This window comes from Periplaneta americana, chromosome 3, assembly GCF_040183065.1.
Source record: "Periplaneta americana isolate PAMFEO1 chromosome 3, P.americana_PAMFEO1_priV1, whole genome shotgun sequence".
Lineage (NCBI taxonomy): Eukaryota > Metazoa > Arthropoda > Insecta > Blattodea > Blattidae > Periplaneta > Periplaneta americana.
In genome coordinates, this window is record NC_091119.1 from 157,780,349 (window position 1) to 157,852,437 (window position 72,089).

The 72,089-nt window shown below is 35.6% G+C and overlaps 1 protein-coding gene and 1 non-coding gene across 2 annotated transcripts; one reads left to right on the plus strand and one right to left on the minus strand.

The window, feature by feature from the left end:
- Nucleotides 1-21,911: 21,911 nt before the first annotated feature.
- LOC138696766 (lipid droplet-regulating VLDL assembly factor AUP1-like) lies at nt 21,912-49,530 on the plus strand. Its single transcript, XM_069822155.1, has 8 exons — nt 21,912-22,126; nt 25,428-25,565; nt 30,525-30,675; nt 32,267-32,445; nt 38,171-38,332; nt 40,689-40,954; nt 44,477-44,649; nt 48,991-49,530. Exons 1-8 carry the CDS (start codon nt 22,086-22,088, stop codon nt 49,141-49,143), a joined length of 1,263 nt encoding a protein of 420 aa, XP_069678256.1. The 5' UTR covers nt 21,912-22,085; the 3' UTR covers nt 49,144-49,530.
- On the minus strand, nt 25,954-26,025 carry TRNAY-GUA (transfer RNA tyrosine (anticodon GUA)). Its single transcript has one exon. It is a non-coding gene; the product is annotated as a tRNA-Tyr (tRNA).
- Nucleotides 49,531-72,089: the final 22,559 nt, after the last annotated feature.

Consider the following 72,089-nt stretch of genomic DNA (forward strand, 5'->3'; position numbering starts at 1 on the left):
ACATGTACTTAACACTAATGTACTTAACCTGTTCCTGTGAAGAGAAAACACAAACATATGCAACACTATACACATATGTAATTAACACTAATGTACTTAACCTGTTCCTGTGAAGAGAAAACACAAACATATGCAACACTATACACACATGTAATTAACACTAATGTACTTAACCTGTTCCTGTGAAGAGAAAACACAAACACATGCAACATTATACACACATGTAATTAACACTAATGTACTTAACCTGTTCCTGTGAAGAGAAAACACAAACATATGCAACACTATACACACATGTACTTAACACTAATGTACTTAACCTGTTCCTGTGAAGAGAAAATACAAACATATGCAACACTATACACACATGTAATTAACACTAATGTACTTAACCTGTTCCTGTGAAGAGAAAACACAAACATATGCAACACTATACACACATGTACTTAACAGTAATGTACTTAACCTGTTCCTGTGAAGAGAAAACACAAACATATGCAACACTATACACACATGTAATTAACACTAATGTACTTAACCTGTTCCTGTGGAGAAAAATACATGGGTACAAAAGAAAAACATTACCACATAACCTGTACCTATAAAAGAAAAGAAAATACACAAAAAAAACTCTACTAAACGTAGTAACATGGAACAAAAACTTTGTCACTGGCCTTTATCCAGTCCGATGGTTTCATGTCTTCACTGCGTACTCCAATAATCCTTAGGTGATCCATTAATCCAAATGTTAGGCAAAATAACACACGCGACGCGGACGATTATCATACACCTGCCTGTCACATCTATATAGCGCACTTTCTTCTTTCACTTATCTAACACCCTTGTTTTACTTACCTAACTACCTTTTTCATGGACCGTAAACCTCTGATTGTATTTCTTAGTGACATACTTACTTCTTTCACTTGTCAAATTCACTTTTCGTTTCATCTATTCGCTTCTTTTAACATTCATAACACACACATTCTATTCACTTTACCAAATTACTTGTGTGTTTCATCCGCTAAACACTTACTATTTTCACTCACCTAAGACACTTCTTTGTTTCATTTATTAACACACTTTTCTTTTTCTCATTCATCTATCCAATATCTTGTTTCATCTATTACACATTCACTTTCTTTCGCAGGCTAGACTATCTAACACGATCGCCTATCTCGCCTACCTAACACACCTGCCTATTTCAATTAACACGCGTACCTGTTTCGATCTATACATGCCTATTTTATTAACATTCCTGCATATTTCGACTAATACGCCTGCCTATTTCGACTAAGTCGCCTGTCTATTCGACTAACACTTCAGAATATTTCGACTAATAGGCCTACTCCTGCATATTTTGACTAATACGCATTCCTATTTCGACTAACACTCCTGCCCATTTCGACTAACACGCCTGTCTATTTTGACTAATACGCCTATCTGTCTTTCCTGCCTGCGTGTATGTACATGTTAACTAATAGGACTTTTTTAACTAATACGTGCCTGTCTGAGTTACCGAACAATGCTAAAATTAATTTATTATCATTTATTCCTCTAGTCGATCTGGTTGGCGAGTTGGTATAGCGCTGGCCTTCTGTGCTCAAGGTTGCGGGTTCGATCCCGGGCCAGGTCGATGGCATATAAGTGTGCTTAAATGCGATAGGCTCATGTCAGTAGATTTACTGGCATGTAAAAGAACTCCTGCGGGACAAAATTCCGGCACATCCGGCGACGCTGATATAACCTCTGCAGTTGCGAGCGTCGTTAAATAAAACATAGCATTTTTAAACATTTTATTCCTCTAATATCAACCAACAAAAATATGTATACACCAGAAGCCTCAATAAAGTACTTTACTGTACAAGCTTTATCATCATCAACTCTACTATTCATGATTATTAGAAAATCAATAATTGAAGAATTATATACAGTATTTAATAATTATTTAACATCAATAATTCTATTAATACACTCTTGTTGTTAAAAAGTGGTGCTGCTACCTTATTGCAACACGTTAGGCTATCTGAGTTTTAAGTAACATGCCTCGCTTACTGAACTCTGTAAATTGCCTGTCTCTCCTGGCTATCTGACGGCTTATTTCAATTCCAAGATTCACAGCCAATAAATTGTTTAATTTATAGTTACTGCAAAAGGATATTAAAGGCGAAAGAAGTAAAATGATTAAAATCACGATTATCTCGTAAGAAGCAGCATTTCAAACTATGTGTCAAAGACCCATTTCATACACAATTTCTAACAACAGACCTCTCCTTCCTGACAGGGTACTTATTAACAGAGTGAGTAAACTGTCTTCCAAACGATAGCTGATATTCTTAATACACTAATAATAATAATAATAATAATAATAATAATAATAATAATAATAATAATAATAATAATAATAATAAAGTTGTACTATAAGTAGTAACATGAGCTGCTGCAATAAAGTCAAACGGAGGATAGCAATGGCAAAGGAATGTTTTAATAGAAAAAGGAGCATCTTTTGCGGGCTACTGAAAAAAAATATCTCAGGAAGAAACTAGTGAAGTACTTCGTGTGACATTGTAATAGGCAGAAACATGAACATTACGACAAAGTGAACAGAAACGACTAGAAGCATTTGAATGGAGCGTGTAAAACGGAGAGACAGAATAAGAAATGAAGCTGTGCTGGAAAGAGTGAGTGAAGAAATACTAATGCTGAAACTGATCAGAAAGAGAAAAAGAAATTGTCTGGATCACTGGTTGAGAAGAAACTGCCTAATTAAGGATGCACTGTAAGGAATGGTGAACGGGAGAAGAGTTCGGGGCAGAAGAAGATATCAGATAATAGACGACATTAAGATATATGATCATTTGCAGAGACAAAGACTTGTCCTTGAGCAGAAAACTGTGAATGAATGAATGTTCAATCTGCATCAAAATTACAATCACATATATATTAAGATATTAAGACTAACCTCTTCTTCTGAAGTGAATAACTTGTCTTGTAAACAATAATAATAATAATAATAATAATAATAATAATAATAATAATAATAATAATATTTTGGAAGTTACTGAGTCCTGAATTAATGTATATACTAAAGACGCAGGCTAGATTAATAAAATTTAATACAGATAAAACAGCTAAATACAAAAATAGAAATAAAATAATGCAATAATACATAGCCTATAAGAAAAAAACTTAGGATATAATAATGTTTAATAAATTTGAGTACCGAATTAGCAGTGCTCGGTTACCTTAAATAGCACAATAGCGTACAAAATATATGACTACGTACGTGTTTACTGGGTGGCGAGTTGGTATAGCGCTGGCCTTCTATGCCCAAGGTTGCGGGTTCGATCCCAGGCCAGGTCGATGGAATTTAAGTGTGCTTAAATGCGACAGGTTCATGTCAGTAGATTTACTGTCATGTAAAAGAACTCCTGCGGGACAAAATTCCGGCACATCCGGCGACGCTGATATAACCTCTGCAGTTGCGAGCATCGTTAAATAAAACATGATATTAAAATATTATGTACGTGTTTATTTTGTAAAACTCAAGACTGAATGACGAATATTGTTCTTAGTTGCTACTTGATATATTTAACTTCTCAACTAATTAATTCCATTAGAAAAAATAATTGAAATTTAATATTTTCTTACAATGCTGTGAAGAAAATGAAATGGGAATCAAGTGAAATAAATTTGAAAGAGTTCCTAACAGATGGACAAAAATGTTACTTTTAATTTAAAGAATCGTAGAACTACAAAATTATCCATAATTGTTCAGCAAGTTGTTCTATTTATGAGTAGTTATGTAGACTACAAGATTATGAAGAAATAAACGAAGAAAAAGTTACGAAGAAGAAGCTCATAACAATAACGAAATGAAGATGGAGAAAAGAACAACGAAAAAGAAGCGGAGAAGAAGAGTTTGATGCATTAATGATTCTGCTGGTGATTCTTGAATAGTTCGTAGCATTTATATTTAAATGAGAAATAATGTATGATAGTTTTGAAACAAATCGTAAGTAATGGTTAGATATGTTACCTCTAATTAAAACATGGTGGAAATAAAAAGTTACATAATTTTCCTTAATGTTGTTTGTGTTTTTGAGTTTTCGTGCCTTTGAAGAAACTGTGTAACATAACCACCAAGGAAGTCGCAAACGAAGATCACAAAATAAACAATCTGAAACGTTATAAAGATAAAAACGAAAAGTTACGAAGAAAATAATAATATAATTACGAAATAGACAACAAAGATTACTAAAAAAGAGTATCAAAATAGGTTGATGGGGAGGATAACGAAAATAAAGGGAAAAAGATACTGATACAGTGATGGTTTTGCTGATGGTGTTTGAAACAACGATATCAATAGCAGAATGGAATAGTTTGTGCCCCTTGTAACTTGGAAGCATTATAAAATTTGTACAGTGCAATCCCTCTGGACACGTTATCTTAAACTTCTAATCAAAACATCATGCCCAATGCATTTATAAGCAAAATATTAATGCATTCATTATATCACGCTTGCAATAGTTTTACGGAGTGAATGTTGTTACTAAATAGGATAATAATTGAGATATAAAATGCTATGAGAAATATTAATCTGAAAGTTTGGTAACAGAGGAACGTGAATGAAACAGATCATAATATTATGCTAGTTGATATGTGCCGGGCATGCAAAGAAAACTACGAAAGACGAAAGAAACTACAATAAACCCACATCAGGAAGGAAGAAGAAATGTTAGTTGTTAGTAGGCTAACTAATAGGAGGATGATCTGTTCCATGCACGTTTGTATTACCAAGAAAATTGCCAGATATTCTAAAAGAATAAAGTTAATGAATGGATAATTTAATTTATAAACGAGCGAAATGTAGTAATCTCGAAATAAAAGCAGACGAATTAATTCATTGGGACACAGTTCCAATAAGTGGCCTTTAAGAGAATAATACTGGGGACGACTTACATAAAATAGTATTTATTACACGTCTAAGTAAAATGAACTTTTTTTTAGAAAAATATCTCTCCTAACCCATCAACATAAATTTAATTGACAATTTTTTTACGTTAAATGAGGCCTTGTCTCTTAGTTTGCATAAATTTATAGCCTATGGTTATTAATTTTACATAACTATATTCTTTTCTTTCATTACTTTTAATAAAATTAGATTTCATGTTTCTATATACAGTATATGACTGGAAAATCTGGGCAACTTCATATGAGGTACTGATCAAAATATGACATTGAAGATTGACTGTTTGAAGGCCCCCTCCATGTAATCGGATTGTGCGAAGAATAAAAATTAAACATTCCTTGAAAGTTAAGGAAAGAAAAGATATGCTTGCTTACTCAGAGCAACAAACCAGAAATTGTCAATGAGTTATAATGACTGTATTCTGATATAAAATATAGATAGGTTTTTAACACCAGAATATGAAAAATCAGGCTCAGGCTCAGGCTCAGGATATTAAATGTGACAGTTTGAAAAAAAATAACACGTCTTAAATATTCAAATTATTATGATCATTTGGATGGGAAGATCTCTGGAGAATGGAAAAAAACTATGAATATTACAGGAACAAGCACTTGATGATGATGATGATGATGATGATGATGATGATGATGATGATGATGACGATGACGATGACGATGACGATGACGATGATGGTAACACCTTTTAATGTTTTATGAAGTCTTACAGATAGGCTAAATAATTGTGTTCTTACGTGCGTAGCCTATACTTTACGAGTCATCAGGTCGCCAGAAAAATTTTAGTACTCATTTTATAATTTACGAGTATTTTAAATTAGGTTATGACGCTGATAACACTGCCTAGGTACTTTATCTCTTGACTAGGAACCATCTGGAAGATCATATCATCTCACAGAATTAAAATCGTTAGAGTTGGCAGCAATAATGAAACAAGGGATGATGAAATCAATTCCAAAGATCTATAGCATTACATACGATGGTAAGGAAAAGAGACAGAATACCTATGTAAATTTCTTTGGAAGTTAAATATATCAAGTAAAAATTCAGATTCTTCTGAAGCCAGATGTTTATGGAATCTGCTCACAAACACAACCTTAGAATTTACAGTTATGTCATTTCAATGTCATTATAAATGTATGTACTAAACACACAATATATGAAACATGTCTCTTATACCTTAATAATTAATTCATTAATGATAATAACTACAGATTTTAATCAAATAGAGGCATAGCCTACATATTGACAATACGGCCACTGAAGTACTTCCTTATTTAGTTACCATGGCGACAAAAGTTAATCTTTAAGTTATCTTTATTACAGGCCATGGACAGTAACAGGAGGTTAAGGCCCCCCTTTGTAAACAATCTGCTTTAGTAGCAGTATGGATATCAATCTTACGTGCTTACTGCAAACTTTAAAAAATAGCTCTTAAAATTTAATTACAGTGCGTTATTGAGACAATCTAGGTCCACAAAGTAATGTACGCTACATTTACCGTAAAAAACTAATTTTTATCATAAGATAAATAATAGATGTACAATGACCATATTTCTAGTGATATTCCTATAGTTTAGCAGTCGGAATAAATTTCCTAATTGGTTTGGCGTACACGTTTAATTCTGTTTATAAGTCTAAGTATTACACTTAATAAGTAGGCTTCTGATAATCAAAACTTGTTAAGTAGGGTACTGATAATCCAAACCTATTTATTTGCTAAAAAGGATTACTATGTAACTGGTGCTATTAACTGCGGTTAAAGATTAAAGAAAGAGATAGCTAATAATCTCTCTGAGGCAGTTTGTAACTAAATTAATTACAGAAACAGCTAATTTTTACGATTAGTAGGGAAAAATAGTTACGTTGAAGTTAACATTTGCGATAAATTAACTTCTATGTGTTCCTCAGACGCGTTTATCTTATGTTCATTAATTATGCAAAGTTATGCAACAAAGCTAGTTCAAATCATAACATGAAAATATACAACATGCATTTCGGAAAATTATTGACGTTTACCCTCAACGTGAGACTTTCAAGGTATCCTATAGGTTAAAGTGTTCAATCCGAGACGCTCCTTATGCCTTTCTTGCGTTAAGGACGAGTATTTCCTCTGGACCAAAATAAATCTGTGAATAAAAAAAAAACTAATATTTTCTAATAGACGAATGTTTTCTCTGGATCAAAAATAAATACCTACAAATGGAGTAAGAATTAGTATTGTAGACTAAAATAAAAAAAAATGGAGTAATTTCCTTCGATATAATTAGCGGCATATACACATCGAAGTCAATGGTTCCGGTTAGTTTAGAGCAAAAATGCTATTAATTCGTCTCAGTAACGGTGAAATCACCAAAGTGTGACCACTAAAGACTTTTAATAAAGATTCATAACAAATTAAATAAATGCAAAATATTCATAATCTTACCAAAATTTCTTCACAGGAAGAAAGGAAGGCGCGTTTTAAATTTAAGGAATGGCTGACGAAATAGGCCTAGCCGTTTATTGTTGGCGCCATAATTACGCTGCAAGAGTTACGGACTATTTCATAAAACTTGTAAAATTATTAACATTTTACAAACAATATTAAGGTATATAAACACAATGTATGATACAAAATTGCTTGCAGATACTGGGAAATTATAAAAAAAAAAGGGATTAGTAAATGACCATACGTAATGGGTTACTATAAATCTATTGGCGTTATTTAAAAAAAATCGAATATGGAAGATGACGTATCGCATACTAAGTCACTTTTATATACGATTTTACTAAATGTTCTTAGAATAGGCTGTGGGAGTTACTGAAAATAAACTTAATTGTTATTTAAACAAAAATAATTTTGCAAAAATGGCTGCAGATAATATGTAAATTGCCAACGAAAATCAAAATAACTTGAATTAACTGGCAGCGCACAAAGAACACGAAAGGACTCGGAAACAAATTTTTCAATAGTTGATATCGAACGAATGGTATTTCCATTTTAAAAATACAGTTTTCCAAAATAAAATTACAAAATAATTATAATTAGCGTCACGTAAAAGATTAGAACTATAATAGGAATTTAGACCCCCGTAACTACTTGGTAGGCTACTATGCAGTTTGGTGCGAATTCAGCTTACCTACATATGGTAGGCCTACATTCAAAAAATTCTTACAATGTGATTTTATGTTTAATTATATCACAAAGAATTGTAGCTAATTAATAACAACAACCTACAACAATTCCTAAATGTTTACCTCATCTAAATAACAGAAGACAGCCAGGCCTCAGATGCTATAAAACACAACTCCACTGTAGCAAACGGCGAAATGGCCGCCAACGAAATTCAGAACAATAGAAATAGAAGCGCAACGGGGTTTACTAAGTAACGCGAAAGGAAACTAGGATTGCCAACGTTTTTTGAAAAAAAAAATGTGGGAGACTGAAGAATCAGCAGAATTTCACATAGAAAATTGACAAATTATTCAGTTCAATAAAAAAAAAAAGCAACAACGTTATTCTACACTTTCACAGTTAAGCTTACATTATAAGTATTTCGAGGTAGATTTTGCCCCGCGTAATGGTGTTTATTTCCCCCCCCCCCCGGAAATAAAAAAAAATTCTGCATGAGTAATTGAAGTTGAGTGTGATTTGCAGTCTCAGTTGATTAGATGTGTCGCGTTCCTGTTTCAAACATCTGCCCACTTATTGTCCATGAGAGAAAACACCATCTCTCTCTCTCTCTCTCTCTCTCTCTCTCTCACAGCATTACTACCTGGGAAACTTAGAACAAAACTTGCCAGTTTTTCCAAATTTCCAATATTAACATTATTTATTTTAACCTGGTCAGCATTGAAACCTATTTCTGCCAAGCATTTACCTTGTATAGAGACTGCACATTTTAATGCATTTCTGAAACAACGAAATTCATCATGTAAATTATCTTCATTCACGGCAAAATTACATGTTTGAAAAAAGCTTCTACATTATGGAGAAATAAGGGACGAATGCTCGAAGAGAAGAAAAATACGGGAGTCGGGAGACTATAGAAAATTACTGTCAAAAACGGGAGACCCGGTAAATACGGGAGGGTTGGCAACCCTAAAGGACACTGAAGTTATTTTTTAAATAATCATTTCCGAACTTATGATAGTTTCATGTTAAAAAATAAACCTACTGTTCTACAAAACAGAATTTTACAAAACAATTGTAATTATAGGCGTTATGTACAGTTTTAGAAATTTATGCATGCCTAACTACTTGATATTATGGTAATGGTTGAAATACGCATTTCCGCGCGATCGAATTCAACGTACGTAAGCCTATACTGTATTCAGAAAATAATTATTCCCACGATGTGATTATCACAAATAATTTATAACTAATAAATAACAACAATTTACAACAATTTCTAAACTTTTACCTTATCTAAATTAGCGAAGACAGACAGGCCTCGGGTGCTATGTATAAATCACAACCCTAATGAAACGAACTCAAGGACGAAATGGCCGAAGAAAATAGGGACCTTAAAAATAGTAATATTTCTTGCCAGTTTAGTTAATACAACTATTGTGTTATTATCATATCATATATGATTTTGCAAAAATCAAACAACATAAAAATGACTATAAGTACTTGTAATTATTACATAAAAAGGCAGATTACTTTGTAACTAATTATTGTTATTGCGGATTGATACAGTGCCGCGCACAGTTAACAATCTATTTTTAATCTTAGCTGACGCCATTTTGGAAAGATAAGAACCGATATCCCTATGAAATTGTACAAATTATTGTTAAATATAACAAGTTAAGCCCTATAAAATTATATTAAATTATTTTAAACATAAAAGTGTCTGTAAATATTGTGTATTAATTGTTAATTTGATTTACTGCGTACCATCATAATCGAATGTCTGTGATGTGATTCTAAACGTTACATCAGCAAATAAAAGGTGAGCTTATTTATTATTTGAAGAAAACTGGCCCCACTACACCGCGTGACATTGGCAAACAAAAGGTGAGCTTATTTATTATTGGAAAGAAACTGGTAACTCTACTCCATTAACTGTTGACTTAGTTGCCTCATGAGTGATCCCTTTTGGTATCCTTTTTGAGGTTCTAAACAGTCTTCGGATTGGTGACAAGAATACACATAGACTACATTATTACTATTATTATTATTATTATTATTATTATTATTATTATTATTATTATTATTATTATTATTATTGTAATCTTAAAAGGGATTTTTCTAAAATACTTTACTGTAACAATAGATAATAACTAATTAACTACTAAGTACTAATTAAGTAGGTCTGTATAACAAATGAACTAACTACTAAATGATTTGACTACAGTTAACTAATTACTAAGTACGCCTCTATATTGCATTTTATAGCATGTCGATATACTGTCTGTTTTTCTGGATATACGGATTTAACCAATGGCGCAACAACGTAATTTGTTTGGGAGTAAAAATTTTCTTGTGTGTAATTTTCGTGACAAGTCTTACCATTAAATTTGTGATGGGGGAATTAACTATGCTACACTATCATCTAGATTAAAGCTATTAATTTTGTTACTTAATGTAAAGCAGCAAGGAATAATACAATATTATCGTCATTATCAAATTGTATTTACCTTTTATTACTTTCATTTGTTATTTTTTAACTATATTTATTGACCTGCATGTACCAACTGAAAATGTGATAATATTTAGGAGGATAAAAACTGTACTATTTACACCTCTAATTTTCACTCTGTAATTTGTGACAGATAAAAAGAAGAATTCGACATGAAATTCCCTCACATCCGTCTTAGGCCTACAGTTCTGGAAAATTTCGGATAAAATCAAATAGAAGCAAGTGAGATTCAAACTCACTCCCGAGCGCAGCCTTTGATCATGAGACCAATTCGTTGCCCCTGAACTAACTACAACGATGGCAGTGCCCCAGGTTAGTGGCATCTTGTCTATTGCTAACAGGGTTCAAAAAGTTTTAACGAACATTGAGTTTAGCTCAACCATGGGGAAAAATGGCTCCGAAGGGCCACTGCAGTCGAAGCCTCCTTACCCCACTCCACCGACTCTCTCCTCCGCCTGGTGCTTCTCTAGACACGCTTCATTCAGTGGTGGGTATGGCTTCGATCTCGGGACGTCAGTTTCAGGAAGAGCAGCAGAAAGAATGTTTGTTACTTACAAAAAGAAGAAAGTCTGTTGCTTAATATGTGAGTTTAAAATTGCACATATAAAACGCTTCAATATTAAACGCCACTTTAGTCGGAAGCATAGGCTAAAGCTGATTTCGGTGATCTTACAAGTATTTATTTAGAATTTTAAAAGCTATTTTCGTAATATTTATGAAAAGATACAAAACAAGATATGTTTATGGTATTTTCAGGATTTAGATACTTGTTATTTTATTAAGTAGTATCTGGAACTGAAGTTATTTAAAACTTTGAGTGCATATTAGGCCTACTTGATGCGTTCTCTTTCCAAGAAAGATTTTCATAAGAACTGCAATGGACATGGAGATGTGTCTGTTCAATAATCCATTTGTATTTGATGTTACCCAAGCATCAGAGCCACTATAGAGATGCAAAAGAGCAGGCCACTAAAGAGTTTAGGAAAAAATGGATTACCTACCAGAGGAGCAATTCCCTAATCTGCGCACATTTGCAATGCGTATGGTATCTATGTTTGGCTCAAATTACTGTTGTGAGCTGTTTTTCTTTTCAAAATGAATATGACCAAAAGTATCTCCAGGACTAGGATCACAGACATGCATTTAGTTTCAGTATTACGGTTGAGTTGTTCTATTTTAGAGCCAAATATATCCTTTTTAGTTAATAACAAGAAATTTCGAGGGCAATCGACAACAAAAAAATGAAAACCAGCAGTATAGGCCTACAGTAGTATTTCGTTTCATTCATATCTCATGTATTTTGTTTAATATGTTTTAAAGTTAAATGACAGTGGGGCTTAGTTTTACTTTCTTTAGTATTTATAAAAAGAAACAATTGATTTTGTGATCATTATATTGTGTTTAATATGTTTTCCAGTTAAATGACAATGGAGCTTAGTTACTTTATTAGTTTTAAAAAGAAACAATTTATAATGTTGAGCGTTATATCTTTTAATATATTGTGCAGTTAAATGACAATGGAGCTTTGCTTTTTTCTTTATTGTTTTTTTTAAAGAAATACTTTATTATGTCGATCACAAGGCAGTTCAAGAATTTTTTGTGCACATGATAAAGGAGTAGTTATACAATTGAAAAATATATAATTTGCCTAATGACAGTAGGTGGCCGTCATAATTTATTATTGTATGATACGTGTACTTCCTATAAACAAAATACTGTAAAGATTTTGAAACAAGAAATAAGAGCGGAGAAATTACTGATGCGCAAGGTGTGTCGAATCCACCACTGCACTTGACTTAGCAAAACAGCTGCTTTACCCCTCGCCTGTCAATCAAACGAATGTGGGGTGGGTAGGAACGTTCCCTCCCTACTTTGCTTATAGTCCCCATAGCTGTATTAGCAGGACTGGGCTTTTTCAATATATCATGATATCCAAGTTTGTGGCCACATCTACTAGAAAAATTGTAGGTCGTCGAACTCAGGTACCTCGTATTTTGACTATGAGTGTTACATTAATTGAATCTTTTTGTCAGTTACTCACCAAATTTTATTTTTTCACGGTCCAGAAAATGCATAGATTAGCAAGTAATTTTAAATGATTGTGGCCCCACTTGCTGGACATAGCCATGCCCTTCTCACCGATGCAGACAATTATAAAAGTGAACAAAACTAAACTTTTCAGGTTGATATGAGCGAAAACTGAAAAATTAATCTCGGTTTCAGACGAAAGCAAACTGTCAAATTGTCAATATCATACTCCAACCGCCTGGAGGCCCGGCGTTCGAACACTGACGACGGATGTCCTGCTTGAGGTTTACATAGTATTCATATCCACCATTTAAGTTCTTGGATAGCAATTTACATTACGCCACGATCGCCTCAAAATTCTTACCAATTTTCGAACTAGCAATCTCACACTATTCTGTTAAAATGGGGAGTGGATTAGTTCTCCTCTTGTGAAAGTTACAGAAGCCGATAGTCCTAAAAACAATACTTTTAACTTACAGAAGTTTTCCACATTTGTTGACATAGCACGGAAGTGATAGATGAAGACAACAGAGAACGGTGAACTGGGATAAATCCTATCCAGCTGCTTAACTGTTACAATTATCACATAAGACGAAAATCGAATCTGGTTTATATGCTGAGAAATCTTCAAGTTATAGATTAGTTACGGCTGGCTTCTATAGCCTATTGATGATGATGATGATGATGATGATGATGATGATGATGATGATGACGATGATGATGATGATGATATCTTCGATCATATTCTCATTTCTACACCAGGAAAACCAACAAACGTATACGAGAGATGTAAGCTTACGAGATAAACCTATTAATAATTTGACTACAATTTCTATAAATTCAAATCCAAACTTCGTCTGTTTTGACACACTTGAAAAATCCACTTACTTTCTATCACCCGTAATAATGTAATAATGCGTACGTTGTTCAATAACAACTGGAAAGTTATAAACTCAATAGAAAGGTAACAGTTTACAGACAAAATATTTTTGAACAAGCTACTCCACCAAATGCAGTGACAGCAGACAGAGACGGAATATGCTCTCCTATTGGTCAGTGCACGCACGCACACACGCATGCACGTGTATATTGGTGCAGAGAGCCCGGCGATCGTGAGAAAATTTTCAAAAGAATTGGAATGATGAATGTACATAGGCATTGACAAGAATTCTGTGTGTGACACAATTCTGTCCTTGTGTTACCAGATCTACCTAACTTTAATTTCTTCTGCGAATTTAATTTTTCCTACTTCCTTATCAGTCTACTTTCTTAGAAGGGAACTGGGCAGGTAGTAGGTGTAGATGATTAAAAACCACATTTTCGGGTTCTGGTCATAAATTCAGAACCTTTTTTAGATTAAAGATATGTCGGTTTGTATTATCGCAAATATTTTAGACCCTAAAAATGTCTTCGAAACAAGTCACACTTTCAATTTAAATGCCAAATAAGAAATTTTTAACTTTTTAACTTAATATTTTTATGAATGTTTTTCCCCTTTTCTCAGAAATAATTAAAACCACAATTTTTCAAAATATTCACACATTTCCCAAGTAGATCTACAATATTAGGCCTACATATGTGGATAAGCTTTCATTAATATAACGGAAATAGTTGTTTAGATATAGCCTATTATAATGTAGGCCTACGAGTAAACATTTTAGTTTTCTTGATTCTTCACTTGGCAGATATTACTTTGACGAGGAACGTATTTGATGTCGCTAGTGGTGAATGAATGAAATGCCAGTAAATCTACTGACATGAGCACACTTAAATGCCGGGATCGAACCCGCAACTTCGGGCACAGAAGGCCAGCACTCTACCGACTGCACCACCCAGACCGACAATTGGGAAGGGTGGCTGTTATTGTAATTGTAAAGTTTTCAACGAACAAGGTGATTTCAGCAATGGATGCAGTATTCCACTGGTTTTATTAGGAAATGAGTGACCATCTATCTAAACCTGGAGATGACCTCGGCCTCCTTATCCTCCTGTCTCAGCTAGTGGATCCGACTGATTCCTCCTCTGTTCCCTAGGCTCGTATCAGCCGAGACCAGATATGAGCTGGTTGGGGTTGGCACAAGCTCCTGTGTACGGGTTCCTAGTAACTAGAACAATGAATTCGTCGATTGTTCGTAAATTTAGCTCATTATGGAACTTCTCTCTTGAGGCGATTCGAAGGAGATGGGTAATGATTCGAATCACCTGGTTCTGGATAACTTGGAGCTTACGGACATGGTTTCACCGCCGCGCGGTAGGGTATAGATTGACAGAGCGAATGAGGGCTTTATACAGGGACATCATTTTATTTTTACTAACATTTTTAATATTAACCTGTCTATACCTTTAGAGAACCGGAAACACCGCTTGCTCCCCCCTCCAAGACTGGAGTTCGATGATACTGGCGTAAAACACAAATCACTCTACTAGGTATAGGAAGAAAGAAAAGTAGTTCATCCATTTACGTAAACTAGGAAATATCGCGATTTTGAGTTTGATAATTTTCATTAGGTTTTTCTTTAATCAGAGTACAGCACTGTATTAAGAATAAGTGTTTTTACTCACGAAGTGAGTTATCCATGCGAACGTATTCATTATGCGGTGTATATTATACTGTCTACAGCACATTAGCGTACAATATAGAGAAAGAAGTTAAATTGAAAAATAATTATAATATGAATATTTAAACACAATTTTGAAAATGGTGGCCGTTCATTTCGATACAGGCTTCAGTTCTTTTGTGCATATTATCGCACTATAGACTATTGCATCTAATTCCAATTGCCAGTTTCGTCCTTCGTACTAGTAACTCATGTTGAAATAATTCTGTACCTACTCTACGTACTGTAAATTCAATCTTCACTTCTGCCCGACCCGAAAATATAAAATTACTCAGACATGCTATCTACTGTCCGTCCAAGTGGTTATGCAGCAGGATTGTAGAAAGGGAGGAAATCACGTGACAGTTAATTACTTAACGAGGCCCTTTTATTTAAGTTAAATTAAACAGCTGTATAATATTACGTAAACGCCCAATTCCTAACAGAAATTAATGTTTTCAGAAAAGAGCTAAGACAGCCCAGCTTTTACAGAGGGGCGAGCAGAAGCAGGTGGGGGAAATCGGGATGCGACGTAGGCAAACGGACAGTACCTGTGCGAAAATATGATTCAATATTGAAAGCTCTTTCGTCACTGGAAAACGCGAACATATTTCTGGAACGTACTATACTCAGTAACTCAGTACTGCTTACTATCTGCGGCCTTGGCTCTGTGTGGAGTTGGAACTTCCTTAGTAGAAGGGGTGGGAGTGAAGTACATTCAAAAACTCAGGTACAATAAAAAATTGAAGTAAAAATAAAATGATGTCCCTGTACATGGTAAGTCCTACCTCCTGTTTGTCTGGAGTCCTTTAACTATACGAATTGGATATGATCTCAAAAGGTGAGACGAGGGTCCATAATGACCCTAAATATTTAATTTGTTGATCCACTGCATTTGTTGACCTGAAAGTGTGGGAAGTGATGGTATGTCTTCGAGCCTCGTTCTTAGCGAAAGAGTTTAGCTTGACATTTATCTACGTTGATCTTGACCCTCCAATCATGGAACCACGACTTGAAGTGACATTAACCTGTGAGGGTACTGTCGTCTGCATAGATGTAGGAATACAGATGACTTCTATCGTGGATTTAGCGAAAGGGGAGGTCATTGATGAAAACAATAAAGATTAGGAGTCCGATGACAGACCCCTGAGACTCGTGGTACCATGTAAAAAAAGAATTAAGTTGTATTTCGTGTCTCGTTTTCTACGCGGTCCTCTCGCCCCATTCCCTATTTACCGTTAATGTTTCCCCCCCCCCCCCAGTTGTGAGACAAGTGATCTTTTTATCTCTGACATCTCCATGTTCTCTGAATTTCCCTTTTATTCTACGCTCAGTTGACGGAAATACGTGGCCGATTTGGATGAGTATCGTTAAAAAATGTGTGTACCTCTTGATTGTAGGGCCTACATCTTCTATCACCAAATCCTATCTTCATCAGATTTTAAATACTCTCATTTTCTGTTAAGAACATGTTGTTTAAGTGATTTCATCAATAAAACTGCTTCCATAATACATACAATAGTACATAGGGACACCGTAAAACTATTAATAAAATAAATCAGAGTCGATAAATAAAACCGCTGTGATTCGTGAAAAAAGTCGTTATTTATATATGTAGCCTAAATTATGAAAAAAAGTCTGTAAAAGTTTGAATTTAAACGTAGAAATTACTTTTAAAAATTTGATAATAAAACACTCACTCCCGTACAGGCTTACCCGGTATTAATAAGGCCGGTTAAGGTGGAGAAAAGCGTTATGTGCATATCAACCGCTAAGACAAACCGTTTGGCTACCGAATTATCAAGATACATTTATCCTTAGTCTTAGTTCGTACTCTTGCTGAAAAAGTGGCAAATATCTTTTACACTTTTCTTCTTATTGTGTTAATATGTAACGAACTCAATCATTGCACATGCCCGATACACAGATTTTCATTTTTCACAACTGAGCACATATGCTTTCCACATGATAAAACATGAAGTACAGACCCTTTTTTGTAATAGGTACTTATTTTGAATGTTTCATTGTCGAAAATAAAACAGTGGAAATTCGTAATCGATGAATGTATGATTGAGCGATATTTGTGAAAAAAATTGCGTTTAAAGTAAAAAATAGCAAATTCGCAAAAAAAAAAAACGGAACAAAATCGAGCAAAACTCGCTACAAAACGCGATGGTAAAACGTATTTACAGAATGAATCTCATTCATACCTATAAACATTTTAACTCTCGGACTCGGTTTCTAGAAATTCGTGGAATAAATTGTTGCATGTGAATAACAATTTCTCAATAACGTGTGAAATATACATAGGAGTTCCACAAACAACTGTTTTCTTGTCTGTTTCAAAAGTATTGGTTACTGTAACAAGGAAAGCTAGATTGTATATTAGGTATTCTTCTTCTTTTCACGAGTTAGAAATTGAGAAAACCCTTCATCTACTTTTATCTTTTGTTGTCTTTCTGCTAGGAGTTTGTTGTATGCTTTCGTGGCTGGTAGTAGTAGTCGTGTCATAGATCTTCAATTAAGAAAGGTTCTCTGATCAGTAGGTAGGTTATGCATATCTGAATGGTGTATATGATATTCCAAATATTTTCTTTAGATATGAGGCTTTGACGTTATCCATGTTTTCAGATCCCTCATTTTCAGATGGCCCCTATTATGTGGATTCCGTAGGTCATGATGGGTACTATTTTGGCTCAGAAGATCCTAATTGCTGTGTCTAGGGATGTTGTTGTTGTTGTTGTTTAGTCAACTGTCCAAAGACAGGTCTGAAACTCACAAGTGATACCAAGAAGACACCAGTTATGAGACGACTATGGAGATAATGGGGTAGGGTGGCCAGTTCCATTCCCTCTCCGTTGCATAGATCGCCGACTAGCTACATTTTACACTAGTCAGACTTCAGATGCATACAAACAATTGTCCTTCCTCTGACACAGATCGTCAAGTGAGATGTACTGCCTGATAATAGACGTGCATATCAGCCAGAACCTCAATCAGAGGATTGTCTTGGGATATAGATTGAATTTGTCTTATGTCCCTCATTGTGACGATGGCGGTTATCGCTTTTTGCCTTATGTGCTTATTGAAGAAGTTTCCTGAGGTTTGCAGGGTGATTCCTAGGTATTTGTACCGTTGACTATTTCTAATTTCTCTTTTCCTTTTCTGCGATTCTCCCTCCTTTTCTGCATTTAAATAAAATCAATAACTTTTCTCCTATGTAACATGTTTTTATCAAACTTTGTGCAGAAGTTACACGTAGCATACATTTTCGTGTACAAACTCTTGATTACGTTTGTATGAGAGGTACTACCCTCTTGTAGCAGTGAATTTAGACAAAATAACTTCTACTATATAACAGATTTTAGGAAACTTTGTACAGAAGTTACTGGTAGCATATATTTTTCGTGTACAAACTCTTGATTATGTTTGTTTAAGAGGAATTAGCCCGCACAATCACGGATGAAGCTATTTGAAGGCTCTGTATTTTCTTCAAGAACTTTGACTCTATCATACAAGCGTTTTTTTTTTCTCTCTACAGCTAGCATATATATATTTTTTCAATACCAACTTTCTTGCGAAACAATAATTACGTATTCTTTTTTCGAAGTTTCTCTGACAAGGGATTCTATCAGTTTATGTGCTTAGTTTTGCCAATACCTTAATGAAAAGATTTATGCAGTCTTCCTAGTTTTGAAGAATAGATAGCAGGCTCAGTGGCATAAAGTGGTTTAGATAATTTTATGCTCGACCATGCCGAAATGTAGTAATTATACACCTGGTAGCAGTCTTTTAATGCATGTCATTAAAGTACACCTACTCATTAAAGTACAGGTGTTCAGCCAATAACAACTCAGCTTACAGGTTTTCAGCCAATGACAAGTCAGCTTTGTACCGTTATAAAACCGCAAGTATCGATTATTCTCGGATATGCAATCGAAAGAGAATTAGCGAAAAGTCACGGAGGCTGGAAATCCAATACTGTCGCAGAAGTTTATGTTCTGTTACTATAATAATTAGCGTTAATTGTAAATAATATTCAAATAAATTTAATTTGTCATCTCGTTTTTCAATGTCGAATTCAACAATCAAGGCTATATCAAGTTTAACGGGCTTACATCAAGGTCAATAACATTATTATCCCTCAGAAAAAAATCAATATTTTCGCGTCTGCGCACATCTCACAATTCACGACCTAGAACAAGGTCACTTCCGATCTTGTTAGATACAAATAAAATGTATACATCTGAATAATTTCAAGTTAGAAATATGGTCGAGCATAAAAAGTCGTATGAAACTTGCCTATAATGGTAATTAAGACGCTCGTATGAATATTATGAAACTTGCTTGCGCTCGTTTCATACGAGGGGGATCCAGGAAATAACGACCGTTTTGTTGTAATAATTAAAAAAAATATTTATTTGAAAAATCAAAGTCTGTTACATAACTGAAGCTTCCTTTACTTCTCTACATAATCACCACCTACATTTAAACATTTGTCGTATCTGTTCACTAGCTTTAGAATTCCCGTGTTATACTCCTCTGCCGCCAGTTCATTAAGCCAGGTGTTCACTGTCTTCTTCAACTCTTCATCACTTCCAAAACGCGTACCACCCAGAAAGTCTTTCAGCTTAGTGAAAAGGTGAAAATCGCTAGTAGCAAGGTCTGTACTATAGGGCGGATGAACAAAGATTTCCCAACCGAATTGATCCAGCAATTCCCGAGTTGAAGCAGCAGTGTGCGGGCGGGCGTTGTCGTGAAGAAGCACAAATCCTCTCGAAAGCATTCCTCGCCTCTTGTTTTGGATGGCTCGCCGTAGTTTTCGTAAAGTCTCACAATAACGATTTGCATTGATCGTAGTGCCTTTTGGCATGAAATCCAGCAAAAGAACACCTTTGCGATCCCAAAAGACAGTAGCCATGACTTTTTGTGTTGAGAGAGTCTGTTTGAATTTTCTTGGTTTCTTGGGTGATGAGGGATGATGCCACTGACGTGATTGACGCTTAGTCTCTGGGGTGTTGTGAGACACCCAGGTCTCATCACCAGTCACAATTTTATCAAGAAAGGCGTCTCCATCTGTGTGATATCGCATCAAGAATGTCAATGTTGAGGCCATTCTCTGAGTTTTGTGTTGGTCACTCAGTTGCCGTGGAACCCATCGTGCACAGATTTTGTGGTAGCCAAGATGTTGCGACACAATTTCGCCAAGCAAAGAACGAGAAATGTCAGGAAAGGCAATATGCAATTCGTCGAGTGATGTGCGCCTGTCTTGCAAGATTCTGTCGTTCACTTTAGTCTTCAGGTCTTCTGTGATGAGTGATGGACGTCCGGGTCGAGTTTCATCGTGGACATTTGTTCGCCCATTGTTGAACATTTCTCACCATTTTCTCACATTTCATTCATTCATTCATTACAGTATCACCATACACTTCTTTCAATTGCCGGTGAATTTCTGCAGGTTTCAAATGTCGGGCATTCAAAAATCGAATCACACTCCTCACCTCACAGTCGGCGGGATTATCAATCACGTCGTTCATTTTGAAGTAACACAGAATGCACAATGGCGACTTGTTGCAACCAGTACTCACAACATTATGAGAACACATGTTAAGGAAGCCAGTTGACCTTCAAACAAGGAAGGGGAGTCAGCTGCGCGGCGGGTATGCGCAAACGGTCGTTATTTCCTGGATCCCCCTCGTAAATATCCATACTTGCGTCTTAATTACTATCATTATAGGCTCGTTGCATAATGTACTATTGTGATACTTGTCGGAAATTACACTTCACAATTTAATGAAACCTGGTTTTCAATAAAAACGTATGGTAGTTCTTACTCAACTTCAGAAAATCAGATTTAAAATAGCTGATTGTTTTTTTTAATATAGGCCTATAATTTAAAAGTAGCAACACTGCAGTCCTATAATCTAATTTTGTATGTACATAATGACACAGTTTATTTAATGCCCCTTATCTTCCCGCAGCACTTCAATTAGTTCCATGCGTGTTATAACAGATAACTCACCCATTCCTCTCCTCGACATAGGCCTAATCTCGCCCGAAAGAAATTGATTTTCGATATTGTATGAATAAATTACATGCAGGAATAATTAAATTATGAGAACGAATAGACATTTTAAGTTCGTTCTCATCATTCCCTTTCACATATTACCGGTACATCACATTAAGGAAATATGGTGATCTTCTTCATTCACGCACAACAAATTTCGTATATAAATAAGGTATGTATTTGGGCCGTATGTGCATATAGCTCTTCTAGTGATGGCATCCAATTTCCACTACTTCATAATAAATTCTAGCGATTTTCTAGGTATTTGAGGAATGTGTTTTAGTGGCGCTACTGCACATTTCCCTCTTATCATCCAATGTTTTTAGTTTTTACTTGAAAACGAAATCAGAAGCCATCTTCAAAACATCATGAATTCTTTATTCATTAACAGGAATTGAAAAAGAAAACATCCAGTCTGTACTTCTATTTATTTCATTTTTCGACGTATTGTGACACGTGTTATACAGTATACTGTATTTTCTTTCTTAAACCAGTCGGTATTGTTGAAGCTAGGTTGAAGTAATCGGTAATCACGGTTTTCCAGAGATAATCGGATAAGAATGAAGTTCTGCAATGAATTTCCAGATGGCAGCAGTGACAAAATATAGTTTTTCTTGTCGTGTTAGTTACTACCTGTGACCATCATGGCGTCATGGAAGGTCCGTAAAGTGGAGATTAAAATGTGATTATTGATGTTAGTTAAATGATTCCCGTAAATGTGTATATAAAAATTTCCTTGTAACACGTGAAGAAAAGTTACAGCATAAAGTAACTTGTGATATCATGTCTAATGTGGAAGTAAAGGAACTTTTCGACGAAAACAGGTAACAATATTTGCATATCGGGTTGAGAAAATTAGCAGAAAAGATAGATAGATGTATTCTACTGTGTGGAACCCAATTATATGAGACTTATTTTGAAGAACTTACGCGTACATGAAAGCTAAACATTTTTTGCCACGATGTGTTTTTTTTTTCGGCGATTGACTGAATGGTTCTAATACATTATTTATAGTTTTATGAGATAGGAAGCATGACACAGAGTATCTGGATAAATAAAAACAACTTGCATTTTTTCATGATGGAGATTATATTCATACTAAGTTGTAAAACATACGAACAAACTTTTTCCCCTGCATATATTGATAAATGATGAAAATTATTCCAGGATGAACACGACAAATCTCTTCTCCGATCACTTTTTTTTTAATTTGTGGATTTATGACAACTGTAACCATTAGGCTACATAGGACCCATATTGAGACTTTTGGCATAAGCATTACAACTTAACACTTCTTAGCTTTTTTCTCAGATAGGTATCATTATTCTCTTTACATAAAAATAACAGACCTTAATAATATTTGGTAATGAGAATACATGTATAGAAACTAAATTTTGCTACGAATTTCTTTGTGTAATAGGCCTATTTGTTGAATTACCGCAGAGGAAGGTTAGGATCTACCAAGTAAAAAAGAAGTAAATGAAAGAAAGCATAAGCCTAATAAACCTACAATAAAATTGTCCTAGAAATATTTTCTGCAACATCAGCTGAGAGATATCACCAACAACATAATATTGACAATAATTATTTCTTTAATAACTGTCATTATTAATACTTTTGAGTGGACATGGAAAAAGTTAGCCTATGAATCTACATATTTGAAACCTAAGAAATTATAATAATATACGGTATACGAGTAAAACTGCGTTACTTGTTTGTATTATTAGAATTCCATTTGATTACTAAAGAATGTATTTCGTATTGACATGAAGCACATTTTCAGTCAATGATAATGGTGGTGCACGTGCATACTATTACCAGGCTTCAGTTAGTAGTAGACCTATTGAATTTGAATCATAAACTACGAGTTGTAAAACTACGGGCGAAAGGAATAAGAAAGACTTAAAGTTGGCAGGTAACATTTATTTTTCCCTTGAATTGGACCACTTGACCACAAATTCATGAAGGATTGGATGATGGCACGGAGGATGTCATCTATCATCTGATATCTTCTGCCCCAAACGCTTTCCCTTTCATCATTCCTTTCACTCATCCTTCAGTAGGCAGTTTCTTCTTATCCAGTGACCCAACCAATTCCATTTTCTCTTCCTGGTCAGTTTCAGCATCACTCTTTCTTCATTCACTCTTTCCAACACAGCTTCATTTCTTATTCTGTCTGTCCATATCACTAGTTGGGACCCACTAGTCTTTTCCTTAGTTCTTTCTCCAAAGGTTCGCAGAGGATGCTGCTTTTTCTATAAAAAGCTTCTTTTGCCATTGCTTCCTGGTTGCAGCTCACATTACTGCTTATAGTACATCCCAAGTATTTGAATTTTCCAAGCAGTATTTAATATTATCCAATGTTTCTTTTGTCAAAATCCTTTTTTACCTCCTGCATTTATCTGTAATACTTCAGATTCTGAAAATTTGCGTACTAATTTACGGATTGTTTCATGAGTTGGAACTGTTACACTAGGAAATCTTATGGTGTTTGAACTTAACAGCACAGACTCTGTGCATATGTATCATATATGAACACCCATTGTTCTGGAAAAAAAAAACAAAGAAACAAATCAGCCATATTTTACACTTTTTAAACAAATGCTGCTTTCTGAACACACACACACACACACACACACACACACACACACACACACACACACACACACACACACACCCACCCCTTGTTACAATGGCTGACTGAAAACATTTTTGTGTGTGCGTGTGCGTGCGCGTGTGTGTGTGTTCTCTCTCTCTCTCTCTCTCTCTCTCTCTCTCTCTCTCTCTCTCTTTGCTCATATTAGGATACAAATTGTTTTAACAGTTCTCAAAGTATTATTCTCATCGCAAGGGATTTTGTTTGCGTTTGGTTATTTATTGTGGATATTCCTTTCCTTAGAAATATTTAGTGGTTAAATATAGTTTGAAGGTAACAGAATTTTCCGGCTGTGAGTTGTGAAAACACGAAGGGCTTGTATTGTACTAATATATTGTAAACGTCTTCTGTATTTACTTTTCAACTGAGCTGTGACCCATATTCTACTGCAAAGCGATGTACAAATACAATGGAATGTAAATAAATACAGTACAATTAAGAGACTTAATGTTCACTAAAACAATTTTGTTGAATGGTAAATTAAAATATTTTCTAAGTAATTTTGGACAATGTTTAATTTCTTACATTATATTTCCAAGTTTTTATGCCATACTTTGTATTTTTAGACGTAAGTGCTTGCATATTTTCAGAGTGGGACTGAAGACAGCCGTGGGACTGAAGCCGGATGGTCTATGGCGAGTCCTTGGCATCAACCCCTTTGATTTAATTACCTGGTTGGGTTTTTCCGAGGTTTTCCCCAACCAAAAGGCAAATGCCGGGTAATATTTTGGCGAATCCTCGGACCTCACCTCATCTCACTACATCTCGCCAAAATATTGTAAAAAATTGCACAAAATTGTAAAAATTGTAGAAAATTACTAAATTGTAAAACTATAAAAATTTGTAAAAATTGTAATTGTAATATTGTAAAATTTTTTACTTGTTCCACATCTTAAAGCTTCATTGCTCATGTAAGATCTAGGGAATAAAATGAATGAATGAGTTTTTAGGTCATAGAAATCAGAGCCCTGGTCATCAGTCATGAAGTGATCTTGAATGACTATAATAAAACCTTGCATTAAAAATGACAACAAAAATGTTGAACAAGAAGGAAATAATACTGAAAAAGGCAGAATGGAAAGCTGAGTTGTGTTATATAATAAAATAAATAATTTTAAATTTGTAAAAATGCGACAATGGTTGCATTACTCAATTCATCGTTAAATTTCATAACATTAATAAGGGGTATCAGGTGAAATAGTAATACGATATGAATCATTATCCAGGAATCTGTTCCCTAAGTAACATTGCCGTGTATCTTATAGACTGTGCTTCAAACTGCTCATCAATAGACTGTCCTTTGACGAATCGGAAGTGTTTGATACATGTTACATGTCATCATGAAGTACCTAGTCCACCACTACAGTAGAGTTAAAACACAAACACGAATATCGCACCATGTTGAAGATCGTGAGCATTTTGGATCATACTGAATTAGTTAATTGGTTTTTATTGTTGCTGTTTTTCAGATATCCATCTGGATGGAAAGCACTCCTTTTAGTGCTGTACACACCAGTGGGGCTGGTGCTTGCTGGTGTCAGGTTGCTCATTGCTGTGCAAGCATTGTTGGTGGCTTTATTGCTTCCTCAGATCCCTGCTGTGAAAAGGTAACACTGAATTTGAGCATTCCTTGAAGTGAAGTTGTTTCACAATACATTGTGGAATGAAAACATAAAGACACATTGATGCTGTGGCATCTTTAATTCATAAGGATAATACAGTAGAACCTCGTTACAACAACTTTCTGGAGACTGGAAAAATCGTATTGTTTTATCAGGGTTATTTCTGTACTGAGGGATTATGAAATGTTGCCCAAATTCGTGTTCTGAAAGAGAATATAGTAGAAATAAGTATGAAACAACATTTACTCACCAGTTATTTTATTTTTCTTCTCCAGCTAACATCTTAATGAAAGTAATCCAGGTCTGTCTTTAAAACATTGCAGCCAACCATTGCTTTGAATGATGAAAGAGTAATGGAATGGAGAAAAATTCTCTCCGGCGCCGGGATTTGAACCCGGGTTTTCAGCTCTACATGCTGATGCTTTATCCACTAAGCCACACCGGATACTCACCCCGGCGTCAGACAGAATCGTCTCAGTTTAAGTTCCAACTCTTGGGTTCCCTCTAGTGGCCGCCTTCTGCACTACGTCATAGATGTCTATGAACCTATGACTCAAGTCCACACATGTGCTGAGGTGCACTTGTTATGAGTGACTAGTTGGCTGGGATCCGACGGAATAAGCGCCGTCTTAAATCACGAAGTGATTTACGCATATCATATATATTATTTTAATGTACCGAAGTACATATGATATTTCCATGCAGATATTCTGCGTCATCATACGATGAAAGAGTAATGGAACGGAGAAAAATTCTCTCTGGCACCGGGATTTGAACCCGGGTTTTCAGCTCTACGTGCTGATGCTTTATCCACTAAGCCACACCGGATACTCACCCTGGCGTCGGACAGAATCGTCTCAGTTTAAGTTCCAACTCTTGGGTTCCCTCTAGTGGCTGCCCTCTGCACTACGTCATAGATGTCTATGAACCTAGGACTGAAGTCCACACATGTGCTGAGGTGCACTCGTTATGAGGGAACCCAAGAGTTGGAACTTAAACTGAGACGATTCTGTCCGACGCTGGGGTGAGTACCCGGTGTGGCTTAGTGGATAAAGCATCAGCACGTAGAGCTGAAAACCCGGGTTCAAATCCCGGCGCCGGAGAGAATTTTTCTCCATTCCATTACTCTTTCATCATATGATGACGCAGAATATCTGCATGGAAATATCATATGTACTTCGGTACATTAAAATAATATATACATTGCTTTGAAGTTTGAATCACCAAGTACACTAGCATAATTAAGCACTTTTTGACACACATTAGAATTTGTTACAGGAATGTTAAGTGTCTTCATTTTATTAAACATTAAACCGCTTCAAGATAACAATGTCAACGTCTTCTGTTGTCGTAGTTTTTAAATGTTTACCTTCTGGATTAATTTTACTACTTGCGACACTGCTTTATTTCTTTATGAGTGTTGCGAGTGTTGACTGCGCAAATCCATGCTTTTAGCCACTTCAGTCTGCTTCAGTCCTGTATCTAAATCATTGAATGCAGCCAATTTAGTCTCCAGACTGATTTGATTTGTGTTACACCTGCCATCATTAACAACTAACACCCGAATATGAAAGGTGCCAGTGGCAGGAACCATAAAGGCAAATCCTGTTAAGGGTCACGTTCCCTTGAAGCAGGAAGAAATCTTCATTATGTTTTTATTGTTCCATTGTGGTTTCTGCAAAATTTGACCATTTAAAATAAGGAAATATACTGGAACTGATAAAAATTTATCATTGCAATAGTCTTTATTGTTATATTGGTTTTCATTATACTGTATGAAGGCCGACTGTGTCAGTTTTCCTACATGTAAATAGCGTGTTGCAAGAAATTATTGTGAAATAAACACTTTTAATCGTAACATTTGTTTGTACTTTTATTTTATTTTTTTTTAACTAAGGAATGTAGCTTTAAAATAACGAAGAAAATTCTGTACATCTCATAGCAGTGTAGGAGATTAAATTAGTTCGATAATTCAATTGTAAATATATGTTTCCATCCCATTTCATAAGTTTTGAAAAACAGTATCAACTCGAAGAGTAAGTCACGTATTTCTAATTGAGTATGCATGTCTATTATTCATGTATACTACCTTGGAGGTGGAGTGGAATATTACTGCATACATTTAGTAATTTATGGATTCACATGATAATGACCTTTATTGTAAGTAAATATCAGATGTCATATTGTAGTACAAAATGGAAACTTTCGTCACTGGTAGGTTGATACCCCCTTTGAAAATTCATACACTGTTAAGTGCTATAAAGATAAAGTGACCTACAAATGTTTATCTGCAAATATAAACTGAAATGTTTTGTTTTACTAGCACCTGAGTAACTTTCCAAAGTCAAGCCAAATTCATTGCACCTTCTGCGACAGTTTGATGCAACTTGCAATAAATCAGAATCTAACTAGGCTAGGTCACTGTCTACTATTTTTTCTTTTTAATTAATGGTGGGTACTTGACTTTTTCGTCATTCACCCATATGAAGCCAGTTGTTGTGTCGACCAATTTACCGACAGAGTTGTTGCACCATAGGAAGCTGGTCTACGCTACATCCACAATGAGATGATGATGGAGATATGTTGAAATGCCACAAGGAAATTGCAGCGGAGAAAACTCCTGTGTTACCTGGACCATGAGTTTGCCCAACACAAATTACGAATTGGGGCATGCTGGGCATTGAACCTGGATCCACAGAATTATAAGTCCAGTGCAGCAGCTGTTCTATCAATAGTCTCTAAACACACACCTTCATCTCAAACAGCAAAAATAACTAAAATGCTCTCTCAATATCACTCAATAAAAGAATTGTATTCCAATGGATACCATCCCATTGTGGAATCCTGGGAAACGAGAATGCGGATGCTTTAGCAAAGAAGGGCAGCATTGCTACTTACAGACCTGTTACTAAATCTATGTATTACTCTGTGAAAAGATTTATTAAATCTATATACTTAGACTTCAACAAACAAAATTTGATAACACAATCTCAAGGGAAAAAATGGAACTCTCTGCATCATAATCCACAGTTAATTCCCGATTTACCACGAAAATTCTGTAGCTGCATTTAGATTGGCAACAGGCCATGATTGTTTGGCCAAACACCTGCATAGGATTGGAATATATCAGTCCCCTAACTGCCCATTGTGCAACTCAAACCAAGAAATGGATTCAGAACACCTCAAAATCTGTGCTTCAGTGGCTGGTCATGATAATATCTTTGAAAAATATTGGAGTGCAAGAGGTCAAATGACTTTATTGGCAAACGCCTGGCATTAGAAAACAACAACATAAGTCCAGTGCTCAAGCCACTAACTAGAGCACCATAGTAACCCACTGTCTACTGTGAATTGTGTGTTGTACTTTCATTGAACACTTGTGAAGAATTTTCTAGTCTCTGTGTAAATAGATGCTCAGTAAGATAGAGAATATTGAAGATGGAATGTTTATATTCGGAGTTTGGGCCTGCATATTAAAAGAATTGAAAGCTCACAAAATACTGATCTTAAACTGTATTTGAAAGTTTGATTGATTGATTTTCTTTTTTTTCTTTTTTTTTTTTGTGCTCTATAGTTCGTATTGACAGCTAAAGTTTTATAGTTAACCTCTGCTTCATTATACTTACCTCTGTACTACAATCTAAATGGGGATTTGAACTTGATGATTATGGAAGGTTCTTTGTATGACTAACTTAATACAAAGAACTGGTTTAACTTGCTGATGAGACTTCTGTTGTATCTGAAACTTTTGAATTATGCAATTTTTTTTTATGTAAATACATCTATAAGTTTGGTCCGGTACTAGAGTACTATCCCAGAAAGTCAACCAACACATTTTCATGCGAGTTTTGTTATGCCTGTAATTTCTAAACTATACGACATATTCTAACGAAGTAAATGGTGATCAACAGATGAAGGATTAATGTATGCAATGTGAGTTGGAGTGGAGACGTCATCTAGCAATGCGCGGGAGGAGAAAGTTGCACCAAATGGCAGGTCACAAGATAGCTGAGGCAGTGTAACAGGAGAATGTGAAGTGATAGAACGTTCGCACTGGTGGTGTTTTTTTATTGTTTTTTTTTTTTAAACCTGAGCGGATTTTATTGGTTTGGGTTAAATTGCAACAACTAAGTAAACTAAAAGAACTCCAAAAGGAAATTACATTTCAATGGATATCTAGTCATTGTGGTATACCTGGAAACGAGAAAGTTGATAACATTGCAAAACAGGCAACATATTTGCAACCAAGACCTCTTCAAGTGATATCTCTATCCAGTGCTTTTGCTTCAGTAAAGTCTCATTTTACATACCTATGGATCAACAATTGGCTCTCTTCTGACAAAGGAAAAATTTTACAGTCTATACAAAAGAAATGTGCAAAAATTTTTCCAGACATGTTCAAACATTTTTAACAAGAGCCAGAACAGGTCACATTGTCACACAATTGTACCTACACCGATTTCACATTTCTGATAATCCTACTTGTCTGTGGTGTAATAATCATGATGAAGAACTGGAACACATTCTTCTATACTGTCCATCCATATACCACAAAAGAAGTAAATTAAAATCATCAGTACCAGTTGCAGAAGACACAGCCCTGCAGTATATATTGACTACACTCCAACTCTGGCTACTAGCAACAGGCATCTATAATGAACACCGATCAAAGTACCCCTCATTTCTCGTGAAAAACAAAAACTGAATAGACTACAGTGGACTATAGTGGACTTTATATGTTGTTAGCAAACAGCTGGATACATTAAGACGATTGATTGATTGATTGATTGATTGATTGATTGATTGATTGATTAAATTGCAACAACCTTTCATACAGCTGAATATATTCTCTTAAACAGATTATTAATTACAAAAATTTCACCTTTTCTATTTTTCCACAAACTAGTAACAGCACTCTTGAAGGTAAACATTTCATTGTTGCAGGTTTGTCCTACGTTCTTTGTGCGTAGCACTGGGCATTGTTGTCAAGCAAGAGAACTCTACAGTCAGGGACGAGAATGTAAAGGTGTTGGTGGCAAACCATATATCACCTTGTGACCACATAGCAGTGCATCTTGTTTCTGGAAGCGTTACTGTGAGTGTTCTGAGCTTGTTCCATTTGTGTTAACTTAGAAGGTGAGATATAAGTTGTGATGTTGAATCTTTCTCAATAGTGTAGTAATTACTGGCCCTGCCTTGGACTCAGTTAACATAGGTTCAAACTTGAGCGAGTACATTGGATTTTTTTGGACGAAAAATGTCAAATTATAGTACAGTTAAATGTCATTGATACCGTCTGGTATGGTATTTAAAAGTAGAAGCCATTTGAGAAAATTTCCTAGTGATACGTATCACAGATACTGTGAGATCACTGTTTCAGTAAATATTGTGAATCTGCAAATAGTATTTGGACATGTGTTCGCGTTGGCTTCCGCGGCTGGTGTACATGGTGTGTGGATAAGCTTCAGGGCTTCTACCGCGTTGTCTTGGTGTTGGTGGCTGACGTTTCGACTGCTGTGTTGTGGTCATCTTCAGAGCAGTTGTTGGATAAGGAAATAGTCTGCGAGCTCGTATATATATATATATATATATATATATATATATATATATATATATATATATATATATATAGTAGTCTCGATGGGGGGAGTACTTGCAGTGATGGGTCGTACCATGCCCAATGTCTGGATGAAGGGGGGGGGGACGCCGCGTACATGTGGAGACCTGGTTTCTCGTTCCTAAGTATGATCTTGGAATAGACTTCCCCATGAGTTGTTGAGTTGTAACCCCTCGTCCTTGTTGATGTTCTTGGGATGTTGTTTGATGTGGAAGGTTTCTTTAACCAGTCTTCTGTATAAGTTGTCTTCTTTATCTATTATCTTGATATTGTCGAATTCGATGGCGTGGCCTGAATCTGCTGAGTGTAAGGTTATTGCTGATTTTTCGTATGGGCCATATTTGCAGAGTCGGATGTGTTCCTTCCTTCTATCATCCACCATACGTCCCTTGCTCCTGCGGTTTAAAATACATAGGCCAAACTGGACATACGGTGGAAGATAGAAGGAAGGAACACATCCGACTCTGCAAATACGGACCATACGAAAAATCAGCAATAGCCTTACACTCAGCAGATTCAGGCCACGCCATCGAATTCGACAATACCAAGATAATAGATAAAGAAGACAACTTGTACAGAAGACTGGTTAAAGAAACCTTCCACATCAAACAACATCCCAACAACATCAACAAGGACGAGGGGTTACAACTCAGCAACTCATGGGGAAGTCTATTCCAAGATCATACTTAGGAACGAGAAACCAGGTCTCCACATGTATGCGGCACCCCCCCTTCATCCGGACATCGGGCACGGTATGACCTATCACCGCAAGTACTCCCCCCATCGAGACTACTATACATATTCGAGCTCGCAGACTATTTCTTTATCCAACAACTGCTCTGAAGATGACCACAACACAGCGGTCAAAACATCAGCCACTAACACCAAGACAATGCGGTAGAAGCCCTGAAGCTTATCCACACACCAGTATTTGGACATACTTACTAGGAAGTTAGTTGTGATCTTGAGATGCATACAGAATTATTTACATACTGCATGTCACACCTTCCAAGTTATGAATGCTGTGAAGTTGTGATCACACTTACTGTTGCTACATACTTGCCTGCAGCCCAGTGTGTGGGAGTTGCCAGGACCTTTGTGCTGGGCTCTGGGGCTAAAGGAGTTCGGGCTGAGACAGGGGAGGGAAGTGCTATTGACCAATATCCGTAGCCACTTTGAAAAGTCAACTGTTCCTGTCCTGTGTCACCCGGAAGGCTCCACGACAAGTGGGAAGGTGGGGTTGCTTAAGTAAGTGCTGTTTTTGTGGTATTGCACATGCTTTTGATTTCTTTTTATATAATAAAGACAGTGACACCTCCAGAACAGTTGTCAGAGTTGATAAATATATTTTATTGCAACTTAATTTTTTGTGGGTTAAGTTGGAAATTTTATCTTTCCACTCTTTTCCTTCTGCCCTTACTCCTAAAGCTTTACTCATTAAGTTCACACTGTCATCAAACCTTGCACATGTCCATTTGGCATTTGTTATAATATTGTTCAGAAAATATTGTGTGCTTTTCAGTATTTCTTATTAATGTGTTGTGTTTATTTTTAGACAAATAGAGAAGTTACTCAGAGAAATGAGATAGAATGGAGACTAAGGAGATGATCTTTTATTACTATTTATATGTGCCTAAGAAAGTGAATTGTGTGAGTGGGCGAGGAAGAGAAAATTAATGAGTATCAGTGAAATATACGAAAAGGGAGGGATGGGGAGGAAGAAGAGTGAGGAAGTGAATGAAAGTGAGATGGGAGATGAGTGAAAGAGGAAAATGGAGGGAGTAAATGAATTAAGGGAAGATAAAGGAAATCAGGCCATCGGTAAAAGAATGTGAATGAGAGTGAATGAGATAGAAAGAGATGAAGTGATGGGAAGACAAAGGGAATTAGATTAGTTATTTTTTAAAATAAACTTGCTGTTATTCATGTTCATTAATTTGGTTTATAGCTGATCCATGCGTCCATTTAAGACGTTTTTCTTTTATTTTATTCAGTTCACTGAATTTTGTAGAATTCTTGGTCTTTTGATCTGCAATAGAACACTGTAACACAATGTGCAGGACATGAAGGCATGTTCTGTATATACGCTGCCCTCTAGAAGAACTGTGATACCTAGGTTTTTTTAACAGAAACTACATCTAAATTTGGAAAACTTAAATTTGCTTCTACAGTGCAATCAGTTATGCTTTCCCCTGCGGCGCGGGATTTTTCTTATGAGCGAGCCCACACTCGTTTCCTTCACACTGAAGGGAGTAGCAAGCCTGCTTGCTTACTTGTTGACCTTCCTGAATGCCACGGTCATAGCGCAACTGTTTCTGGGTGTGTTGTGTTGTTCGTTTCTTAATTCAGCAGTATACATAAAGTGTATTATGCCTTGTGAGTTTACACAGATAGCACAGTGTGTCTTTATTTATGATTCATATGTGTTAAATCAGCTCGTGAAGTTCAGTTCGAAGTCGGTTTCAAGAAAGATTCCCGGATGTAGACCTCCAGATCATAAAATAGTCCATAATCTTTATCATAAATTTCAGAAAACTCGAAGTGTCCGGCCTGAGAAACCAGAAAAGCAGTGTAGGGTTCTCACTGAAGAAAGATTACATGACATTCGTAATCGTTTAGAAAATTCTCCTAGAAAATTTCTTTGTCATCTTGCACAACAAGTGGGACTTTCATATGGGTCTGTGCAAAAGGCTACTAAATTATTGCACTTCAAGCTGGATAAATAACTTTGGCACATGCTTTTCAGCCAAGTGACCCCATATGTAGGCACACGTTTTGTGAGTGGATTCTGAAAAATGTGATGAATAATTTCCTAAAGAAACGCGAAAAATGTGTGGAGAATGAAGACAGGCAGTTTCAACACCCCATTTGATAATTTGGTAAGTAAGGAGCCTCTTAAATTTGTTTGTATATTGTTGTATGGTTGGTTTTATTGTTTTACTCTCTCGCTAATCACTGAGACCCGGCTAACTGGCAGAACACTCGCCTATAGGCAAAACACTCAGGCGGAAAGCAAAACTGATCATACTGTACTATATCATTACAAAATTATTTTTCACACAGATTTAGAGCTTTGAATGCTTACATAAATTTAACATTACCACAATCCTGTTAAAAATAAAACAACGAAAACAATACAGGTTTGTTTTGGTATAAACGAAAACAGAGGATTTATAGATCATACATTTGAAACATACATTCAGACTGTTGATTTTATGATCAATAGCAAGTATTGCCACATCTTGTCTTTATTACCACTAAGCCTTCTTGGCAGGTTCTTGATCAAAGCCTTGATGTCCTCCTGCGGTATTTCCTCTCATTCTTTCTGTAGTGCCTTCCATAGTTTGGATGGGATGGCGAAAACTCAGGTCCAAATACGATGTTCAAGCATATCCAACACATGCTCAATAGAATTCAAGTCGGGGCTCCTTGCTGGCCACTTCAAAGTTGAAATGCCAATCTCCTGTAGGTTGTCCATCACACTCTAAGCAGCATGGGAACGTGCATTGTCGTGCATAAGAGCAAAGAGTTCGTCCATGAAAGGTGCAAAAAAGGACTACATGATCAGTGAGTATCTCTTCAATGTACCGGTGTGCCGTTAGTAAGCCTTTCTCTATAAATACGTGCTCGGCACAGATCTTTCAAGGTATGTCGTCCCACACACCATCACAGAGCCTCCTCCAAAAGGCATCCCCTCTTGAAGAAGGTACAAGGCTTCTCCACACCCTTTCCCTTCCGTCTGATGACCTTAGAATCCAGACTCATTACTGAAAAACACTTAACTCCACTGTTCCCAGTCCAGTACTCATCTCTCTTCGCAAAACATAGACTGGTCTTTCTGTGTTCTGGATTAAGCTCTGGGTCTCTTGACAGGTCTTCTTGAGGCTAGCTAGACCTGTCTCATATAGCCTTTTCCTCACTGTATCCTCACTTAGTTGCATTGTGGACTTCTATCAGGCAATTTCATGCTTAAACAGTAGTGGGATGTCGATTTTGCAGGACTTGTAGCTCCAAGAAACAGCCTTCACTTTGACCTGATTCAGGCATCCTCTGAAAATTATTGAGTTCCTGGAAATGTTTGAATACTCGAAGGATATTACAGCAAGACTTACCCAGGATCTCACCAACATAGTTGTAGCTGCGGCTTTCATTTACAAGTGCAACTGCTATTGCTGAATCCTCAGAGCATAGAAACATCTTTATGCGTACTTCTCTCTTTAATCTTTTCTGAATCTCCACAGAGAATGTTAACATTAAAGGCCCAGTCAAACAGAATGCGGACGGGAGGATCGCAGTTCGCCACAGACTGAGGAAGTCAAACAGAACGCGGACAGTGCAGGATGAACCAGTGTGGAAACAATTGTTGTCAAGTGCAGTACTCATCGTATTTGCTCGATTTGTTTCTAAATTTGTATGAAATTGTACTTTCAGTTTCGTTTTTTCTCCTGGATTAACATGTCCAGCAGCTCCTCAGGTGAAGAAGAATTGCTTCTTCTGTTCGCTTTGAGCCATTCATCAAAGCGGAAAAGAAAAAGTGGGTGCATGAAATAATTGAAAAAAGAGGGGGACTAGGCGAATTTCACGGACTATGTAATGAACTGAATTCGTTTTAAGACCGTTTTTCCGACTATTTTCGAATGTCTAAACAAAAGTTTGAGGAATTACATAGCCTTATAGAACCAAAAATATTGAAAGTGACAACAAACTGGAGGCGACTGATTGGAACGAAGGGAAGACTAGCGATCTGCTTGAGGTAAATAAAAGATTTTCGTTTGTATTTTAAACTGTATTTATTACTAATCAACTGAAAAATAAGTATGAATATGGAAACATGACTCAGAAAACAGTATTATTTCGAAGACAAAATTACCTACTATTGAGAAGTACTGTTATTTCCCTCTTGCAGTTTATTTACGAGCTGCAGTACGTTTTCGTACAAATCTTTTGCAGAAAAAACAATAGTGGCAAAGAACTTAATGACATCGGAGGTGTGGTAGCTACCTCCAAGTCAGTATAATTAATTTCAGTGGAAGGATTATGTATATAATTAGGATTATCTGACCATGATGAGTTGATTGAAAAAAAACGGAGATGGTGGAGGTGGAGTCTGGATGCCACGTATCATATAAATGAGCATATTACCGCACAAATTCAATTAATTTTTCGTTTCGTCGGCCATTTTCTACGAAACGTCCGCCTCGAACTCTGTGGAAAAACACAACTCCCTATCAGTCTGCCGCAAACCAGACTAGACCGCGGCGTTGGGCCACACACTGTTTGACTAGGATGATGCATTCGAATGTAATACAGAATTTGCGGCGGATGGTCAGCCAAGTCCGCATTCTGTTTGACTGGGCTTTTATGCTAAACATCGATAGTGCAACTATATCCTCATAACTAGAGACCCTCAAATTTCTTGAATAAAATCGCCTAAATTTCTTGAGTGACAAAGATAAAAATTCTTGGGGGGAAAAAGGAAAATTCTTGGGTTTTGTGTTCATTTATATCCGAATTAAAACAGCTCAATATGGCAACAGGTACTGTTTACAGTTGTATTAGTACCTATGTAAGAGGAAAAAGAAATAATAACTAGAATGACAAACTCTATTTAATTTTAATTCAGGTATAGAAGAATAATAATAATAAACCAAATGTATGTTTAACCTATTCACTAATTATTACAAACAAAAATTGTAAGCCTATATTAACAAACTCAATTTACTTTCATAGTTAGAAGATGATAAGAGTTTTAAGTTTGTCATGCTAAAGTTTGTTCTCCAGTCAGTTAAAACACGAGTAAATTTGGAGAAGAACCTTTAACAGTTCACATTTGACCGGGAATCCACAGTGCTCTTAGTATACTATCAACAAAGGGCCGATGATCCTTGTGCATTGCCTCAAGAGCATCTTTCACAGAGATTTATAGTGTGAACATGTTTGTTTTGGTACTTCGTTAATAAATTGCTGAATGGGGTTTGGGGGAAGAAAGAAGAAAAAAGTATGGGGGAATAACGGCTTTAATTTACGATTTTTTGCTAGGTACTATTAAATTTCTCGAGTAAAAGTAGAAGGTCGCTGATGGAGACAAATTTTAAAATATTCGCGGGTACTTGATATGTCGAAATACACGTAAATATGTTACAAATTACCTAAAAACATGTTTCTCATCATTTTGCAATGTTTTTAAATTTTCGCTAGTCGCGAAATTTGAGTATCTCTACTCATAACAATAATTTTAAATCGTAGCTAGAAGACAATAAGTCTATAAACAACGTCATTGTTGGTAACATTACACTTTTGTAAGCTTTGTTGAAACTCAAAATTTGTGTGGAAATGATTCATTTATAATTCCGTGATAATATGCAGCAGTAGAAGCAAATTTCATTATTCCACATTTAAATGGAGTTTCTGCATAAAAAATTAGGTATCACGGTTTTTTTTTGGAGAGCAGTGTTCTTTGTAACTGCTCACTTGGCTTGTACAATAAAGTGGTCACGAAAAAATTGTAATTCCTCAGAGGGTGAATCTTCTTGAATAGATTATTACTCTGTAACAAAGAGAAAGAAGAAATAAGTCTTTAAAAATTCATACAGTAGGATTCAGTCACTTTAATTTGCGTTTTATTGGGATCAGCACGTTTGTGTAATTCTCTAAGTCAATAAGAAATAACAAAATAACCTTTCACAGTTCTTACTTAGTTGAATAATTATTGGTGTTTTTCGAATATTGCTGCAGTATTTCATATTTGCATTCATTTGATTTGGTGTTCAGCGAACTGTGTTCTGTGACTGGCAACTGGACATTTAGCTTTACTGCTTGTTTTGGAGTATTTGATAAGATCTGAATGATAAATCAGCCCATCTTGTCCCTTAACACACAACTTAAGTAATAATTAAATTCGGTGCCAGCACACATAAATTGTAGGACATTTCTTTCGTGTTTGTTTCAAGAGACATTTTCTGACATTTTACAGGTTCTCTTCATGGCCGTTCTGTTTAACAGATGCTATTCAACCAGTTGCCATTCAGATATGGAGACCAGCATGCTCTGATGTTGCAGCTTCAGCATTAGCTACTGGGATATGGGCTGATATTTTCTGGTTTCTTTTTGTTCCTTGTACCATTTTTACTCTCAGGTAAATCTCAAAAATGATGTGTTCAATATGATCAAAATTAATTATAGATTATACAGAGACATTTCTTTTAGTTCTGAAATACCTATTTTATATGTATAGATTCGTCCATCGAGTTAGCTCTGTTGTAGCATGTCTGCCTCAAGAGTAGCTGGCCCGGTTCGATTCCCGGCGGGTCAGAAATTTTGTAAAATTTGTACCTTGGGACTAGGAGAGATGAGGGTGCACAATTTCTAATCACTAGATTGTGCACCAATATGCCTGGGGTTAAATCCCAAATCTCTCTGCAGTGCAAATTATGAAGAGAAGGCATATGTCACTGTTGATAGTGATTCATCCGTTGGACGGAGGCATTAAGCCTGGCTGGCCCCTTAGTCCTATTTGACAGGAGTAGGCTACATGCCAGCTCCAGGTTTCCCCTTTTCCCTTCCTCATCTTCATCATCATCATCATCACTCATTTCATACATTACACTTACATGAACACTTACACATACACTCATCCTAGTACACAACATACCTCTCCATATGTATGTATAGGTTCGTATTATAATCTTTTTTATTAATATCTCAATGGAGGAGTTGCCTCCTCAGAATTTCCAAGTGCTTTCTCTTGTGCACTGACCCTATAAGGAGTACCTCTTCCGCCACTAAGAGCACTATTAAAATCTTTGCATCAGTTACTAAATAATGTAGGTAGACTAGCCGTACCCGCGCGCTTCGCTGCACTTCTTAGAATTAAATATTGACAAATCTAAATACAGTTTTGTAATTACTTAATGAATAGTAGCTTTTTGTATGTTGTAAGTCGTTTGCTTCTGAGTCATTTTGAAAGTTGTATTTAAAACTATGAATTTAACTGTTATTATCAAACAATACTTCCTGGAGTTGTTCAGTCAACTTTACTTTTAAGATTGATACTATTCCGGTCGGGGTACGTTACCTTTGAGATTTTTTCCGGAGTTTTCCCTCAACCCAATATGAGCAAATGCTGGGTAAATATTGGTGCTGAAACTCGGACTCATTTCACCGGCATTATCACCTTCATCTCATTCAGACGCTAAATAACCTAAGATGTTGATAAAGCATCGTAAAATAACCTACTAAAAAAAGTAAAAAAACTGATCTGAAATGAAATATACTTGTAAGAATTGAAGGCTCTTACTCTCAGGTGGAAGAAAATTTCCAATTAAATGATAAGCCTATGCTTGAACTTTGATTGATGGAGTAGAATTGACTTTATGCATTTATTGCACAGTTTATTCATTTTATCTATATTAACACAATTCAATTGAGCATAGTTAAAATAATGAAATGTTAAGCTAACGTACTATTACTGGATACTAAATCAATACACTCTCATCATTCGTTAATTCTCTGAGATGAAAATGAATGTGGTAGGCCTACATAAACATTATTTTAAGAAATACAGGAAACGAATAATATACAGAATAGCCTATCAAGTTTTCTGTGCATAAGAATCTATTTTAATCTTACCTGTCCTCGATTTACTCAGAAGTTACTGTAATAGCATAGGCCTATAGCATCATGTCCATCTAGAGAAATAAACTTTCCAATGGTGAAATAATAATTACACAAATCGGTTAATTAGCTTCTGAGATTACTTCATAGAAACACAGAAACATGTTAAATGAATAGCTTTCGTTTGTTGTTGTCCAAGGCCCCTTATAGACGAAGTCATTTGTTTTCGTTTCATTACAGCCCATTAGGTGGCCAAAATAAAACGCATTGTTATTTTAAAACTCATTTATCTCATTAAATATCACTCCTATCAAAATTTTGCAAAGAATAAAACTTATCGGAAATCATTTTTAAAGAAACTTTTGTTATGTAACACATTTCACAGAAGTCAATAATAAGCGAGATTTTTCGATTTATTTAATTCAGGCCCCCTTATAACTCCCCTTTTAAATAACATATTTTGAATGCCATTTAGCCTAAAATCTAAGTTACAACGAACTTAATTTATATTCCAATTTTCATCGAAATCCGTTCAGCCATTATTGCGTGAAAAGATAACAAACATCCAGACAGACAGACACAAACAAAATTTCAAAAAAGCGATTTTCGGTTTCAGGATGATTAATTATACATGTTAACACCAATTATTTTTGGAAAATCGAAAGTTACCAGAAAAATTTTGGCTACAGATTTATTATTAGTATAGATAATAAAAATAATAATAATATGTACTATTATCTAATCATTTTTTATTAATACTATTTTGTAAAGCATTTTGTGTTTCAGTTTTGTTTACATTATCGTTTTGTAGTAAGTGACAATCACAGTTGCAGAGTTATTCCTGTATTGGTACCGTAACACAGAAAGTTGCATTGCAGATATCTTCCAGTTGTCGTGAAAGATGGTGGAGAAAGTGATTCTCAATTTGGGGAGCGAGCGGCACAGCTGCTGGCAGCAGAGCTGGGAATAGAAATGACGCAGCACACTGCTTCAGACAAAGTAGAATATGAGAAGCGCTATTTGTTAGAACAGAGTCAGCCTGTTATTGCCCGCACTTCATCCACTTCCGAGCTCCAGCGAATGGCTCGCCAAGTGGGTGAGGTGCTGCCATATGTGCCTCACGATGTCATCATTAGAGACCTTGGTGAGTTGTATTAACATTCAGCATTGTAGATACTTTGTGTAGATTTTTACATGTAACAGCAGGACATTAAATATTTGACCTCAAGTAATCTGACATTTTATAAAATCTGAGTGAATTTTGGTTTTGTATTTAATCAGATAATTTTGTGTTTTCTTTCATATTATGCAAGAAAAGTTGGTTCATTTTTTTCTAATTCTATTGCTTATGTATATTTTTCTGTTTCGATTTTATCTTAGATATACATGTAACTTTATTTTGTGTCAACATATTATCATACATTTCCTTTTTATCCTTTGGTTGAGTGAAAAAATAAAGGATTATTATTATTATTATTATTATTATTATTATTATTATTATTGACAGGTACTGATATTTACATCTTTGACCTAAACACAACTTTAATATAAAAAAAATAAAATAAAAGACATAGAATGCAAAAGGAGAAGAAAATGTCCTTCATTGTCTCATTAAATTCCTCGCCTCCCAGTATCGGTCACTCTCTTTCACTTTGGTTAAGGTTGGACAGGGAAGTAGGTGGTCCCTGTTCATATCTTCTTGTAGATCACATAAGGTACATTTTGGGTCTGGTAGTAAGCCAAAACGATGGAGGTGTTGAGCTAGGCAGTCACGCCCAGCGCATAAGCGGAACTTTGCGACTGCTTCATTTATTGGTCTATTTGGTATTTCTAAGATGTCCCTTTGCCAATGTTTCTCTTGTGCTTTGCTTTTAATATCTTGCACGTAAGCTTCTTGGATAACATTCTTGATATTATTATTATTATTATTATTATTATTATTATTATTATTATTATTATTATTACTATTACTATTACTACTACTACTACTACTACTACTACTACGGATGTGATCATTAAATTCCTGTCCCATAAATGGAAATAAAATTACCTGATTTAAATTTGGCTGCTATCCCCTTGAAAGTAGTCCTCCTTCGATTACCTATGGGGAAATTTTGCATCCAAGAAGTTACACACTGCTCCATAGCAATGGGGAAGAGTTACATGTTGATGAAAAACCGATCATGGGGGAAGTTGGTCAACAACGAAGTTCTGCAACATGTCCAGATACACATTTCCTATGACTTTTGCCTCGATGAAGAAGAATAAATTATCCAATGACAGAATGTTCTACTGAATGGCACCAGGCTTGTTTTCACATTAAACATTATTGCGCATGCACATGGACATGCAGCTGTTTTTAAATCACTGTTGCATAAACTTGGACAGTTTCTGCATCTTGTCAGATTTAAATTACATTATCTTCATCTGATTTTAATTCGCTAGCATTAATTTCTCGATCCCTCTAAGTGAAACATGGTATATTTTCTAACTCTTCAAATGGTGAAGTATGAATGTTTTTCTGTTTGGGTTGAACCCGAACTACACTGAAACTCGGCATTGAAAATTCTTCATTACTCCCCATATTGAAGTAGTTGGGAAACCATGCTTTTTTGCCACATGTGGGTATTATTTGAGGATTAGCCTCGACATCCCTTATTATTTTCACTTTCCATCCAGTAGTTAATTACTTCCATTTAGTTGCCATTATAGCAATGCATAAACATCATAAACTAACAAAAGAACTTGGGAACAGGATACACACAACTCGCGAGGACAAAGCAAGCAAAGCAACCACTCTGTGAAAGCAACGCATAGCAAGACCATAAAGAATAAAGCATTACTAGTGATTCAAATTCAAATTTATTCACAATTTACATTTGAAATGATACATATGAATATATACCCGAAATGAGCATATGCTCGTGCTCAGGTACAGTCCAGTAATCTACATAAATTTTACAGAGATCAATAATAATGTTGATGTTAGAAATAATAGTAACAATAATAATAATAGTAATAATAATAATAATAGTAATAATAATAATAATAGAATATGTGACGGAGATGATACAAAGATAGTAATACAAATTAATTCATTAATAATAATAATAATAATAATAATAATAGTAATAAAACAAAAATATTTACAATAATAAAATAAATACTAAGATGGATAAAATAAAATATAAAACCACTTAGCGACAGTTAGCACAACTTAAATAATCATATAATAACCAGAAAAAAAAAAGATGAATTCGAAAATCAACAGAAAAGTTCGTTGTATCGCAGACGACAGCAACCGCCGTATTGACATTGTGTTATGCATTATTGGTAGTAGAGGGGAGCCGAAGGTCTACGTAACTGCTGTTCTGTTCGAATCTTCTCATACAATCATGGGAAGTTAATGCTGAAAAACAAAATGTTGTTGTTGTTGTTTTCTAATGCCAGGCGTTTGACAATAAAGTCATTTGACCTCTTGCACTCCAATATTTTTCAAAGATATTATCATGGCCAGCTACTGAAGCACAGATTTTGAGGTGTTCCGAATCCATTTCTTGGTTTGAGTTTCACAATTTGCAGTTAGGGGACTGATATATTCCAATTCTATGCAGGTGTTTGGCCAAACAATCATGGCCTGTTGCCAATCTAAATGCAGCTACAGACGATTTTCGTGGTAAATCGGGAATTAACTGTGGATTTTGATGCAGAGATTGTGTTATCAAATTTTGTTTGTTGAAGTCTAAGTATGTAGATTTAATAAATCTTTTCACAGAGTAATAGGCTACGTAGATTTAGTAACAGGTCTGTAAGTAGCAGTGCTGCCCTTCTTTGCTAAAGCATCGGCATTCTAGTTTCCCAGGATTCCACAATGGGATGGTATCCATTGGAATACAATTCTTTTATTGAGTGATATTAATTGAGAGAGCATTTTAGTTATTTCTGCTTTTTGAGATGAAGATGTGTGTTTAGAGACTATTGATAGAATAGCTGCTTTGGAGTCTGACAATATAACTGCATTTTTAAATTTATTGATGTGGCATAGAAGATTCCTGAGACTTTCACTTATTGCAATGATTTCTAAAATGTCTAAGAGTCAAACTGTTCATTATTACCAGGATTGAGATGCACTATCGAATATGCTGGTACTATTGATTATTGAAAGTCGATTCGATATTTTGGGCTTCATTATCACAAAATATACTTCAAAAATATTCCTTAAAAGTGGGATTTTCCTTAAACTGGTTTTCTTAAAAGCAGGAATGAATTACATTATTCTTATTATAATTTGGCTGGTACTTAACAGATTGTTCCTTAAAAACAAGAAAGTTAAAACAAAGTTTTACTGTACCTTGAAAAAGGTGATTATCAGAATGTTACTGTTGCAACGCAGATTGGGGAGACATATAACACAGCTCTGGCTGGTGAAGCACTGCTTAGTGAGGTGATAAGGTTCTAAAACAGACACTCTGTATATTTTCTTTTGTACAGCAATGTGTAGTTGAGGAGTGGTTGCTTTCTTTGTTGCAGTCAATCAGAGACGACCATTGTTATTGGCAATATTATCTAACTGTAATATAATAAAAATAATAATAAATTTATTTATTCTGATGGTGGGCAGATATCAGAATCCATTTTGATACAGTGTTCATATTTTGTCTTGCAGTCAGAACACGAAGTGTTGATGTTACTATTTCCAATATACTGGAAGGTGTAGTAACGTATGTACCCCAGATGGAAGCTTCACAATCAGTCGGCTCTGTGAATACAGCAACAGAAGAGTCAAAGAACATTCCTTCCACTTCCACAGCAACACATACTCTAACAAATAATGTGCAGGTAATTAATGAAAACTAGTTCGATAAAACTCATTTCATAAAATCAGGTTTATGAAACCAGTTTCTACATTGTGAGAAAAGCCTAGCGTGACTGAAGTTTCTGTTCGTGTGCTTACGACAGCTGTCAAACTGCACACATTGTGAAGCTTTGTTGCCGCTTTTCATTGACTTAACTCAGACATGGGCAAACATGACTCAAGTAAGCCAGCATGGTTTCGATGTTCCTTCAATATGATGATTTGAGTGTAATACAACACCTTATTTGCACTGTCTTGCGTTTGCCCTGCATTTGCCCATCCCTCACCTACCTGGTCATGGATCCTCCTGGGTCCTGAAGTATAGTATACTATACTTCATACATGCATTTAGTTTCAAATTTACCACTACTATTATATTTGCATTGTAATCAATAAATTAATGACCTTTTTGTGACGAATATGAATGAAAAATTGCTGATGATCGAGTTTCAGGATCAAGTGGAAATAAAATGATGGGGAAACCTTGGTTTCCGAATATCTGTTGAATAACAACTAATATAAGTTTTAAAATAAAATTTTATTTATAACATTAATGAAAACATTTTATTTCATGATGGTGTATTAGCTGTCATTACATGTACATAACATTGTATTAAAGTTGTCCATTTCAGTAATTTGAGGTTTTGAAATTACAGTAAATATTGCCCTGTGGTAGCTAAAGTACATTACATATCAGAAGTTCATACATTAAAAATGTTCAACATTTCGAGCAAATACCATGTCAATACATGAGTTGGAATTGGATTGCGTTGTACTAGTTTTTGAGTATGACATTAATTCCAATTCAGATTGTCCTGCTAAAATTATTATATCATTATTTGATATCACAATATGTTACAATCCATAAACTAGATTCGGCAGTTTCTGTTTTCATCATCATCAGCAGTAGACATTTCCAGTCAGTTGTGGGTCGTCTCAGTCCACAAAGTTTTGTCTTGCCGTAATTCCTCCTCTTTAATTATTGCCCAATCATGGCCTCTCTTTTTTAAATCTATGCGTACTTGAACTAACCATTTAGTCCGGGGTCTTCCTAATGTTCTTACATCTTTGACTTTCATTTCCAATGCCCTTCTTGGTATTCTTCTTTCATTCATCCTTTTCAAGTGACTGAACCATTTTAATCTCATTTTCACTATTGGCTCTTTTAGTTTTTTAAACTCCTAATGTCTATCTAATAACTTAATTTCTGATTTTGTCCTTTGTTTTCTTTTCTATGTTTCTTAAAAATCTCATTTCTCCTGCCTGGATTCTACTTGTTTTCCTTAGTCATGGTCCAGGTCTCAGCACAATACGTAACTATAGGCATGTAATAACATTTATACGTCATAATTTTTATTTCTTTTGACACTTTCCAGTTTCACAAAATATGTTTTACTGTGTTATAAAATGTAGCGCTAAACTGGAGAATTCCCACGGTATCTTCGAACCGTGCCGTTGTGTTTAGCACCAAATTTAAGTAAATACACAATCTTGTCAACATAAGAACACGATGTTGGTGTGTGGCATCGTTGGAGGGAGAAATTTGTTTCTTTTCTCTCTCCATCTCCTTCGTTCTGAACATTACATTACTTAGATGAGAGTCTCGAGACAAAACAGTTTTGCTATATTTCTTTTTTTATTAAATGTTAAGCACAGGAACGCCATTTCGTAATTTTATTTAAGAAACAAGCCAAAAAAATTATCTTTACATCAAAAACGGATGCTCCCTGGACCAAATTATCGTATTTTATAATTGTTTGAATGCAACAGAAGCCAGAAGTCTTGCACTTGACTAATGCAGTGAATTATTTAAGAATATAGTCGCGAATTTTACTACCACTATTTCGATTGTGTTTTGTGTTTGGCATGGCTCGGTACGGCCTGGTGACTAGTGGCCAGCGAGTAACGTTGACTATCGACATTGCTTTGCCGTGGGTATTATCCAGTTGTTCCAAATTTAGTACCCAGTCCAGTCCTATTAGTGATTTCTTGTTGAATTTTTGCTATGTATGAAATCCTGCTTTCTAAATAATCTGCTTCCTCAGCTTCTTTTAAAATGTGATTTGCGATCTTAATGTAACCACTATCTGACTGTTCTCTTCCAATCCTCATCACTAAATACTTCTCAAGATTTAAATGTAAGCCATATTTTTCTAATGCTCCCTGCCATTCTTCCAGCTTTTTTTGTAATTTCAACTAGCCTCGGAAATGGAACTTTCTGTTTTATTACATTTTAATCCAAAACTCAAAAACAGTCTTATTAGTGATTTCTTGTTGAATTTTTGCTGTGTATGAAATCCTGCTTTCTAAATAATCTACTTCCTCAGCTTCTTTTAAAATGTGATTTCCGATCTTAATGCAACCACTATCTGACTGTCCTCTTCCAATCCTCAACACTAAACACTTCGCAAGATTTAAATGTAAGCCATATTTTTCTAATGCTCCCTGCCATTCTTCCAGCTTTTTTTTTTTTTTTTTTTTTTTTTTTTTTGTGATTTCAACTAGCCTCGGAAATGGAACTTTCTGTTTTATTACATTTTAATCCAAAACTCAAAAACTATTTGTGAGACATGAAATCTGATTGCAGATTTTGAAAGCTCGTTAAAATTGACGCATTTTACTCGCATTATGTGTTAAGTCAAAAATGTAAAACATAAATTGTTGCATACTACCTGGTTGGATTTTTCCGAAGTTTTCCCCAACTGTAAGGCGAAAGTTAGGTAGTTTATGGCGAATCCTCGGCCTCATCTTGCGAATTACTATCTTGCTATCACCAATTCCATGGATGCTGATAACCCAGTACCTAGTTGATACAGTATCTTCACATAATCAACTTAAAAATAAGAAGTAAAAATTCACAATGTGAGTTTCCTAGCAGATGTATTCACTGATAGGAACTTAACCAATTAAGTTGGCTCGTTCTGTTCTGCGAAATTCCATTTACTTCATGGTGTTCTGTCTCTTAGAGTATTTTTATATTGTATTCTTTGTAGCGCACTAAGTATAATATATAAATGTCTATAATTCTATATAACAATAGATTCTCTTGTACAGTTTTAAATATTTTAAGAGTTTTAACATGGCTCAGGTGAATTGGTACAGATGCAATCATTTATTGAATTGACTGTACTTACGTCAAAACTGCAGATGTATTTGGACTGCAGTTCAGAATGCAAAGTGCCCTCTGTTTATGAACAGAAGTCACCAGCAGCTTGACTGCATAGTTCATTATTACGCTTATGTTTAGGGGACGGATGTTGATGAAAAGTCATCTTCTTATTTTTCACATTAGGACAATGCCTATTAATATAGAAATCCTTTCTATGTTAATATCAACTTTAAAAAGTAATTTCTTATATTGCATTTTTTGCATTTTTTTACGTTTTTGAACTAATAGGTAATTTTTTATATATTTTTCAGCATTTTTTGGTCATTTTTAGTACTTTGAAGAACTTTTAGATCATTTGGAATGCATTTTACTTTCTTCTTTATTGATAGGTCTGTTAAATTATTTTCTGAGCAAATAGGTCAGTAGTAATCACCTACTGAATAAGTGAATAACAGTGAAGTTTGAGTTTTATAGTTTGGAACAGACTCTAAAATCCGCCCCTCATTCCACTGAAGGTTTCACTTCTCACAACGGAAGTAATATAAAATGCTTGACAGCAACGTAATTTAAGCGAGGACTTTGACCACTACTGTTCTTTTGTCGGTACGAGGGTGTCTTTAGAATTTATGTTTGGAAGGGGAGAAACTTTCACCATATCCTGGACAGAACGTTTTGTCCTCAACATGGTTCGGAAGGGATGTCTACTGTAGTGGACAGTATTTTTAACACAAAGATTGCAAGAATGCATGCTGCGCCTGCAATTTGTTTTGTCATTCACACTCCCTCATCTGGAAGATCTGGTAAAAGAAGTGCAGAAGGAGGAGGAGATGGAGAATGAAGGCGCTGACATGGACCACCCCTGATTGACACACATTGTAAACCCTCATTAAAATCTATAGTTTTCCCTTAAAACCTTCATTTCGTTGCATGTTCTTTTTCTTTATCTTAGCCAAATTCCAGGGAGTTGCCTTCTCTGTCCGAGATTTGCAGGGCAGTCATTGAAACAAGGTAACTAATTTTTAAGAAGTTGTGGTGCGAGTACGGTGAATAATATTTAAATGTCATTTTCTTTTAATTTCATGGCATTTTTCCATTAGTTTAAGGGCATTTTAGTGATCATTTTAAGTAGATTTTTAGATCATCAACATCCGCTCCCTACTTATATTTAATATGGAACCTCTTAACTTACTTTTGTATTTTCTGTTTTTGTTACTAGGGTTCATGTTTGGATACATCATCACCTTCTTTTGCACGGTCAGCACAGGAGCGAATGTTGTCCTTCAATGAACGTAAAGCTCGTCTTATAGAAAATGCTCGCCAGAGATATATAGAGAAACATGGACTTAAGAATGTTGGATTCAATTGCTGATGACTCGAGTGCTGTGCGATGCTGATCGTTTTAATGGGACCGGACATCCAAAAACCTTCTCCTGCTCCTTTCTTCCTTCTCCTGATCAGGTCTGACTATCACGTAATTTAGTAATATGTATGTATGTAAAATGTGCAGCTTTCAGGATTATGATGTTTAAATAAAAAAGCTAATTTTATGAATAAGAAGAAACTTTTTACACATTTTGCAATTAATTATCTATCCTTGATATTTGCTTGTAATTATGGGGAAAGAAATTTGTCTATAATATGACATGTATAGTAAAACAATTTTTGCCATATTTATTTTCTAAATTTACGTCCTTTTTTCAGTTGAAAGTAATATGTACAAAGACTAGCAGTGTTATAATAAAACAAGTATAGTAGTCTTCTTTGCATACCTCGTAAAAATACTCTTTTTTTAACACTTGACACTTCAATGAGCAGATGACAGATGCATGTTGAAGTACCAGATACACCCTAGGAATAGATTATCACTGCCAGTGACATTTGCTCATTAGATGTGAATTATATGTACTTAATGTTGGTCAAGGGAGAATTATTTTTCCATTTGGATATTTTAAACGTATGTGACCATTACAGAGCAGACTTGAGATGTAATATCAGGGCACATAGTTGGAATTGTGGCTTGTTCATCTACTCTGAATTTCTTTTATGTACAAAGTAGTGATATGGGGTTCTGGACATGGACGAAATTTATTTTGTAAAATAATTGTATAGATGACACAGTTATATAACACTGAGTGTTCATTGAGGTGTGGTGCGGACACATGGGGTCACAGCCATTTTGGTGATTGTAGCAGACTGTCACAGCACATTTGTTTAATAATGTTGATTAAGTTTTTTAAGCATATAAAGGGTATAATACAGGGACACTGACATGGGGGGGGGGGGGTGAGCTGAAAATACGATACCTTAATGAAACCTGTACCGAATTGTAGAGCTGAAAGAGTAGACTCCAAAATATCTTGGTTGTAGGCATAGAGGATCAGTAATTTTTTCAAGAAACGTTTTGATAAAGATGCCATCATTAGGTTACATCATATGTAGTTCCTCTGTTAACAGGTTTGATAGCACAGTGATTGACATCGAGGCTGATATGTGTGTTGTCGTAGATTCAAAATTTGCTCTTTTTTTTTTTTAACATATTTTTATTCATTACCTTACTTTATAATACTGCACTGTTACCAAGTTTCCTGGTCAGCCACTGTGGTTTCCTGAATTGATTTATAGTGTATGGAGTACGCAATGAGTCATTAGTGCCTAGTATATTAGTAGTTGTCTACACTCTCACCGAGGGAAGTTTCATGAATGTTGCATGTACCAAATCATGAGACTCATCCTGTTTTAGTGTACCTATCCTCATAAATATATTCGCATTTACCAGACTAGAAATTAATTACCTATTTATGTACTATTTTGACGTAGAACTAGGTCCTTCCCCAAGTGTGGGTGAGGAGATATTTACAGAGTTTCGAACGTTCCCTCAAAAAGTGCAAAATTTGAAAGATTTAATGGCACAGAAACTACTCGTATGAGAGCTATATTAGTAATTTGCTTACAGTTGGATAGAGGACAGATGTCACTTCATAAATGTAAACTGGTTGGACTAGATGTGTGAAGGGCAAGAGGAAGTGGGGCAAAAATGGCCGTCCTTAGCCCAAAAGTGCAAAATTTGAAACATTTAACAGCACAGAAACTACTCGTATGAGAGCTATGTTAATGATTTGTTTACAGTTGGATAGAAGACAGATTCGCTTCTTAATATGTAAACTGGTTGGACTAGATGTGTGAAAGGCAATGGGAGGTGGGGCAAAAATGGCCGTCCTTAGCCCAAAAGTGCAAAATTTGAAATGCTTAACAGCACAGAAACTACTCGTGTGAGAGTTACGTTAATAATTTGTTTACAGTTGGATAGAGGACAGATGTCGCTTCTTAATATGTAAACTGGTTGGACTAGATGTGTGGGGTAAAAATGGCCGTCCTTAGCTACCTCGGCACAGTGCCACAGTGTGAGTCAGGGTTGATTGCGTCAGTGTGACTTGAAATAGGCTACAGACGCGAGTAGTGCCTCGTTTTATAGCTTAAAGATAACGCAATAAGTGAATAAAAATATCATTTAGCTACGAGTTAAACACGAGAGTTAAGATATGTAGTTTGTGAGGGTAATATTGAACATTTCAAACATGCCCAATAAATTTGGAGCAAAATATTGCAACCAACGAAATACACTAAGAGGAGTAGCTGAAAGTGAAGAATTCAGAAAAGACATTCACTTCAGTGTATAGTGGAAACAGAGATACTGTAAATATAGGTGGCTTTGACATGAAGTGATATTCAGATGTATCTGTTTCCAGATTTTTGTTTTTGTTGTTAGCAATGGAGAAATTAAATGGAGAATACAGTCTATTTCATTATTTCGGTAACACATAGTATTGCATTCTGTACTTACAGACAACACTATCAGTGAATAAAATATCATTTGTCTGTGAGTTACTGTAAATTACGAGAGTTTGAGACCCAGTTTGTGAGAATAGCAGTGAAAATTTCAAACGTGTCGAAAAGATCCAGAGCAAAATACCATTGCAACCAGCAAAATGCACTAAGAGGGGTTGACGAGGGTACAAGGGTTCAGAAAAGGCCAAGTATGTCAGGAGCCAAACAAAAAACGAGAGTACAGGGTCCAGTCAAAAGCCACGCATGAGAGTGGAAATTTGCTGTACCTGACTTAATCATCCTCTCATACTTCTTCTATCATTGTCCATTACTTGCACAGCTATTCTCTGGAATTTTTTGTTGTGAAAAATAGCTACTCACAGAAGTATTTGAATTATGTCATTGTAGGAATTGCGACCAATAAACAAGTAGTTCTTGGTGGTCTAGCAGTACCGTGTCAGTCACTGGATCTTAGATTCATGGGTTCAAACAAAATGAATGCAAGGAGGAACACATATGTCTTTTATAAGGTTCGTTCCGACAACAGTCAGGAACCGTCCATAACCATCGTGAGCATGCGCAGTACAGAAAAAGCGTTCCAACACAATCTGAACCAGTCCTGAACTGGAAACATGTACTGCATTCGGGTGTTCCAACAAGCTTTTGACACGGGTTCGGTATGGTCAGAAATAGTCCATGGATTGAGGCATGTACGGAAAAGTACGCGAGATGCGCATGCGCATAAGCTCACCAACGTCTCCTGGATACTGAAGAAAGACATGATCGTCTGTTCACATCAATGAGATTAAAGATGAAAAGTGACAGTACAAACGAATAATAAAACTAGAGATTTAATTTAAATTTTCGCCAAAAAGAAAGGGAATGGAAATTATTAGGGTATTGAAATAGTTAATTACAATTTAGACATGCAGCTTTGATTAAACTATTTTTAAATGAGAGTCTCCCAGTACACGACATTGAATTAGCGGAATTCTTGCCTTCCATATTTTTGTCATCTTTTTATAGAAAATGATCGAAATTCTATTTTCTGCAATTAGAATTAGCTGCAAAACGATAATAATAAGCATCCTGTTCTTAGCAAAGATGATCACAGTTATAGCATCTCTGGATTTAGTACATACCGATCTGCGAAAGTGTTCCAACAGCGTCCAGTCCAGTTTCAATCCCATAGCAGATGCTCAACTAGCGCGTGTGCATAAGATGGTATAGGAAGCGTACATGAACTGATCCATGAACCGCTTGTTGGAACGAACCTATATGCATTCTGTTCAGAGCGAGAATCAATGAATTGGATAAAATCTGTGATTCCCAAAACTCCACAGTATAACCAGGTGGAGTATAAAATTATTCAACAATAATAAAAAAATAAAGATAGGAAAGAAGATATGGAGATTTGAATATACAGTATGTTATGCATACCAGCCTTTGTACATGGTATATGGTGGCACCTTATAAAAGAATTCACTTTTTTAAAAAAGAGCTGACCATATACACTGTCACCAACTTACTGAATTTTGGTTGTGAAATGATTTCTTCTCTACTGGCGCACAACAGGCAGTAGCTTGATAAAGTGGGAAAGGTGACTAAGAGTGCAGTTCAAATGATAGAGTAGATGTGGCTAGTGGTGCTCAGGTTATTATTATTATTTGTTTTTATTATTAATATTAATACTACTAATATGCTCATGAGTTGTCAAATAGAATTAGTTCGAAATACAGATAATTGTTTTCCTTTCTGTATGACAGGATTTATACTTCACATATTGTGATAATACTGTAAAATATTTAATATATTACATAACACTCAATTAGTAAAATAGTACAACTTCCAAGAATATTATTCCTCGTGTCATGTCGAAGTTTCGATGAATTCAAAGGAAAAAATGTGTAGTCATTATAGAATAATTTAAGTTATCACTTTTGATGGGTTTAAACTGTTTTATTTGCTGTTTACATTTCAGTGTAAAGTACGATATTGTTATGCAACAGAGTCACTTAGAAATACTACTGTATGTCCTGAATCTGATTTATTTTAAACATGCCTGAAATTTAGTGCATCATGCTGGATTTAATTTTCAAGAATTTGTGCTACGTTTCGTCATCTTCACAATCTCACTTCGTTCTATTTTTAAGATAATCATAGTGAAAGCTTGTTTTTGTTTTGGTATCATTGTTACTGTAAAGTTGGGTAAATATTGTCGAACAACGCTAAATAATTTTTTGAAAGACAACAATCACAATAATTACACTATTTTGTTATTTATTTGCTTGTTTTTAAGTATGGCACAGATAAAAATAACATAAGAAAATGCATGAAGGACTAAAAATGCTGGTTTTAAATAAACAATAAAGTATATGATTAATAAACTGGTGAAATTGTATATCATAAATAGCATATAAATACATATTTATTAATAGAATTCCTTGCCCCACAAACAAGCATTCATTTGACGGAGCCTAATCTACATCTAAACCAAAACTTTTTCTAGAATATATTCTTTAACTTGCAATTTGGTACAGATTTCTTTAAAATATCATGTTTCTAGTTTGTGTCCCCCCTTAGGTGATATGAAATGACAGAAGGATCAGATGTGAAAATTGGGTGATAATTATATCTGTTATAATCCCACAATCAGAGCATAGTCAGTGCAGAACCATATTTAATACAATGTTGTTAACATTGTCTAAAATATTAGATACAGATGAATGGGTACTTACATGTACTCTGAAGGACAGAAAGTGAGATAGGTCATGATTACATTCCTTTAAAATGACGACCCATGGAAAAATAGTGAAGGGTGCTCCAGAATTAACATTGAATTCAATTCTAATAATACAAACTTGTTCTATGTCTGAGAGGCACGTTATAATAAACCATTGTGTCTTGTGCGAATGTGCTCGTTTAAATGAAATATGTTTCAGAATATGTATTTCAGATTGTCCTTTAGCATTTTTGTATAAGAGAAAGTATGTGTTTGGTGTACAAATGTCCGAGTTTTGTCCTGTAGGTAATTTTGGGTTGATACATTATTAGAATAAATGACAAAATATCTTATTATTCCTATATGCGTCATTCACTGAAGATCTATTACTATTTTAAGTGAATTTCAAAAATGTATTGTGTCACTTGAGATTACAGATAAAAATTAAAGTTGAAATATTGCTGCGAAAATTATAAGATATAGTCAATTATGAAGTACTGTTTTATATGAAACAAAATTTCAAAACAATTACTATTCTTAAGAAACAAGACGAAAATTTATAATGTTTGTAATTTTATCTTATTAAATGTTGTTGGGACAGGGAGAATTTCAATAAAATTCTTTTGTCAATACAGAGTGATAAATTATTTTGTCTTATACAGTATATAATTTACAAAAATGAAGCTTTAAGGAAAATACAAAAAGAAAAATATTTTACTCTGCAAAATATTACAAATTTTCGATATAGATAAATTGTTCTGAAAAAAGTATAGTGAGCTTTTACAACAACTTTTACTTCTATCCTACTGAATATTGTATGCACCATATTCCAATTAAGAAGTATATCCAGCACTGCACTTAAAAAAGTATGTTATTTTTTGTACACAAATTAGCTGAAATTAGTTCACTTGTACATAGACTAAACTTACAAATCTATTTATTTTAATAAAACTTAATATGAAAACAATTATAACATATAGGTATAAAACATATGCTTATAGCAAATTGAAGTAGATTTTGCAATAATGAATTTAACTACGTTTTAATATTGTATTATATTAATGTAGTTAAAACACATTGGAAAGAAAAAATTATTGCAAGTACTGGTCTTTGTTGAATATGGTTGAAATAGACTAGACAGGTATAAGAATGGTTATATAATAATCAAAGCAGTAGGCGAAAACTTGAAATATGTAGTTTTCAGAAACATCTGAATAATGGAAATGTACTTGATAAATTATGATTGCACTTTTTGATCATAATACATTCTTCCATGTGTAAATGAATATGAATTCATCACGGGTTTACTGTATTATCTAAGTAATTGTATTATGACCTTTCTGTGCCAACTATACAGTTTTTAACAAAATAAAGTTCACAAAAAATTTGAACTTTGCCCTGTTGAATCAGAATATTTAGTTGAATTATTTTAAGAAACGACTTACCACTTGAAGTAACTTAAGTATTCTTAACACTAGAAGAACATATATATATACATCATTCTACATTACATACAATTTTAAATCTTACCACCACTGAAGTGGCACTTTAACTGCCTACAGCTGCATTAGCACCTTGTAATGTGTCCCTGGGTAACCACAAAATAATCTCTTGGACGATTATCAGAGATATGGTCCCTTCCTACAAGGGTCAGTATGCAAAAAGGTCCCACATTTGGTAATGTCCACTTTAAAAAAATGTCCATTGTTCAAAGGTCCTACAGTTATATGTTCCCGGCCTACAAGGTCCAACATACTAAAATGATCTGCGTTTTATAAGGATCAATTTCATAAAATCTCCTTTTTCAGAGAAGTCGGTATTCAATTACGTCAGGTTTTAAATGTCCTACGTGTTACCTCTTGCTGTCCTTTGTATGTTATTCAGAACCTCACTCTCTGACTTTTGGAGGATGCAAATGGTTTTCTGTACCATCTTTTATAACTCTAATGGCCAGTTTGTCCAAGTAATGTTTAATTTTGCTTAATGAATGCTAAATTAACAGTCTGTTTATTTTTAACGCTTTGTTAATGTATTTTCCATTTGTTCAACATAATTTTCTTTAAGATAACCAACACTTAACTATAACGTCTGTTAGCATTATTTTAACTACTCCACAACAGATGGTAATGATACTACACATGTAAGACAATTTTTGATTGGCTAAAATTAATCTTTAAATTCTATATTATAGAGTGAGTCATGAAACTTGCATAAAATGACAAACTGTTATAGTAGGCCACGTTCCATAAACAAACAGTTGACAAATGAAAGTTGTAGGTGACGTGCTGAATAATAATTACAAAGTAAGGTTATATTTCCTCATTGCTAATATGGATACGAAATACGAAAGAAATAAAATAACACTGATGTATTTAAACAGTCCAAAGTATTTTTTAAATGTTGTATTACCAGTCATATGCTAAACATTCTCTACAGGGAGACACAAAATATTAATTTCGCAACTTCTGTTCAAACAGCTGTGGAGACATCGGCCATATTTAACTAACTGTTAAACGAGAACTGGCCGAAATCCTACATTTAAAATTAACAAACTGTTAACAATCTGTTAAACCAAACTGGTGTTGAAAACATACAATTTTATTAATTAACAAACTGTTTAGAGTTTAACAGTCGTTAAATTTTCTAACAATACTTGGAAAAACCGGCCATAAGATTTCCCAAATCTGAATAATTAGTTTCTGTCACCTTTTCGGTTGTCTTGATGGTAATGGTACATATTATCGTGGTGTAATAACATTGGTTTGTTTTTTTGACTAGAGATAATTTGAGCCATTCTGACATTCTACATTTGAATTTGAGAGTCCATATTTCAATGCTATGGCAACAATAAACAATTATTATTGAAAACATTATTACATGCGCTGTAATTGTGTGGGACATTTAATTGAAAGACTTTTTAATAGTTTGACCAATTTTATGTAGGACATTAAATGTGCGACTATTTGACCTGTGGACCTATCAGTTACATGGGACATTTTTGTTGTCCTTTTCATTATGTTGATCCTATTATATGTGGGACATTAAATGTGGGACTGTTTGGTTCGGGTCCTTCTTGGTTGGACATTATGTTAGTGGAGACATTTTTTGATGACCTTTTTCTCTTGGAAGCTCTTGGACAATCACTAATCATAAGTGCTAATTGTTATTCCATTATTCACCAGCCTCAAAGATAGTGTTAAAAATGTAGAATTCTGACATCCACACATTTTTTATCCCTGCAAAGAAAATTCCTTATTTCCTAGTGCAGTTCTTTTGTTGCTGAGTGAAGTTCTAGACATGCAGCTGTCCTGGAGTGTGGAGATTTATCCCATACACTTCGTCACTAATACTTTTTCAACTGTAAAAACAACAGGTTAGGTTCAGAGACTGGGATGACAATTTTATATTTATTTATTGAAGACATCTACTGCTCACAGATATGAGTTTACATGTCTTGCACTGTGGATGCCGATGGAGATCAACATCTGAATTGAATACACACAGTCCCTATAAGATAGAGTTAAATTTCCTGTTGGATCTGGCTGTTGATAAGTGAGAATTTGTATTGTGGTGATTATGCAATTGGAATGGATGTATCTTACAGGGTGATCTGTTTGGGGGGACATAAGTAAAAACTCTGTAACTTGTTAATAGTTACTATTTATTTTTCGGTAATCTGTAAATACATTCCAGAAGGATGAAAGTTTTGTCCACATTAGACCTCAACATATCCACCTCAACTCTACTCTGTTGGGCTAATCCCTCCCATGTGGATCATACATTTCTGGGTAATTTTTTCAAAATCTGAAAAAATTTTCGCTTTTCAATCAATATTCTTAGGTTGCTATGCATAGACAGCGTTCTTTACAAACCTTCAAACAAGAAAATTGGTTAGTGTCAGGTCTGGAGTATTTGGAGGCCTCAGAAGATCAGGAACGACTTTTTCTCAGTAAGGATATGTACCATCCTACTGGAACACCATGTCCATGTGGTTTTCCTGTCAGCTGTGGTATGAGAGACAAATGTGGTGCATTTCTGCAGATTGCCTTAAGCCTAAATACGTTTCATATAGTAGGAGTGGAGTTTTAGATAATGTTGACAAGTTGTGTACAGTAACGGCTCGTAAAAAGAATAGGTGAAGTGCTGTCCACATACACAAATGCATGAACAGTTTTACCAATATAAATGGGTAGGTCAGCTATTCATAAACTACGTACAATTTTACTAGTTCTAGAACACATGCAAACAGGAAAATTTATTTATTTCAGGACTCACCTAATTTCTTGCATACTAAGTTAATCCTCCTATCTTTTAAAGCAGCAAACCTGTCGATGATGTCTTCATAAAATGTCTCAGTTAAACTCAGAGTGGACAGTATATCTGCATGCAAAGCTGTGGGGCTGATGATGAAAGTCTCTCTTGTGATGTGGCATTTCGAGTGAAATTTTCAATCTTTTCAAAGAGAAAAGCTTCTTTCATCAGGAGAATTTTTTTAAGTTATTTTATACAACTTCTCTATTTTCTTAGCACTTTTTAAAACAAAGAAATTGATATGAATACTAAAATGCAATTATTAGTAGTACTTTATAGTGAGACTCGCTAGAGAGAATGCTACCTTCTTCAGCTGCATTTGTGGCTCAAGTGCTAACAGCCTGGGTTCGATCCCCGGCCAGGCCATGATGGAATTTGTTGTGGACAAAGCAGATGTTACAGAGGACTTTTTCTCGGGACACTCCCGTTTCCCACTACCATTCCACCAACACTCCATTCCTCTTCATGTTATTTGTCATCTTCAATAGTGAATGGGGTGAACTCATGGAGGTAGTATGGGTTCCAATGCTGATATGGGAAGGACTTTGGGCTCTGGGCCCTGAGGCTTATCAGGCTACTTGTGTATAGATGGGATCTGGCTGAGGCAGGGCGACCCACCTATCAGCGTTGGCTGATCAAGAAGGGCTTGGGGCTCCAGGCGCCTGAAGCTCAGGCTACTCGTTTTCGAAATGGGACATGTCTCTATCAGGGTCTGAGGCAGGATGACCCATCTGTCAGTGTAGGATTCACGAATACCGTTCAAGCTTTCTGTCGCACTTGGATAAACATCACATAATGGGCCAAAACGTACCTAAGTACACAGATCCATCCTGGGTTCAGTCATAAAGCCAAGCCAAGACTATCTTCTTCTACAGGGACATCATTTTATTTTTACTTCAATTTTTATTGTAGGCCTACCTAAATTTTTGAGTGTATTTCACTCCCACCCACTCTACTAGTAAACTTCCAACTGTTCTCCACACAGAACCAAGGCTGCGAATGCTGTCCCAGTAAGCAGTACTGAGTTAGTGAATATAGTACGTTCCAGAAATATGTTCACGTTTTTTAGTGACGAAAGAGCTTTCAATATTGAATCTTATTTTCTCACAGGTACTATCGTCCGTTTGCCTACGTCGCATCCCAGTTTTCCCCACTCGCTTCTGCTCGCCCCTCTGTAAAGGCTAGTGACTGGCCTGTCTTAGCTCTTCTCTGAAAACTTTAAATTTCTGTTAGGAATTGGACGTCTACGTAATATTATACAACTGTTTAAAATAATTTAAATAAAAGGGCCTCGTTAAGTAATTAACTGTCAAGTGATTTCTCCCCTTTCTACGACCCTGCTACATAACCACTTGGACGGACAGTAGATAGTATGTCTGAGTAATTTTATCTTTTCGGATCGGGAGAAGTGAAGATTGAATTTACAGTACATAAGGTATTTTTTTATAGAGTAGGTACAGATTATTTCAGCATGAGTTACTAGTACGAAGCCCGAAAGTGGTAATTGGAATTAGGTACAGTAGTCTGTAGTGCGATAATATGCACGAAAGAACTGAAGCCTGCATCGAAATGAATGGCTACCATTTTCAGAAATGTGTTTAAATATCCATATTATGATTATTTTTCAATATAACTTCATTTTCTATATTTACGCCAATGTGCTGTAGACAGTATAGTATAAAGTACACTGCATAATGAATACGTCCGAATGGATAGCTCAATTCGTGAGTAAAAACATATTGTTAATACAGTACTGTATTTTGATTAAACAAAAACCTATAATGAAAATAATCAAACTCAAAAGCGTGATATTTCCTAGTTTACGTAAATGGATGAACCACGTTTCTTCCCTCCTAACCTAGTAAAGTGATTTGTTTCTATTTTACGCCAGTATCATCGAACTCCAGTCGTGGAAGGGGATAGCAAACGGTGTTTCCGGTTCTCAACTGTTAATTCAAAGGTATAGCCAGGTTAATATTAGAAATGTTAGTAAAAATAAAATGATGTCCCTGTAGTTTGCTTTAGGAGTTCAGCAAAGTGTAACGAATGTTTTCACTATTCGCAACTGTAATCTCGTAACAATAGGGTACAGGAGGTCGTTCATCCTTCCTGCTCACAATAATAGTGTAGACTTCGTTGAGTTTGCAACAACAAGATGTTTTATTATACAAAGCGTTTCAGAAAGATTGTAAAAAAAACTTAGTGGGGTGATACAGCAGGGTATTTGGAGCCATTTGTGATAGAGAATGTATGTCCACCGATGTCTCCTTCCAGAACTACGTTATTGTAAGAGTGATAACCCCTGCAGGTAGGCAAATTGCTGTGTCCGTGCAGGAAACATTAAGCAAGCAATACTGTTGGCGAAGATTAGGTACAATATTATTGGGTTGTAGTAGAAGGCAAAAGCACTCTCTGTGCTTCTACAGTAGGGGTAATACATCGCATCGTCTCTAATCCTTAATTGTAGTGTGTGTTCACAGTGCACATTGAACACATCATTGTTCGTTCGTCCTTCAGGCCATTAAGTAGTGGAATGGTGACAAAAGAAGAGTGCAGAATTGTGAATTGTTTACATTTATTGTTGGGAACTGGGGCACTTCAAACGTATTCCAAATTGTAAATGTTGAAGCACTGTACAGTATTTTCTGCACAACAAATGTTCAGAGCGATCCTTACGTTCAGAAGCCCACGTAAAGATCGTGTCACTCTCCTCTTTTTTCACAATTCCACTGTTCTAATATCAAACTTGTCCCACGTCGTGGTGTCGTGGTCTAAGGAAGGCATTCTGCGTTACAGAATGCACGCTGTTTCGAGTCATGGAGGAATACATTTTCTCATGAAATTTCTGCCAGTGTATGGGACCGGTACCCACTCAGTATCGTGAGGCACTTGGGGAGCTACAATAGGTACCGAAATCTGGTTACGAAAGCCAGTTATAACGGCTCGGGGGATCATCGTGCTAACCACACGATACTTCCATTCTGATAGGATGATTGTCCATCTTTGCTTTGGTATATGGGCGTCAGCTGGTCGGTGTGGGGCCTTAAAAGTGCTACAGCGCCACGGATTATTATTCATACCAAACTTAGCATGAATTATAGTCCGTTTGGGTCCACACTTGTGGAGTAAAGGCTAGCGCGTCTGGCCACGAAACCAGGTGGCCCGGGTTTGATTTCCGGTCGGGGCAAGTTACCTGGTTGAGGTTTTTCCGGGGTTTTCCCTCAACCCAATATGAGCAAATGCTGGATAACTTTCGGTGCTGGACCCCGGACTCATTTCACTGGCATTATCATCTTCATCTCATTCAGACGCTAGATAAACATAGCAGCTGGTAAAGCATTGTAAAATAACCAATTAAAAACATCTAGTCCCAGATTAAGTTTAACTAAATTGTGTCCATTAGTCAAAAGTGCTATATGTAAAAAAAAAAAAAAAAAAAAATGTGCAAATCCGCAATGCGTCGTGTATGTATAGGCTATACTAGAACAGAATGATCAGAGAAACACTTTGTTACTATACTTCGTCCCATAATGTCTGACAGGAGAAGTAAACATTGCCGACAGCGGAGGCTATTCAACCAATGGCAGAGGTCTCATTCCACTCTTAACTTGAAGTTGGGTGGGGGTAGAACGCTTCAGACCGCCAAACTTCAAGACAAGCGTGGAATGAAATCTCTGTCATTATTCAATAGCAATATACGAGAACTTTTCTTCTCATTTGCGGAGGAATTGCTGATATTTACGACCATCATGCACTCAGCTGTGCGAGGAGTAAGGGTCGCATTCCCAGACATACATGATATCATTAAAAGATCTCTGACTTCTTGTGGCATCCCCTCTCTTTTGGAACCACCAGGTATTAGTCGCGAGACCTTAATTCCATGGTCTAGAGGAAAATCTTTAATTTGGGACTCCACTTGCGTTGACACTCTGGCTCCATCTCACTTGCCGAATACCTCCAGACGCGCAGGATCTGCTGCTGAATTAGCCGTGAAGAAAAAAAGTCAATAAATATGCTCATTTTTTAGACATTTACATCTTTATCCCCTTTGCTGTGGAGACCTTCGGTCCTTGGAGTCATGACGCTGAAGTTTTGGTATCTCAAATCGGCCAAATTTTGATCTCCCAGCCCTATGGACGAACTCTTCTTCTGTAAAATTTAATAAGTTTTCTGTGTGTAAATATTTGTATTTGTTGAAATAATGTCAGGCATTTACCCCTTTGTAACGTATTGTTTAGTTAAAAAACTAGTTTGTGGGCACAATAATATCCAATTTCCTGTAACTTTTATGGCTGTCATAGGTTTATTTATGTTTTAATTTAAATATGCATTGTAATTAATTAATTAAATTACTGTATATGTGAAGCATTTGTTCTTGTGAAATATGGAACAAAGTATAGAAGCAGGTTGCGAATTGAAGGGGGACATGCCAACGATCGTCGTCTCCTGGAGAATCTGATGTCTTCTGCATAATTATTTATAGTTTCCTTATTTTATATGTTATGAAGGCAGTTCATAACAATTTTCATTTCTTCTTTCATGTAAGTTGTGCGCGACAACATTACGAGTTGGCCAACACTACGAATTATTATGGATACTATTTTTATCAACAGTTAACAGTTAGGCCTAACGGAGAAAATATTCAATTCGCACCTTGAGTAAAAGAATCATGTTCTAGGACAAATTTGCAGAGAAACATGAAAATAAGGACCATGTATTTGGGATAACAGCATCTGGTCTGATGAAACCAAACTCTGTGGCTAAGAACTAGCGTACTGGTATTCCATCTAGGCAGCCCGGATTCGATCTTCGGTCTGATCGTGAAGGAATTTATGATGGACAAAGCAGATGTTACAAAGGTTTTTTCTCGAGGTCCCTCTATCATTCTATCAATATGCTCCATCGTCCCCACATTTCGTCTATAATCTACAATACAGTGAAACCTCTCATTTACGGACATCGAAGGGACGTAATAATCTGTCCGCATCTGGGAGGTGTCCTTTATTGGGAGGGAGGCTCCTCAATCTAACAGTAAATTTATAATATACATTATGTATCCCTTCACACTTTAAATGAAAATAATATATTACTGTGGTTTAATTCCAAATACAGTCTACTGTACTACAGTAAATTCTTTGCAACTTTGAACTACAGTAAATAAACTGAAAAAGGAAAATATAGTACTGTGTCATGCAATTTTATTCTAGGTCTATAGTTATGCAGTACTGTAATTTACAGTTTTCAACTTGACCTTTACGTTCAGGTGCCATGTCTCTCGAAACAGAACAACTGATTGAAGTGAAAAGAACAATCCTACCGACCCCATCATGTGTCGAATACACGATTGCGAAAACCATGGACCCATCAGACAGGTTAAATTTTATGACTTTATCCTTCCGCTTCCAGCTGACATGGGGTAGCCGGCTGGGCTAATGGTAGCCTGCGAGACCCATATTATCTTCCGTCATGTTAAAGAATTTTTGTACAGTTCTCAAAACTAAATTTTCCATTTTTTGTAACACATTAGGTCTTGAAATTCAAGTTCTGTCCACAGTCAGGAGGTAAAGCAAGCTTTAGGACTGTGAAACAGCTGTCCGTGTCCGTGTCTGAGAGTGTCCGTAAACGAGATTATAATTTATCATTATTTCTATATTATTTCAGTTGGGACATAAAAGTCTGTCCGTATATGAGGAGTGTCCGTAAGGAGAGGTTTCATAGTAGTTAGTTTTAGAAATTAATATTTTATGTATTTTCATGATGACATTTTTGTCGTACTTCACCTCGTACCTACAGTACATTCAGTCTTAGAAAAAAGTTTTGTCGCACAGATACTTTAGAAGTCCCAGAAAGGAGGCAGTGCGCATTATCAGAGGACGAACGATATGGTTCACAAGAGAAGGACCAGTTGAAGTAATAAAATTAATTTTGTTTCGTTGTATGTCTGATCATGCGCACTGCCTCCTTTCTGACACTTATAATAAAGTATCTGTGCGACAAAACTTGTTCTAGACTGTTCAATCCAATGCGGTGGAGGGAAAGGTATAGATCCCTATTTAGATTAGTGTGTAATTATGTTTACCAAGCGGGCTAGCGGAGTAGTAGAGGGCTAGCTTTGCATTCGAGAGGTCCAGGGTTCGATCCCAGGCGCCGGCAATTCTAACAGGTTTTTCATGGTTTCCTCAGTTATTTCCAGGCAAATGCCGGGATTGTACCTCTTGAGAAAGTCCGGCCATGGACTCAGGGGAGGCCCTCTATATCCTGTGTGGTCGAAAAAGTATGTATGTGATCCAATAGACTAATTCCTCTCCCAACAGATCGCGGCCCTGTAAGGCCCGAGTGTATAAATGAACCTAACAAGGGAGAGGTTAAACTAAGATAAAAAAAAGAAAGAAATATAATTATGTACGAATAGAAATAATATCTATACAAGGAAATTGTGAATAATTAAGTTAAATTTATTTACCCTGTATGTTAAACCCCAGAAAATACCAAACCTATGCATTTTTTTTCGAGTTCAAGGGTCACAATCCATTGGCGTAGTTACCCATTTGACTTCACGGACTTGAAAGAGCACTTACGAGTAACATAAACATAAAAGCAATGTTGATTGCGCAGAACGCACTGGTCTCCTGTTAGATACAATATATTAACCCCTATCGTTCATACAAGAATCACAGACGCACTTTATACTGTATATCTGCCACCAGGGCAAGCACCGATAAGAATTCAGTACTGTACTGCTGTTGTATAGGAATGTTGTTTTAGATTCTGGAATGTTAGAGATATACAGTACTTTTTTTTTCACATGCAAGAGGAAACTTGGAACACAAGTCTTTTCTTCCGACTCCGTGAAATGTGGTGAGTTGAGAAAACAGTCTATGTATTATTGTCTTGTGTGAGTATGGTAATTTTGGGTAGGGAATAAAGCTACGAAGTGTTGTGAATGCGGAATATCACAATTATGATTAATTGCACATAGTATAACTGAAGATTTTCAATATTAAATAAATCACCTTTTATTTTTTATCTTCCAATTGAAATAATAGACCGATTTGTTCCGTTGATTAAAGTTAGAATAGCATTTCTCTCTCTGTTTGTGGAACAGAGGAGGCACACTCCAGTTCGATTCTTGGCGATGGGAAGAATATTTTTCATACCAAATGGGTATTAGTCTTTATTACGGTAGCTTTATGTAACTCTACGTTGTTACAAGTAGATCTGATAAATATGTCTTGCCAGCCACACGATCGAGAAGTTCCGCTACTTGTGCACTGAACGGAATAAAATAATAATAATAATAATAATAATAATAATAATAATAATACTAATAATAATAATAATAATATCTCAATAATCTGAATAATCTGAAAGTTAGAATATATAAAACAGTTATACACGTATTACCGGTTGTTCTGTATGGTTGTGAAACTTTGACTCTCACTTTGAGAGAGGAACAGAGATTAAGGTGTTATAGAATAAGGTTCTTAGGAAAATATTTGGGGCTAAGAGGAATGAAGTTACAGGAGAATGGAGAAAGTTACACAACGCAGAACTTCACGCATTGTATTCTTCACCTGACATAATTAGGAACATTAAATCCAGACGTTTGAGATGGGCAGGGCATGTAGCGTAGCACTATGGGCGAATCCAGAAATGCATATAGAGTGTTAATTGGGAGGCCGAAGGGAAAAATACCTTTAGGGAGGCCGAGACGTAGATGGGAGGATAATATTAAAATGGATTTGAGGGATATGGGATATGATGATAGAGAGTGGATTAATCTTGCTCAGGATAGGGACCGATGGCGGGCTTATGTGAGGGCGGCAATGAATCTTCGGGTTAGTTAAAAGCCGTTTGTAAGTAAGTTGTAAGTAAGTAAGTAAGTAATAATAATAATAATAATAATAATAATAATAATAATAATAATAGGACGCGCTTCCATATAGGGTTCCTTAAAAGCCATTTGTAAGTAAGTTTTAAGTAATAATAATAATAACAATAATAATAATAATAATAATTCAATGAAAGACGGGAAGCAAGTCGTACACTTAGGAATAAAAAGAGAGTTTACTTGAAGGAAAAACTGAATTAGGTAGAAACAAATAGTAAGAATAAAAACATTAGAGATTTATATAAGGGTATAAAGGAATTTAAGAACGGATATCAGCCAAGGGTAAATGTGATCAAGGATGAGAATGGTGACTTGCTTGCAGACTCTCCATCAATCCTAAACAGATGGAAAAACTATTTTGCTCAACTATTAAATGTACATAGGCCAAATAGAAATGATCGGGACGAAATTCAAATACAAACTGCTGAGCCATTTATACCTGCACCCACGCTTTCAGAAGTCGAAATTGCGATAGAAAATCTGAAAAAAGTACAAGTCTCCAGGTATCGATCAAATTCCAGCAGAATTAATACAAGAGGGTGGAAGTGCACTATATAGCGAAATTTATAAACTTGTACTTGCTATTTGGGAAAAGGAAATTGTACCAGAACAATGGAAGGAGTCCATAATTGTACCTATTTTTAAGAAGGGGGACAAAACCAACTGTAGTAACTTTCGAGGAATATCACTTTTGTTGGCGTCGTACAAAATGTTGTCCAATATTCTTTTGAGAAGATTAACTCCATATATAGATGAAATTATTGAGGATCATCAGTGTGGTTTTAGGCGTAATAGATCGACTATTGATCAGATTTTTTTGTATTCGACAGATAATGGAGAAAAATGGAAGTATAAGGGTACAGTACATCAGTTATTCATAGATTTCAAAAAGGCATATGACTCGGTTAAGAGGGAAGTATTATATGATATTCTTATTGAATTTGGTATTCCCAAGAAACTAGTTCGATTAATTAAAATGTGTCTCAGTGAAACATACAGCAGAGTCCGTATAGGTCAGTTTCCATCTGATGCTTTTCCAATTCACTGCGGGCTAAAGCAGGGAGATGCACTATCACCTTTACTTTTTAACTTCGCTCTAGAATATACCATTAGGAAAGTTCAGGATAACAGGCAGGGTTTGGAATTGCACGGTTTACATCAGCTTCTTGTCTATGCGGATGACGTGAATATGTTAGGAGAAAATCCACAAACGATTAGGGAAAACACGGAAATTTTACTTGAAGCATGTCAAGCGATCGGTTTGGAAATAAATCCCGAAAAGACGAAGTATATGATTATGTTTCATGACCAGAATATTGTACGAAATGGAAATATAAAAATTGGAGATTTATCCTTCGGAAGAGTGAAAAAATTCAAATATCTTGGAGCAACAGTAAAAATATAAATGACACTCGGGAGGAAATTAAACACAGAATAAATATGGGAAATGCGTGTTATTATTCGCTTGAGAAGCTTTTATCATCTAGTCTGCTGTCAAAAAATCTGAAAGTTAGAATTTATAAAACAGTTATATTACCGGTTGTTCTGTATGGTTGTGAAACTTGGACTCTCACTCTGAGAGAGGAATATAGGTTAAGGGTGTTTGAGAATAAGGTGCTTAGGAAAATATTTGGGGCTAAGAGGGATGAAGTTACAGGAGAATGGAGAAAGTTACACAACGCAGAACTGCACACATTGTATTCTTCACCTGACATAATTAGGAACATTAAATCCAGACGTTTGCGATGGGCAGGGCATGTAGCACGTATGGGCGAATCCAGGAATGCATATAGATTGTTAGTCGGGAGACCGGAGGGAAAAAGACCTTTGGGGAGGCCGAGACGTAGATGGGAGGATAATATTAAAATGGATTTGAGGGAGGTGGGATATGATGGTAGGGACTGGATTAATCTTGCACAGGAGAGGGCCTTATGTGAGGGCGGCAATGAACCTCCGGGTTCCTTAAAAGCCATTTGTAAGTAATAATAATAATAATAATAATAATAATAATAATAATAATAATAATAGGACGCGCTTCCATATAGGGGCAGTGGCAAATTAGGATTTTGGTATTTTGTACGGATTTAATAGTTACATAGCCTAATATTGATAAGCGAATTTTGTTTACGAGAATGAAGTGGTTTTCACACGCTATATTGTAATATTGGACTTGGTTATGTTATGGTACAGAGGTTACGAAATGTGACGATTGTAGTGGGACGCCATTTTCGTGTTGCCAATATTATGATTTATTCTAATGCACAGAAAACTTGATATTCTGTCGAAATATTGTATAGGCCTAATGTGATTATTGGAACTTTATTTGGCCCACATAAAATACTCTAATTTTATACAAGTTTCTTTTTGTCCACAGAACATAATAGGCCTAGTTAAGAGTTTTGTCGTAAAGATGAGTATTTTTACTGGATCAAAAATGCAGCCCATAATAAATAAGCATTTTACCATAGAGCTCACTAGAGCTGAGTTATTTCAAAAGGTGTCACGAAATGGCGTTTCTGCGCTCTTATTTTACTCATATTTGTTTCCTGTGTTTCTTAAAATAATATTTACGTAGGGGTACCTCATTCTTTTATTTGCTTAAACGTTGATATACGAGGGCTATTCATAAAGTAACTTCCGTTTATTTTTTACAATAGACTCTTAAGTTTTTGGCCACAAGAAATCTTACGAGTAAGATTTCTTGTGGCCAAAAACTGTAAAGCTAGTGAAATCCATCGCCAACTTTGTGAAGTTTAAGGGCCAGACGTAATGAGTGAAGGTGGTGTAAGACAATGTTGCCGTATGTTCAAAAATGGGCGAACCAAATGTCCATGATGAAGAGAGAAGTGGTCGACCGAGTATAATGAATGTAGATCTGATTCGTTTGGTTTACGAATGGGTTAGAGCAAATCGCAGGTTCACCATGTCGGAGCTTAGTGAGGATTTTCCACTGATTAGTCGTACCGTTACTCTTCTGTACAAAGTGATTACCGAAGATTTGGGCTACCGGAAACTTTCTTCCAGATGGCTGCCTAAACTCCTTTCTGAGGAACAAAAGCTCAGCGGGTGGGAGCAGCACTGTCCTCTCTTTAGCGTTACGAAAGAGAAGGTGATGCTTTTCTCGATCAGATTGTGACATGAGATGAGACTGGGTACGGTATGTGAATGCAGAAACAAAGCTTCAATCAATGCTGTGGGGCCATACTCACTCCCCGAAAAAACCCACAAAGTGTTGTCAAACAATTTCCACTAGGAAACTCATGGCAACCGTCTTCTGGGACAGAAAAGGAATTTTGCTAGTGGAGTACTTGGAGAGGAATGCCACAATTAACGCTGAGCGTTACTGTAACACACTAACAAACTTGAAAAGGGCCCTTCAAAACAAACGTCGTGGCATGTTGAGCTCTGGGGTGATTTTCCTGCATGACAACACCCGGCCGCATACAGCGCGTCGTACTGCGACCAAACTGCAAGAGTTCAACTGGAAAGTACTGGATCACTCTCGCTATAGCCCAGATTTGGAGCCTAGCGATTACCATCTCTTCATGCATGTGAAGACGTGGCTTGGCTCGAAGCGCTTTGACGATGACGAAGAGTTGAAAACAAGCGTCGTAGGTTGGCTTCAGTCGCAGGTGGCCGAATTCTACGATTGCGGAATTTCAAAGCTCGTCAAACGCTACGACAAGTGTCTCATGTGACTGGAAACTATGTCGAAAAATAAACTAGAGTGTATACTTTCAAACGTATTGTAACCCAATTCTGTAACATCATTCACAGGTTTGTAAAACATAAACTGAAGTTACTTTATGAATAGCCCTCGTATAACCGAGGGATTTGGCTCAGACTGTAGCGTTTGAGACACGCATTCGGGAGGTTTCGGGTTCAAACCCTGTGGCCGACCAATCTGACTGGGATTTTTCATGATTTCCCTTAGTCATAAAGGCAAATGCCGGATTGGAAAGATACATGCCATGATTCATCACCGCCTCAATTACCAATACCAAAAATATTAATCAAACTCTATAATCATTTACATGAAAACAAGCCCTATACAACACACAATAGAAACAGGAACTCAACAAGAGTAAAAACGGCCTACTGATATACCCACTCATTCTAAACATGCGACATGACCACAGATGTTAAGGCGTGAATAAAATAAATTTAACAAACAACAAAAAAAAAAAGATGCACAGTAAGGTTAACATAAAAATTATCTTCGTACACAATCCACTCTATTAATTTGGAGTGATTTACTAAAGGATGCTTTCAAGACTAATTTAGAAAAATGTTAAACGAATTATCCTTGCACCAAAAACAGATGTTCTCTGAATCAAATGATCATATTTTAATTAATTTGCATGTAATAACAATTAAGAAACATGTTAAAGGAATTGTCACTGCACCAAATGAGTGGTATCTGGACCAAAATGATCGTATTTTAATTATTTAAATACAATTTCAATTAAGTAACATATTAAACGATTTATCCTTCTCTCAAACACGAATGTTCCCTGGACCAAATGTCCTATTTTAATTATCTAATTACTTTATATTTATTTCTAACAAGTGCAGTGGAGCGCACGGGTACGGCTAGTAATAATAATAATAATAATAATAATAATAATAATAATAATAATAATAATAACTTTGAGGTCCTGATATTGTATTTTAAGTGTCTATTTTGTTATTTTATGGGCTTATTTCTATAGTCTATCTTAGGCGTGTAAGCATTGGCTACAGTTTTAGTGCTTTAAAATCTCAAATCTGGTTATAATATAGGCTCTCTTACATAAACATAATATGTTAGTTTACATTATAAACGACTAACCTTTCTCTGCAACAAAGGTTTTCTAATCTAAAGAATACAACTTTACAATATAATCAAAACCGTGAATCAGAAAATAAAAATGTACATATCTTTTCTTGAATATAATTTTCAGTTTATTTTGAATATATAACCCCCAATCCTTAAAGGATGGTGGGTCAAGAGGAAGAAAGAGAGAAAGAAAGAAAGGAAAAAAGAAAAAAAAGAATGGAAGAGAGAAATAAAGAAAAACAGAAAAAAAGAAAGAAAGACAGACAGAAAAAAGGAAAAAGGAAGAAAGAGAGAAAGACAGAAAAAAGGAAAAAGAAAGAAAGGAAAAAGGAAGAAAAGAGGCATGAGGCATGTAAGATTCAGGTTCAAAGCAAGCCACACTTTTTGGTACAAGACTTTCTTTACTTTTAGCATAGTGCCGTAACCAGAGTTTTTTTGATAGTATCATATCTATTTTTATCTCGGCAGTCTCATCAGTGGACCCTTGTGGTTGGGAAAGGTGTTCTGTTAGGAATTCTACTACTTTAAATAATTTGGCAAACGAAATCATGAACACAAAATATAACAAAATCACACACTTGACATTCAGACTGCATGCACGTCAACTGAGGATAAGTGAGACAGAGAAAAGGTGGGTAGTGGGTGTTAAGAGTCATGTAGGTAGGAATGTTTGGGAATCCTGCTTGTTCAGTAGTTCAGTGTCCTCAATTTCCGACTCAAAAGCAAGTGAAACAAAAGCAGGGAATG

Bases quoted from the DNA above. Each gene is read 5' to 3' on its own strand.
- LOC138696766 (XM_069822155.1), top strand. From the start codon at position 22,086: ATGTCTAATGTGGAAGTAAAGGAACTTTTCGACGAAAACAG. The intron at 30,676-32,266 runs GTGAGTGTTCTG...ACTTGCCTGCAG, and splicing joins TTGTTTCTGGAAGCGTTACT to CCCAGTGTGTGGGAGTTGCC. The intron at 32,446-38,170 runs GTAAGTGCTGTT...GACATTTTACAG, and splicing joins GGGAAGGTGGGGTTGCTTAA to GTTCTCTTCATGGCCGTTCT.